This window comes from Lissotriton vulgaris, chromosome 12 (genome assembly GCF_964263255.1).
Source record: "Lissotriton vulgaris chromosome 12, aLisVul1.2, whole genome shotgun sequence".
In the NCBI taxonomy this organism is placed as follows: Eukaryota; Metazoa; Chordata; class Amphibia; order Caudata; family Salamandridae; genus Lissotriton; species Lissotriton vulgaris.
Genome location: NC_141700.1, coordinates 809,937,617 through 810,009,705, shown reverse-complemented (window position 1 = coordinate 810,009,705; position 72,089 = coordinate 809,937,617). Strand labels below are relative to the sequence as shown.

The window sequence follows — 72,089 nt, the reverse complement described above, 5'->3', positions numbered from 1 at the left end:
ACTGTTTGTCAATGTGCCTTTCTCACTTTCTGGAGATGTTTGCTGATGTTCATGAGGGTGATTAACCCATTACTCCCCAGAGAGGTTCTGGTCGACTTTAGCCAGAGTGTGCGTACAGGGTGTGAGCCTTGTAATGTCTGTATGTGACGTGGTGCATCGCAGAAATCTCATAAGGCACATTTCTAGATACAATCATTGAATTCAGAGAGTGCACACTATTCCTCAGACACATCTTACATCTTTCTGCCTCCCAGTGGAAGGTGTTCTGATAATGACATGTCATTGGGCGGTAATTTATAGTTTTTATCAAGGTTCTGCCTCCTGTGATTGTCTATTATTATCCCATCTCGGATTCTGTGTGCTCAGCTGGTACAGAAACTTTACTCTGCCCTGTAATTTGTCAAATATATACATTTATTCCTCCCTTCTGGTTAAAGCCCATCCTATTTTAATTCTATATGTACCTATAAATCCAAGCTCACATCTGCTCAGCACCAAACTGAGAGGAAATTGAATATTTACACATATGTGGATCCTGACAAGAGAACATTAGTATATATAGAGAAGAAAGAGACATCCATACAAGAGTTTGGGTCACTAGAGAACAGTGGTTGGAAAGAGTGTTCTGTTGTCCTTGGTATGACAGCTGAGATATAATGTACGGTAAATCCGGATCCCACGGAGAAGACACAGAAGTCTAAAGGAATGAGGGGCTTATAAACTTTTCTCTCTTAGACTGATGGCCAAGTCATCATGAGGGGTCTTGTTGTGGGAATTCTGCCCCTCTTGTTGCAGCCAGTGCTTGTCTACATTGCAGTGCAGGGCGCATCCTGCTCCCTTCGGACCCCTACTGAGGTTGCCTTCACCAGGGATGGGGACATCAACATTGGGGCCATCTTTGCTGTCCATTTTGACAACGACTATCCGCAAGCCAATTACACCGTAAGCCCCCGCCAGGCGTCCTGCAAAACGTGAGTCTCCTCTGTAACTCTGGATCTTTTTGTTGATTCTTATTGTGGTAAACGTTGGATAATACCTGACAGTGTGTGACAGAGGAAGTATGGCTGTTCCTGTGTGTGCTTATTGAGTATACCACTGTACCTTTCTGTGTGATCTCTTCAGGACCTGTCTGTGAGGTCAGACATCTGCAAAGAACCCAGGGCCTCATTTATGAAAAGTGACGCATCGCTGCGTGAAAAAAGCTATGCGTCACTTTTCACTGCGCCCTCCTTGTGACACCAATGATGCATCATATTTACAGTATGACGCATCATTGCGCAAGGAGTTACAAATACGTCAGTATTTCTGACGTATCTGTATGGCGCAAAAGTGATGCATTGCTGGAGTGTGTCACAAAAGTGACGCAACTCTAGCAATGCGTCCTTTAACATGGGGCAAGCCCCATGTGAAAGGGCCTGCATCAATCTTACGCCTGCTGTGAGGCAGGCATAAGATATTGACGCATTTGCATCCTAGTAGTGGCTCAGTGAAATCTTATAGATTTCACTGCGTTACTTCTCTGACCCCTTCTTGCGTCAGAACGCCCCCGCATACATTATATCTGGCGCAAGTATAATGTGGCGCAGGGGTTTACAAAGCGAAGCATCTACTTAGATGCATCACTTTGTAAATATGGCGCAACAAGGCGCATTTTTTACACCACTGGTGTGTCACAAAAAGTGACACACTGGCAGCGTAAAAGTGACGAACAGCCTCATAAATGAGGCCCCAGTGTTCTGTCTCCTCATCAGAGTTGCAGAAAAGGGGTTCTCATACAGGATGTCTGACGTGTTTTCATGTATCTCTGACTCCAGGCTCATGAGTTTATGATATAAGTGACAAGGACATGTAGAGTGCCATCATTGTCCGATAGGTACTGCCCGCGGGCTTGCGGTTGGCTACAGGCTTTAGTTTACTTACTTTGTACTCTGCACATACCTAGAAAAATGTGTTAATTTTCAGGTAAGTGTGCAATGTAAATGATGAACTTACCATATTTCTGTATGTGGGTCAATATAACCAAAATAATATTACTCCTCACTGGACTGGTAAACCCTGACAAAGCCAGATAAACAAGTAAACACAGACATAGCCACACAAACACAACTGTGAAGAGCACATCTTATTCTACTGATAAAAAAAGGTGAAACCAGATAAGCATCACAGCTGTGAGGACTACTGCTCACTGGACTGCTAAACTCTGACAAAGCCAGATAAACACCACAGCTCTCAGGACCAATCCCAACTGTACTAGTACACCCAGAAAAAGTTAGATAAACAACTAAACTCACATAAACACCACAGCTGTGAAGACCCCTCCACATTGAAGATCATTCCTGAATGTGTTTGAGGAATTTCAAAGCAGTGGATCAAAAACATTTAAAACAAACATATTTAATTTGGTCCGTTGTAAAACCTTCACATGTACCTGGGTGCGTGTGGAGCTAGAATAGTAAATACACATTGTATTGCGGTCAATGGCTTGTCCTCATGTATGAATGTGTCTAGTTGTGTGTGCGTCTGTGTAGGTGTGTACTCACATGACAGGAAGAGGGAAGTGTGGTTTGGTGTGCTTGGGCTTCAGTGGTCAGTTTTTTAGGGCCTCTGCTGGAGCGGAGAGACAGGAGGGAAAAAGAGAGGAAATGCTTTCCACATGCATGCACCTACAAATGGACACTTTTTTAAAGTTACCGATCCGAGATGGAAAAACTGATGAAAAAACAAACATGCAATGCGCTCCTTGAAACCCTAGGGCAAAATTAGTTTTAGGTTGAGCATCAGCACGCATGCTCTGTCTGCAAATATTGTTATAATCAATACCACCGCTTTTTTCCCGCCTCCTACTTACAATTCGCTCACTACACTATCGCTTTTCCTTGCTGCCTCCTAACTCGTTGCAATTGCCGATATGTCACTTCCGTGCGAGTCTTAGGCGCACCCGCCAATTACTACAGTTTTCTTACGATGTTCCTCTTCATACGCTGTGTGAGAGAACACTTTGTTTTATTTTAATAGATGCTTCCTGCCTTGACCATTGCTTGTGTTGTTTTCATTTTCAGCACGCCATGCTTGCTTTCAGTTTCACTCTAGGACTACTCCAAGTCCTTCTTGGATTTCGACACCTTCTTCTGCCACTGTGGCCTAGAGCCTGAGGCCATCGAGGCGCTAGGCCAGGGTGATTCTCAGCCGAGCTGCCCGCCGCCAGGCTGTGTAGCCTCAGCCTGGCCACCTAAGACAGCGGCTTCCGCCGTCACAGCGGCACGCAGAAACTGCAGGAGGACATGCTTCAGGGACAGCCACACAGCCATCGGTCATTGAGGGGAAGACCTGCATCATCAAGTGGTTGTACGGCTCAGCTACAGGGCGGCACTGGAAGATCAGGGGCCAGGGAGCTGGTTTGAAGACGCTGGGTGGACTTGAACTGTTTGTATTGTTTGTGTGCTTGGCCGGGTGATCCCTGGGTACAGCTGAATACAGTAGGTGGTATAATTAAACTTTTTACAGTGTTCTACACTGACAATCACACTCCCTAACCACAGACTCTCCTAATGTAAGTTTTCTATAACTTCCGTCTGCCCCTGAGACAATCACTATATTTTTGCAAATCCGCAGCACTTCTAAATGAATTTGTGTTTACATGTGTGTTGCGTTTGAAAAGAGACGCTGTCACCACAGAACCTCCTACATCTATCTTTTGATTCAAGCCGCTATAAATATCTCCTGCCTGTGCGTGTCAATAAAGGGAGGGTGTAATCACTTTGGTCAGATGAAGATTCAGGCACATTGCAGCTCTTTTTCCAGCATGACATTTCCAAGTACATTTATTTAGACACGTTTTTGTTGGTGAAGCAGGCCCCGGGAGTTGTTAGGACTTGATACAACACCCAATACTGTTGCATGGGAAACAACGTTTACAACGCTGTTGGTGCAGCATGGTACCATTACAATGTGTCAATACAATGACTGCATTGTTACCACGCATACCATTACAATGCAAGTCATTACAACAACTTGCTGTAGGGGACTTTAGGTGTTGTATTTGCAATCCAACACCTTCCCTACTGTTGCACAGACTGAAGTTGGAATAGTAAATTATACTATTCCAAACTCTCGTGCCCTCTACAGCAAGTCATTGTAATGTCTTGTGTTGTATTGGTAAGCACGGTAACAATGTGGTTGTTATACTGACCACGTTGTAAGGGCATGCATTGCAATGGCATATATTCCTATTGCACACTCATCGCCAGTTATCTAAAGAAGAGATTGAGATCCAGAAATCCTGAGACTGGACATATGTCCTAATTACTTCATGGAGGAAAAGTTTGCTCAAGGCTCTGGACCTCCCCAGCCTTTAAAGAAACAATAGAGATAAAAGGTTTGTGAGCATGTATTTCTCCTTTTCAAATGTTATAGTTTGATCCCATCAAGGGGTGATTTATACTTAATTCCATAAAACACAGCAAAGCAAATTAAATTGAGTGAACAAGATTCCTTTTATTGATGGATTTCCACTGAGTTTCCTCCATTTTCACTCATTTGTCAGATATTTATTATACAGATTTTTCAGAGTCAGAAAAACAGAACAGCCGACACATGTTTCAGCCTGTGTGGCGAGTAAAGCCAGGGCTTTCTCAAGGCTATTTTCGTTCTTTCAAGGTAGCATGAATATCGCAATTAGTTATTTCATTTTCACATAATATGACAGACATCATCAACAGTGGAACAAGTTTTAGAGGCAGTCATCAACATCCTGCATGTCACCGGATAAATCCTCAGCGTAGGCTGTTCTGTTTTTCTGACTCTAACGAGATCTATTGCAACTTACTCCCGTAAAAGGACAACCAGTATATAAAACACTTGCACATGAAGACACCAGAAAGTCTCTGGGTAGTGTTGGAAACGTGAACATTTGGTCATATTTTGAATACAAGGAACTCATTACAAATATGCGACAGGCAAATGATGTTGATTATGGAACTATTCTTCAAGATATAAGAATTGGAGTACTGACAGAACATGGCAAACAAGCTTTGCAGAGTCGGTTACTTTCCAATTTGTTTCCAATTGAAAATATGCTTCTTGAGAAAATATACATGAAAATTGCAGAAAACAAATCTGCAATCTGCTTAATGCCCACACTGCATGAGTGTTCTATATTCAACTTTTAAAGCTGGAAAATGAAGAATTAATAAAAATGGAAGCCATTGATAAAATAGAGCATGAAGGAATCACTATTATTTTGACAGAAAAATTGAAGACAAAATTGGATTCTTTAGAAAAATCGATATCTAAAACTGCTGGTTTAGAAAAGAATCTATATGCATGTAGAAACTGTTGTGTAATTTTAAGGCATAATTTGGATGTAGAAAAAGATTTAGGTAATGGAGCACTGGGCAAAGTTGTGGATTTTGTTAATTATTCGAATAAAGATGTAATTGAATTTTTAAAAATTAAATTTCATCAGATTAAAGAAGTGAAACAAATTGGTTGTTGTTCAGTTTCTTTATTGCTTGTTAAAGATTTATATGTCCGTAGAAAACAGTTTCCAGTTTCTCTAGCATATGCAGTGACTAGTCATATATCTCAAGGTTTAAGTGTAGACAGTGCTTTGGTGAACATTGGAATTACTGTGTTTAAAGAGGGTATGGCATATGTTGCTTTGTCACGAGTCAGAACATTATCTGGTTTGTTTTTGATTGAGTTTGATGACACAAAGGTTACTGCAGATGCAAACTGTGTAAAAGAGTATAATAGTTTAAGAAGAACATATGCTCCCAAATTAGGTCAATATCCTGTATTTGAAAAGTGTGTTGTAGGTCGAAAAAGAAGGTATGAGAATATTTGTAGTGAAGGTATACAGAAGGAAAAAAACAAGATAATGTTGTCATTGCAAGCAAATAGAACAAGCATTGAAAATGCAATAGGTCTCGCCTTGTTAAGTTAAAGCCATTTGCTTTGCTAATGGTATTGTATAGCAAAGCAAATGGCTAACTTAAAGGCGAGACTTATTGCATTTTCAATGCTTGTTCATTTCTGCCACTGCATTCCGCTAGCAGCCCATGTCGGTAAAGATTTTTTGGGACACAGACTCATAATGCTTGGTGTGCTTTCACCTGAGTAGGATTATGAATAAATTAAAGGGAAAATACAGGAACCATGAATTTCTGGTGGTCTTTGTGCAGGTTAACTATGAATAAGAGTGCAATGCTTGAAACGCGGCAGGACTGGCATAGACTCGGACGCTCAGCAAGCCTCCTCCCGACTCTCACTTACCTGCCATGAGTGCAGTTCAACTGGGAGCACACTTTTCATTCAGTTTACAGTGCATCAGTCGGTTGTCTTAAAACAAAAGAGGCTATAAATGGAGACTGGCAATTTTATACAACAATACTGTGTACTATGCTTAAGGATATCGTGCAACATAAGTCGGAACAGCGCATTTGCAATGTGCCAGGTTTCAGGATAACTGGTGTCGTCATTGTGGTCCTCGCCACAAATGATTCCCGTAACATCTAATGTTATATTTCAACCGCGTTGGTAAAAATCATTTCAACATTAAAAATATTTTACATATGTACAAATCAGTTGATAAACATTGCGTGTGCTGAACCCAAGTCACTGCCCTAGTGGGCGTTGGTAAACATTAGACCTTGCCTTATCGTCCCTCAATATAACTTGTTGTATACTATTGCCAATTGTCAACTCGCCTGTGTGAAAACATCAATCACAACCTCTAGATGTCAAGCCCAAGTGGGCATAATAACTCCTATAGATATTAAAAGACAATCCCAATACTTAAACATTAGAATCTGATTTCTTCTCCCTAGTGCTCAATGTGATTCCGTGAATATTAAAACCAGTTAAAACTGACAGGATTATGGGAGTAATTCTTAGATATGTATACAAATATTCCATATTAAGACCCATAGGGGTTTTTGTGTTAAGTTTGAGAATGTAACTGCATTCCAGCCTGCGCATGGTTCTCAGTCTATCACCTCCTCTCATGTTGACTGGGACAGCATCAACAACAAACTGTTAATCCTTTCACATCTTTATTGTGGCAATTTCCAAGTGGCGAGCTACAGGGTAAGATATATCCGCATTCTTTATGGCTCGTAAGTGCTGTAGCACTCGCTTGTGAACTTGAAGACTCTTCTTTTAAAAGACAACCGGCTGATGCACTGTAAACTGAATGAACTACAAGTATTTCTTCATTGTTTATGATTGTAGTTGGTCACGTGTCATGGAAATAACAGTTAAAATGGTGAATTAACTTTAACAAAGTTGTTAGTGACAAGCCTGCTGGGCAGGCGAAACGAGTCTAACTTTTTTCAGCTGATATTAAAAGAAATTTGCCTAACGATGTGGCGTCGACATTCCTTTATTGGAAAACCAAGCACATATATATATATATATTTGAGTGTTTAAAACACTGGATAGTTACCTGTAGGGAGTACAAGATAATCAGGCTTTTTTTTATTGTGCAATAGGCAAATGAATGTTGTCCATGGGCAGCTATGTACAGCCGATCAGTTTGAAGCCACGCCTCTCACTCCTCAGTGGAGGGCGTGCATCCTAAAACTAAGCAATGAGACCTTGTTTTGGCTTCCATGCCTATACTAACTCTTCGTTTAATTCCCACACAACTATTAGAATCCACACCCCTATAAAAACACAGAAGTGGGCAAAAACCTGGCAAAACCAGAAAATTGGAGAGAAACAGAATTAAGTTTGACAAGTGAATTAACAGCAAAATTACTTCGAGAATGCATAGAAAATGATGCAGCTTCAAGCCTGTCCCTGCAGTTCACAGGGCAGGGCTCACCGTCACTCACTTCCAGAAGAATCCACATACCGGTGCATCCTTCCCAACATCACTACCCTGATGTGTGTGTGCGCGCGTGCCACCATGGTGTTTATTTGGCTGTGTGCGTATGTGGGTGTGTCTTCCTGGACGGGTATGTCAGTATGTACTTATGTGCTGCTGGTCTATTTTATGTGCACCTGTCTGTGCGGCTGTGCATTTTGACTGCGTGTGCGGATAAACAGATGTATATGTGTGTGAGCTCGTCTGTCGATTTATGGGTGCTGGTCTACGAATGTGCATGTATGCAGTTATGTGTTTACCTTTGTGTGTGGGTGTGCGTGTATCTATGTGTTTACTGTTAAGTCAAGTCAAGTCATAACATTTATATAGCGCACTACATACCCAGAGGGTTTCAAGGCGCTTAGGGAGGGGAGGAGGATTATTTGTCAAATATCCACGTTTTAAGCTGCTTTCTGAACGCTAGGTGATTCTGGGTGAGGCGAAGGTAAGCGGGGAGTGAGTTCCATGTTTTGGCAGCCAGGTATGAGAAGGATCTGCCTCCCATGGTGGTCTTGTTGATGCGAGGTACAGTGGCGTAGGCTTGGCTGGAAGAGCGAAGTTGGCGGGAGGGGGTGTAGAAGGACAGTCGAGAGTTGAGGCAATCTGGTCCGATGTCGTAGAGTGATTTGTGTGCGTGGGTAAGCAGTCGGAAAGTGATTCTCTTATTGACGGGTAGCCAGTGGAGGTCTTTAAGGTGACCAGAGATGTGTTTGTTGCGTGGGATGTCTAATATGAGCCTGGCTGAGGCGTTTTGGATTCGTTGTAGTTTCTTCTGGAGTTTAGCGGTGGTACCTGCGTAGAGGGTGTTTCCGTAGTCCAGTCGGCTCGTGACTAGAGCGTGGGTGACTGTTTTCCTTGTTTCGGAGGGGATCCAGCGAAATGTTTTTCTGAGCATGCGAAGAATGTTAAAGCAGGAGGAGGATACGGCGCTGACTTGTCTGTTCATTGAGAGTGAAGAGTCCAGGATGACGCCAAGGTTCCGTGCGTGGTCTGTCGGGGTGGGTGCATTTCCGAGGGCTTCCGGCCACCAGGAGTCGTCCCATGCAGAGGGGGATTTACCTAAGATGAGGACTTCTGTTTTGTCTGAATTCAGTTTCAGACGGCTTTGTTTCATCCATTCGGCGACTTCTTTCATTCCTTCGTGTAGGTTAGTTTTTGCGGTGCTGGGGTCCTTGGTGAGAGATAGGATCAGTTGAGTGTCATCCGCGTAAGAGATGATGTTGAGGTTGTGTTGGCGGGCGATGGCCGCGAGGGGGCTCATGTATACGTTGAAGAGGGTGGGACTGAGTGAGGATCCTTGTGGTACGCCGCAGATGATTTCAGAGGCCTCGGACTTGAATGGTGGGAGGCGGACTCTCTGGGTTCTTCCGGTGAGGAACGAGGTGATCCATTCCAGTGCCTTTTCTTGGATTCCGATGTTTCTGAGGCGTTGTAAAAGGGTGTTGTGGCAGACTGTGTCGAAGGCTGCAGAGAGGTCGAGGAGGATGAGGGCGACTGTGTCTCCATTGTCCAGTAGAGTTCGAATGTCGTCTGTTGCTGCGATGAGGGCGGTCTCAGTGCTGTGTTTGGCTCGGAAGCCAGATTGTGAGGGGTCAAGTGATTTGTTGGCTTCGAGGAAGGCGGCAAGCTGGTTGTTGACAGCTTTCTCGATGACTTTGGCCGGGAATTGAAGAAGCGAGATGGGGCGGTAGTTTTTGAGTTCGGTGGGGTCTGCTGTTGGTTTTTTCAGAAGGGCGGTGAGTTCAGCGTGTTTCCAGTCTTCTGGGAAGGTGGCGGAGTTGAAGGAGCAGTTGATGACGTCTCGGAGGTGTGGAGCTATGACGGAGTCTGCTTTGTTGAAGATGTGGTGAGGGCATGGGTCTGTGGGGGATCCAGAGTGGATGGAATTCATCAGGCGGATGGTGTCCTCAGTGGAGATTGGGTTCCAGGCGTTAAGGGTGTTAACGGGGGGAAGGTGGTCAGCTGATGGTAGGGTGGGTTGGCTACCGGGTTGGTTGTCAAAGCTGTTGTGGATGTCTGCAATCTTGTTGTGGAAAAAAGAGGCTAGGGAATCACAGAGGGTTTGAGAGGGGGTGATGTCGTTGGAGTTGGCCGAGGGGTTGGAAAATTCCTTGACGGTGTTGAAAAGTTCCTTGCTGTTGTGGGCGTTGTTGTCAAGTCGATCCTTGAATGCTGTTTTCTTGGCTTTTCGGATCAGTTGGTGGTGAGTACGGATGGCGCTTTTGAAGGCGTTCTTGTTGCTGGCGGATGGGTCTTTTTTCCAGGCCTTCTCAAGGGAGCGGCACAGTTTCTTGGACTTCTTGAGGTCATCGTTGAACCATGAGGCCTTCTTGATGCCAAGTTTGTGTTGACGTTTTTTCAGTGGTGCTAAGGTGTCGGCGGTTTTGGATAACCAAAGGGTGAGGTTGGAGGCGGCTTCGTTGGCGTTAGAAGAGAGGGCTGGGGAGGTTTGAAGGAGCGATGTGGAGATCTGCTCCGTGGTGATTTTGTTCCAGTTTCTTTGTAGAGTTGGTTGGAGGTGGATGATGGGTTTCGGCTTGTTGTAGGTGAAGTGAACGCAGCTGTGGTCAGTCCAGAGGAGATCTGTAGTGTGGTTGAAGGAGACATGGTTGCTGGAGGTGAAGATGGGGTCGAGAGTGTGACCTGCGATGTGGGTGGGGGAAGTGACCAGTTGTTTAAGTTCGAGGTTGGCGAGATTGTCCAAGAGGGTGGCGGTGTTGCGGTCGTTGATCTTTTCAAGGTGGAAGTTGAGGTCTCCCAGAAGGATGTAGTCTTTGGAGGGGAGCGCGTGTGGAGGGATGAAGTCCGTGATGTCTTCACTGAATTTTGCGCGTGGTCCTGGTGGTCTGTAGAGGAGGGTGCCTCTGAGTGTGGTCTTGGGGTCGATGTGGATCTGGAAGTGAAGGTGTTCGGAGTTAGCGAGGTTGGCGTCAGAGCTGGTTGAGATGTGGATTGATTTCTTATGGACGATAGCGATTCCTCCTCCTGTATGGTCGGTGCGGTCCTTGCGTGCGATCTTATAGTCATCAGGGATAGCGATGGCGATGTCAGGGGCGGAGGAAGCGTTCATCCATGTTTCCGTTAGGAAGGCGACGTCTGGAGAGATGGTGTCTAGTAGGTTCCAAAGGTCAATGGCGTGCCTGTGGACCGAGCGGGTGTTGAGAAGGATGCATTGTAGGTGGTTGGGGTCGGGAGTCTGTGGTGTGGTCGTAGCGGAGATGTTGTCGGTGCCGCTAAATTTGCAGGAGAAGCAGGAGAACGGTCCATGGGTGCGTCCAGGAGCGGCTTGGACGCAGTTGGGGGTGCGACCGGGGTTAAGGGATAGGAGGGTGGCGGCATCGTAGGTAACGCGGGGGGGCAGGGCAGCGTGAGGGACAGGGGGTCTGGCGCTGGGCGCGGTCCAGGCGCGGACGGGCGTAGACGGGCTTACCTTTGGCGCACCTTCGGCGTGTCCGTAGCGCGTGGACGCTGCGCGTGGGACCATCCGGCTTAAAAGGTCGTTGGAGGGGGCGGAGCGTGGGAGGGTCAGCTGGGAGGCGGGGTCAGAGAGGCTGGTCAGGGGAGAGCACAAACACAAAATGGAGGGCAAAGTGAAACTAAAAGCAGCAGTGAGGGCACAGTACAATGATAGTCAGCAGGCAGCTAAGGCTCACAATTCCACCACAATACCTCTGCCAAAGCGTCACTCAAAGACTAACATTCAAACACAGTGCAGCAATGAGGTGCACGTAATTGACACAAAGCGCCAATCTATATTCAATTACCAGGGTTCAAAGCGCCAATCAGCTACGAAGCGCTAGAGTGGAGGAAAAGATACACGCTGTCACTTACAGGCTATGTGGCACAGAGCGGAAAGCGGAAATAACAATAAAATTGCAGCAGTCACTATTCAGATGTTGGCAATTAAGTATTTAAGTTGCTGCGCGCGTGGGAGCTTCAGAACGCGATAGCGCTTGTTGAAGGCAACAATACCAGGCGCAGACAGGCGAGCTCGGGTGCACGGGGCTTCAGCTGTGGTGCATGCACTTAAGTATGGTAGCTACATAGGTGGCCCTATGCGTGCACATTTGAGTACAAGCATTAATACGCAAACACATTCATAAGTGTTTGTAGTTTTCATAATTTGGCCTCATGCAGCACCTCATACCATCTGCTGATATACTCACAAACCCGCATGTCGTCAAGTTTCTCTAGTTATCTATTGCTGTCAATCGTGTTAGGCTGTTTTACGCTTATTTGGCAGTTATTTCCTTATGTTCTGTCAAGAGATTCTTTGAGTCACTGACTCATACATCTATAAAGGCGTTTGTCACATTACATTTATCATGAATTTATAGGTGTATATGCAATACAAGCAGTCACTAATGAATCCATATGCTGAATTATAAATGTGTGCTCGCGGGCAGGTTTTGTGCCTAGCTACATGTGTGCTTTCGATGTCACCCTTATTTTCATTTTGTGCCCTACACATGTTTCCTCTGTGTCCGGTATATCACGTAGAACATGTGGTCCGAGTTTGCCAAATTAAAAAAAAAGACTACTTTTTAATCAAAATAACTAAAAAAAAAAATCCTCACTAAGGCTGGTCAGCTAAATCCACATCCGCGCTCAGCGAAAGCAGACAATTAGACCGATGTGGGCGAAATTAGTTACAGTTTACAAAATGCTACACTTAAAAGTGCTTTTTTTTCTTCTTATAGGACTGTGGTCAAAAATGACACTCTGGTAGTAAAATAAACGGGGAGCAGTCCCTCGGAAAGCGCCCCTCTGCTCAGGGCAGCCACCTCCCCCCACTTGCTGTATGATAAGGGTCCATTGGTGACCTACAACCTTAATACGATAAGTGTGACATCACCTGACCACGCCACCGCGGTCATAAGAGCCCTCACATTACCCCACAATACCGTATTTGCGCACAGAGGCACAGCTCCAAGAAACGCTGATGTGATTTGCAGCGTTTCCTGGTCACCACATGGCATACTTCCAGCAGGGGTGTTCATACACACAGCTCTCTAGTGCCACTACCTTTCGTGGTTGCATTTCAACGCACTGTGAACCTTTGTGTGCGTGTTTGGAGGGGAGAGCACACCAACTCCGGGTGTTTGTTACATGCATAGGAACATTCTCCACCCCCCCCCCTACAAATTTATGGTCTGCTATTTTGCTCCATTTCACTTTTGTTATTGTAGCTGCGGTTAATGTAGATAGTCACAAATTCTGCTAAACGACCTATGGTAAAGCGAAAGTATCACTCATGGGTACATAATCAGTGTGTTTTTGCTTGAAACTACATTTTTCAATTGGAAAGAGTTTTGAACTAATTTGTTTGGAATTACATCGTTATTTATTTACCTGACGTGTTTGTTTTCATTTCATTATACAAAATGTTTTCGTTTCATTATACAAAATGTTTTCGTTTCATTATACAAAATGTATATAAGACGTCCCCAAAAAGTCTGATCAAAATGTTTAAAATAGTCCACCCAACCAGACTATCAAACACCAGGGCAGACCAGCTGCAAAATTAGGCACTATGTCCTAATTAGGCTCCAAAAATAGAAGTAAACCACAGTCAAAACTGAGCACTGCCTTTTTTGTTGTGGATCTCCCATTTTTTTTTTTAAAGGGCACAATAATTAAAAAAATTAAATACAAATGTTTCAACTCGTGGTATGAAGAATGCGAATGGCTAAATTTCTAAGTTAACCACTTCAGTCACATATAAACACTTCTTTCCGATCGAGTAATATGTCTATGAAAAGATTAATGAAGTCATAAGACATCAAAGTTCACTCTTATGTTCATGATGCCTCATTAGAAACCGGTTCTGCAGCACTTCAAGTGAGATAGGAAGCTGTGGCCTGTCAGCACTGCTCGCCCCCACCCCCTCTCTCTGCCACCGCCAGACCGGAGCAGTCCACATGTAAGAAGAGAGGTGCTGGCCACAAGCAACAGAACTGTGCACACCTCATACTTCGGGAGAGATAGCAGGCCAAATGTGCGAGGATAAGGGGCAGGACACATACACCAGGAGAGTTGGCCAGGACACATGTAAGAGAAAAGGGGGGAACATTACATACAAGATGAGTGAGGTGCAAACCACATGTTGCAGGAGGCATTTTTCTGTAAAGAGGTACATGCCCCCAAAATTAGTGCAGACCACAAGTATTGAGATAGGCAGCAGCTGTGTTGTGCCTCACGGTACAAATCTCGCGGACAGGCGGCTGCTGACTGGGGTGTCCCCGTGCTCCTGGGTGTGCAGCCCGGCCCCCAGCCTCAAACAGCCGCTGTTCTTCCGGGACTCTGATCGAGTGGCGGCCATGCTGTCGCCTCGCACCAGAAAGGAGCTGGCAGCTTCTGCAGAAACCGCTCTGAGGATAATTAATTCACTCGCTTCTGGCCCCCCTTATTCTGAACCTTGGGGCTTTTGAGTCTTTGAGACACAACTGTCATTAAGTATTAACGTGAAGGGAATTAACGGGCGTTAATTCAAAGCATAGTAACCATTTTAAGCAAAGTTTTTTGACTGCAGGTAGATTGACCTCAAGTCCGATCTTGAAACGTCACTGGATTAATTAAATCAACGAGTCCTGAAATATAACATGATAAGTGACTGTAGGTTCTGCATTTTTATCCCCCCCCCCCCCCTTGTTGTCAGTATAATGCAGATGGAATCGCAAATAGTCTAACTAGTGTTTTCACATGAACAGAACAAGCACTTGCCATGACGTAGTCCTTTTCTCTTTTTCTGCTGTCCCACATGGACGGCCTCGGCCTGCTTTCCTTTGGTTGGTTATCTTTATGTGGCCATCTGTTTAACCCCATGAAGATAAACAAAGCTTTTACGGCAGAAGGAAGGCAAGCCAGTCCGTCCAAGTGGGCAGAAAGAAAACTTTCGGTCACCAAGTGCTCTTTCCCAATGGCTGGCCAAGGTTTAGCATAAACTGTGATACTGGCCAATGGGAAAGAGGGGCGGGACTTAAATCCTGCTAGTGAAAGCTCCTGATGACACTAAATCTCACCAGCGAGACTTAACATGTGCATAGCTCTAGGCTTCGACCTAAAACGTACAGACATGGTCATGACAATGCTTGGATGCCTGCAATGCCAAAAACTGACACATGGTAGCAGCAGAATGCCATGCCGTACAAGTTATGATGAAGCTGAATATCACCGGGCACTAGCCCTTCCGACACAAAGGAAGTGAATGGCAAGGTATATTTCCGCAATTTGTAAGCGCTGAACTACATCGCATAGCGCCTGGAAACCGCATTCTAACATTGTAGCCAGACGCTATAACAATTTCAGATCATAGCACTAACACTATGCTTTATTTTTAAACACTGGTACCATCACATCATATATTTCCATCATCCTAGATGGATGGGTGGGTTTTTAAAACAAAGTGGCAGTTTCTGATACAGAAGAAAATAGTTTCCTTCATGCCTACGCAGAACCACTGCAATTATGCGGTTCTCGCATTATGGATTTTGCCTCATCTGCCACACAGCCAATCATTTGCTGCGTAATCTGCAGTCAAAAAATATTTCTAGCTCAAATGCAACAAACATAAGTGGTGCGACACATGTTACAACACAGTGGGATGCCCTGTGCATTTTCCAGTTAATCGCCGTTTGCATGCTCGGATGGTACTAAAAAGACAAACCTTTGCCCAGACAGTGTTACCGTGAACCGACAACATTAGCAATACCATCACAAAATGCGCCGCATTTGAAAGCATGATTTGACCTTCCTTGGTACATAATTTAGTCAACCCTGGCGCATAATGTGGCCCTCAACTGCTGCATAATTCTGGTGGCCCTGTGCATAAGTCATAAGAGAAAAAGCAGACTAAAGCATCCGAGTGGATTTGCAACAGTCATTTTTGCTACTAAGTGGTCCTAGTTCAGTCAAGGCTTAAGGATGAAACCCGGAGCCGGCCACGCAGGGAGTTTACAGGTACACAGCAGATTTAGAAGGAACACGAGATTACTTACGGGTCAATATCGATCTTGATGCAGGACATGCTGCTGTCCCTCTGCTTGTTATCAGCAGCGTTCACTGAAAGAGAAGAGGGGTGCTTAATTCAACAGAGCCATATTTAAGAATCTAAACGAGCGCAGACTGGCAGACCACTGCACATAATATCTATACAGGTACAATACGCAGTTCTTCATACACATTGTACAATAAAGCTGCTTCACACCCTCAAATGCCGACCTTTACCAGAGCTACCATGACTGCTGTATGGCAAATCTTTGAACAAGCTGTGCAACGTGGTTAAAGTTAAAAAAAAAAGTGGACAGGAGAGTGGAAGCAAAGTGGATTGGGGGGGGGGGGGGGTCTAATATGGTAAATATAGAACCAACAGGTGTTGGGGAGGAAAATAGATGATCACAGGTGGGGAAGCACGGGAGAAGTACATGGGCTAGCATTAAGGGGGCGTGGAAGGAGAGAAGGACACGAGGGCAAAAGCTCAATAAAATATGCACTGTCAAAGAAAAATAACGGTGCAGCAACTGGCGGACGCCGATATCAGCCAATCAATTGCAAAGAGGGAAAGCCATGGGGACAGATGCAGAACTGGCAAGCTGGGGTATGAATAAAAAGTCAAATCAGAGGGACAAGGAATTGAACGAGAAATGGGCAGGCTCCAAACGTATGTCCTTGGGTAAGCAACAATACTACTTACAACAGACAACGAATGGCCGGGCCTAAAAACGGGAAATTCGTGATTTGATTTTCAAATTGTGCTCTTCATTAAGTCTTTGTGTTCCCTGTCCGACAGTTATATTTTTTTATTAGATATATGCATTTTTGATTTCCTTGCGGGGTAATGTGTACAAGTTAAACGTACCTAAAATTTCATCAAAGATTTTGTACAATCCAGGAACAAATGTCACATCTCGGCAGTTCATCCCAACAGATTCATGAAACACCCACATTTGCTGAAAGAAAAAAAAAAAGATTGTATTGTGTGCATGACTTTGAGGGGCCAGCAAGTATAGTTTATAGATCTGTTCATAAGTAGACCCCAGTCAATGTGCTCAAAGTACGAACAATTTCATGCCCAATGTTTTGAGGTACAGTTCTTGTAGCTCAGGCAACTCCAACCCTAGCTCGTGTGCTACTGGCATCTCTCCAGCTACCCGCAAGAAACTCGCAGCCCAGCCTGCTAAATTTGAAGTTTTTGCTTGGTGGAATTAATATACTTATTCCAAAACGGAGTAGCATGTATTCAAGACGAATGTATATATATATATTTAGAACTAAACCTGTTTGGAGATATTTAAAGTTGATACCTGAATGATCAATGGTGAGGAGTCTAATTACTAATATTGCCCTTGTGGGAGAGGCATTGCAACGACGACTTACCTATTACCTATATAGAAACTCCAAATTGATAAAGCCTTTTTCACATTACTGCTGGTAACCCTGACTGGACGCACTGAGGTGATCACTGCTGGTATTATTGCATGGGGTGGTCACTACTGCAAACCTCTATGACGATCACAATTACCACAGTAAAATGAATAGTAGTTTAGCATCATTTCCATTGAACATAATTATCTTTTATTACAGAAAAGGTCGAAGACCCCTGCTTGCAGCTTGACAGAAGGGGCTCTTTCATAGTATAGTGTAAGTAAATACCACTTTTTCGTGACCCCCCTTACCTGTGTCACCGGTTCGACAGAGCCAATGTACGTGTCCGGTCGGAGCAGAATATGCTCCAGCTGCATCTTCTTCTGGTAGATTCTTTCGACGGACAGCCTTCTGTCGGCATCACTGCTTTTCTTCACTTTTAGGACCGGCGTGTTCTCAATGGCCTGAGACGGAAGCAAACAAGCCAATGAACTACGCTGCAAGCATGACTTAATCCACTCTAGAAACCTGCTCGATTTACAAATCAAAGTGACAGCTAGATTTAGGATGGCAAGTGCAAAAAGCTCGAAGAGCAGGATGCAACAAAAATAAGGCCACAGCTCCGCTGCCAAATGTCTCCCCCCCTCGAAAAAACTCTTCTGGAAGCCTCCTTCCAATTCAACGCACAGCAACAAGCACGCGCGCGTATATTACGAACGCAGGCGGGCTCTGCTTTGATAGGCAGGAAAGTTCTTTTGAACCTGCGAGGTTCCGGGAGATGCCCCGCCTCTGAGCCAGGCTCGCGGTGATGTAGCTTGTCCGGAGCGGGCACCTTGGAGGCAGAGGGGTGTGGGTAGTGGAGAGCCCAGAAGAAAGCAGGGATCCCGGGAGTGCTGGCGTTCTCGGTAGACAGCAGGAGGAGAGAAATCCGGTGATGTGACGGAATGAAGGAGCCAACGACAAAAGAGCCCAGTAAGTGGTGGGGAGTGTGTGTGTGCCTGCGTGTGCCTGCATGTGTGCCTGCATGTGTGTGTGGGCGTGTGTGTATGCAGTGTGTGTGTGTGTGTGCGCGCGCGCGTGATTGTGAGAGGCTGCCCTGTGAATGGAATGTGGAGCAAAAGATGTGCACGGCTGGGGGGGCGGGGCATGCGCGGTCACGATGTGTAATCGGCGCTCGTGGCCAGATCTAGGTCGCTTAACAAGGAACTTGGCAGCAATAGGTCTAGCGAGACCTAAAAAGGGCACTGTTGAAGAGATTGTTGGTTATCAGTTTGAAAACAGTTCAGGTGTAAACTGCTATGCTAATGTAGTGGTCAATGTTGTTTTTTTTCTTGAAGGTTTGCAACAGCAAATTATGGAGAATCGGGAAAAAAGATTTTGTTCCTTGTTTTATTCCATTTATGAAAAATTGAGAACGGATACAAGTAAAATACAAAGCATTTGTGATGTTCGTAATCTTTTGAATGTATGTTCTGGTTCTATACAATTTACACAAAATTTCCAACAAGATGCTCAGAAATTTCTAATGTATATGCTTACCGTATTGGAAAATGAAGGTATAGAAATAGAAAATATTTTTGGCCTTTGTTATAAATGGGAACATCATTGTGAACATTGTATGCATACATGTAGCACTAATGTAGACACTGAAAGATTTCTATCTTTGACATTACCGGACTGTAAATCAGTGTCTTTCAATAAATTAGTTAAAGCAGCAAATCAAAACATGGAGTGTAGCCAATGCAAATCAGAAATGTTATCAACATTATTTATACAAAGATATGGACAATATATAATTTTAAATATTCAACATTGTACAACTGATGGGAGAAAATTGGACACTTTAATAAAACATTTTGTAGCAACTCAACTATCAATATCAAGAAGAACTTTTGTAGCAGTAGCAATAGTTTTCCATGATGGTCCTTCCACAACATCTGGATATTATACTGCCTATCTAAAATGTGAAAAAGGCTGGACACTTTGTAATGATGCTCAGTTGGTTTTCAAACAACGTTTGCCTAGAGAATCACCAAATTCATACCTAATATTTTTAAAGCCAAAGTGTTAAGAAGATAATTCGGCCTCTGAGGAATTTATTATTGTGATTTAATAGGATTACTATTGTACAATTTAAATAAAAAGGATTGCAATAATACCATTTGTCCTCAAGGAAAGGTATATGTTTGAATTATGGACTCTTTCTTGCACATTATCTCGGTGTATAGTTTTAAGCAACAACATTTACAGTGTTTAAGTTATAACATTTTCTTAGCAGTAAGCATTTTACATATGCGTGATTTGTATTATATGGTATTTTATTGAGGATGGATTCTTGTTTTTTTTAAACAATCTTATTGATTGTTTTTTTTGTGGCTTTTTGGCCCGCTGGTATGTGATGAGTACGATTGAAATCACTGTTTCTAGTGAAATTCAATATATTCTGAGAACAGCAAAAAAGGCAAAGAAATTAGTTTGTAAAATGTTAAAATTATGCAGTGCTGTTAAAAATATATAATTACATGTTATATATTTTTTCTTTTCTTTCACAGATCCTAATTCTAAAACATGCAATTTACCACAATTTACATTATAAAAAAACAACTTAATAAAATGTGTAGCACACAGTTGAAAAAAGGGAAGGTGAATGGAGTAGATTTGTGCGAGAGAATTCCATTGCACACAGGTATCAAATAGGACACAGCTTCAGAGCACCTGTCTGCAACACACATGGTATGGTACTCAATAGAGAGATATGGTGGCTAGTAAGGCCCAGGGAATTTCAGGATTTAAACAGACAAAATTCCTTAACTTAAAACACATCACTGAGTGTGTTTGCACATGTCACATCAGGCCCCATTTCTTCCCTTCAGTAAAATAAATGTGTCCTATAAGTTAGCCAAATAGTAAGTACTTATAAATGTATCTTGTTCTCTGTTTTTAGTACTGACATTTTTCCACTTATTACTCATATAATAAGAATTGGCCTAGTCATTAACCCTAGTACAAATACATTTCTTTATATAGTATGCATGTACATCATACTTACAGCGCAAGACACTATTTCATATTTACTAAGGGTGGGCGTAGTTCGTGAAGTAGCACTACACGAAGCTACGCGAAGTGCACTTCGCACTACGCGAACTTCACGTAGCACTACGCGAGCTGCGTAGTAGCATGTTCGCACTGTGCAAGATGTGTTTTCAATGATTGCACAGTGCGGACAAGCATCCGGCACTGTGCAATCATTGAAAACGGCATCTTGCGAGCTGTAGTTTTCTGCTGCTCGAGTAGATTATTACTCGAACTGCAGCTTTCTCAACGCGAACTGGTAGTTTCTCATTGAGAGCGGTCGCGAGCATGCGCAACCACTCACAAACCTTACCTCCCCGCGTTGAGAATCTCGCCGGGATGTCATTTTGCTTGCTCACGGTCACGAACATGACGTTCAGGACCGCGAACAAGCAAAAAAATGAGCGCTGCACTACGCTGCGCTGCACTACGCGTATTCGCACTGTGCTACGTGCAGCTCACGTAGTGTGAAGTTGTGCAAACTTTGCAAACTCCGCGAGAGTAGCGTAGTGCTTCGCCCAGGCCTAATATTTATAAAAAGAGGAAAAGGCAGTCTGTATACCTTTTCTTCTCCATGTAAATACAACCTTATTATACATACCACTTTGCGTTGAAAGGGCGTTTTAAGGGTGTTGCTGTGCGTGTTTGCACAGAACACTCATAGGACAAGACACATCTCCAGATTTATCCGAAATCATAAATCTGGATATGTGTCTGGATATGTGTCTGAATGTTGCAGCATCCTGCAATTGGTGTAGCATGGCACAACAAGAAGAATTATTTTCATTTCTCCTCATTTTTTCTCTTTGAATTTCTGCTAAAATGTACAGTATACATTGAAGGAAAAAAATACCTTCACAAATTGTTTTTGTGCAGAAAGATGTGTATTTTTGCACAAAAAAACTCCATACAACACAGATATCCTTGCACCATGGTGCAAGGGTGCCTGTGTCACCACATGGCTGCAGTTTAACTAGCAGTGCAGAGGGAAGCACAAACTTGCAACATATTAATGTACATATGTTACACCTCTGTGCTTCGGAAGTACCACAGCACGCTGTAGCTAAACACTTTACAGTGTCAAGCTGCAGCACTTCCTTATAGTTCGGCACTTATACATTCACCATACACCACAAATTTATTATTTCAGTCAATTATCTACTAGACATACATTCATGTAAACTTTCACACACTAGCATACAAGTTTAGCTCTTTTTTAACCAGAGTAGTTAGTTCTGAAAATAACTTCTTTTTTTCTTTTTGTGGCTTTATAGTTTTTTGGAATAATTTTGTGTTTTTTTGTTTTTTTTTAACAGGGAAAAAATGTCAACAGGACAAACAGAACCAAAAACTTTGAGGAGAAAAAAAGAAACTAGCAACGATGGTTGTCAATGGCACGACAAACAAGGTCCACTGACTGCTCCCCGTAAGAAATTAAACAATTGCATTGCACGCAATGCATCCTCACTTTCCCAAATTGGGGGCGTATATCTGGTGTGATGAAGAAGTAGATGGTATTGCCCCTGAGGTGCTAGGAACAGCTGGTGGTGCAGGAGCATTTTCACGCAATCTTCTAATTTCTTCATGTGAAAAGTTCACTGGATGCCGTGTGTGCAGGTGTTTTCTCATGCTAGCTGTCCCACATGAGTATTTCTTATTTGGGTCTCCTCTGGAGAGGACCGCCTAGCAGATCTTGCATGTAACTTTTGTTGCATTTACTTTTTCTTTGCCCCGGTGGGAAAGTAAAAAACTTCCAAACAATGGAGGTATATTTTTCTGGAGGGGGAGGTTCTGGAACAAATTCTTCAGTCTCAGAATGTTCAGAATCTGAAGATTCAACAACAGGTGTAGCCATTTTTCTGTATAAAAACCAGAGGTCTCCAAAGCAAAAAAATGTAGTGTTCTTCTGTAGAAGGTCTTCTCTCAAGGAAGGTCTAAGAAGAGTGATTGAAATGGGTGGGGTTCTTCAAGAGTTAGAATTGGAAGTGTTATGAACCAATCAAATCTCTTTCTTTATGGTCACATGGGGTCCGCGTAGGGTGCGTGCACGCAGCTCGCATCCAGCACGACTTCGCGGAATTGCATTTAAAAGCAATGTACCTTTGTTAAAAGTAAAAGAGTATTATTTTTGTGATTAACTCAGATAATGTCTTGCCTTAATGCATATATTAAATATATATATATATATATGTTTTTTAGACATTTAAAAAATTTCGCGGGAGTCGCGCTCCCACCGTGTCCAATACGCATATGACGTTACACGCAACCGCTCGACCGTCACGTACCATAATTTGCACATGTCGCGTATGTGGCACAAGTCACGTACCAGTCGCATAGGTATCTCATAGGAAAACTCGTACCCGTCGCACACCCTACACAGATCCAACACAATAATCCTAAAATGGCGGATAGGTTCCGCGCAGTGATTGCTAATGGTGCATTTAGGGTGCGCGACTCCAGAAAAAAAACAACAATTAAGAAGATAATATAAATATATTTAAAAGAATATAATATATTTTTTTTATTATTTAACAAAAATATTTTTAATAAAAATGTGTAATGTAATTTAAAAAATAAGATATCTAAAAATAAATAGATAAAAAATGTAGTAAAATAATGCGAAAAAAACAGAACAATAAATATATTTAAAATTTATCATTGAAAAAGCCTTTGAAATTCTCTGAAAACAACACAGGTTTAAGGCCTGTTATAGTTAGGAATTATCATTTAAAAAACCTTTGAAATTTACTGAAAAAAACAGGTTTCAGACGTGTTATAGTTAGGAATTAGCATTTAAAAAACCTTAGACATTCACTGAAAAAAACATAGGTTTTAGGGGTGTTATAGTTAGCTGGACATTTCACTTGTACAAAACCATTGAAATTCCTCCTCACGCGCCACAAACCACTGCTGATGATGTCACATATTACATCATTCATGACATGGTCAGTGACATCACTGATGACATCACTGATGACCAACGTGCCAGAGTGGTGCAATAAGGGGGCGTGGCCTCCGGCTGTGATCCACTTTTTAAAAATATTTTTTTTAACAAGGGGTCTGTGTAGCCCCCTTCTTTTCTATTTTTTTTTCTTTTTAATTAAGCTATTTGAAAGGGGGCCCTGTGGCCCCCCTCCTGCGGCCATAGTCTGCCCTGGGTACCCCATCCCCCAGGGCATGGGCCTTTTTTAATTTATTTTTTTAGGAGAGGGGCTGCCTTGCTCCCCTCCTGTGGCCACTTTTGGCCCCAGTGACCCCATCCCCCGGGTCAGCCCTTTTATTTATTTGTATTTTTTTGCGGGGGAGGGGGTCCACGTGGCCCCCCCTCCTGGGCCACTAATAGCCCCGGGGACTCCATCCCTCGGGGCTGGCCCACTCTTTTGGGGACCATGGGGGGGTCTCCAATCCTCCCATGGTCCCAGCTGGGTCCCCGCATCCTGCGGGAGCCGGCATTGCTTTTCCATATGGGGAGCAGCTAACATGCTGCTCCCCATATGGAAAAGCATTCTGCTTTCCTATTTGGAAGAGAGAGCAGGTTTCCTGCTCTCTCTTCCAAATAGGAAAGCAGTTTGCAACGACAGGGTGGGAGCCGCGAGGCTCCCGCAATGCCATTGCAAACAGCAGGGTCCCGGGGTGGGTACCCCGGGACACTGCAAGAGCAGGCCCTTGGGGGTGGCGGTCCCCAGGTCCATCAAGGGATCTAGGAGGGGGGCCCCATGGCCCCCCTCCCACATTTTTGAGAATCCCCAGGGGGGGTGGCGGTCCCCGGGGCTGGAGGGGCCTGAGATCCCCCTCACCCATTTGTTTGAAGCACCGGGGGATGGCAGTCCCCGGGGCTATTTATTTATATATATATAAATGTCTGTTCAAGACAGATAGGAACAGTACATTTACACTTCCCTCCGTGCATGTACCTTTCAATTTTGTCCATCAATATTCTCTTCACGATTGCATCACAATATTCTGGGCGGCGATATTTAGCAGTACAATCCCAGTGCAGTCCAAGTAGAATCCCAGTACTATCCAGTATACTACCAGTACTATCAGAGAACAATCCCAGTAGAATCCCAGTATAATCCCAGTACTATCCCAGTACATTCCCAGAACAATCCCAGTACAATCCTAGTATAATCCCAGTAATATCCCAGTATAAAATCCTAGTAAAATCCCAGCACAATACTATTACTATCCCATTACTATCCCAGTACTATCTCAGAGCTATCCCAGTACAACACCAGTACAATCTCACTGTTTTGAGGTTTGTTTCTGGTGACCATCTTTGGTCCCTGAGGGCCGGTTCCACCCCAGAATGTAAAGATGTGTCATGAATTGTTGTAGATCCAGTCTGTATGTCAATCACGTAGAGCATCTGTGGTTATCCCAAAGGCTCTGGCCTTTTTGGTCCAACATAGGGCAACCGTGTAATATGCACTTGTAAGAGCACCAATGCAAAGCAACAACTCACCTTGAACTCTGCTTGAGTACTGCTTAGTTGTGTTTGAAGCCAGTCATTGACTATAAGAGCCTGTGTAATGCCCTGTTCTCTTGTGTCTTTCAGGTTTGTGACCAGGGCTTTCCGCTATGTGCAAGCTGTGGCTTTTGCGGTTAACGAGATAAACCAAAACCCTTCCATCCTTCCCAACATCACCCTGGGCTTCAGGGTTCACGACTCCTGCTACGATGAGACCAAGGCCACCAAGCTGGCAATGTGCCTCCTGCCGGGGCGCGAGGAAGAGGTGCCAAACTTCCAGTGCAGGTCACACTCGCCTCTCGCCGCTGTCATTGGAGATGTTTATTCCTCCGTTACTGTGGCAGTCGCAAGGATCCTGGGCCTTCACAGGTACCCACAGGTAAGGAACAAGTTGTAGAAAAAGTGGGACAGGTGTCTGTACTTTCATGAAATGAGGTGCTGGATGGACATGGTGTAGTGTGAACCGTACATTTTGGGAACAGTTTGGCAAGGGAAACGTCCTTTATTCCGCAGTCAGAACAACAAGCTATCTTTACAACATAGTCACTGCCCGACAGAGACGTTACCACATTTTCCTTTAATCCACAACTTGCTTTAGGGAGCGCATTGTTGGACTGGTATTTGATTTTAAGTCCAGCACCTTCCCTACTGTTGCATATACTTGAGTTGGAAAAGTAATTCATACTTCTCCAAAGTCCAGCGCCCCAGAGGCAAGTCATTTTAATGACTTGTATGGTAAAGTAAAGCATTGCGTAGCATTGTAAAGGCATGAGGAGTAAATGCATGTGGGGTTCCGTCATGCAAATGGTTTGTGAATTTCAGTGGCTTTACACATTCCTTAACACATCCAGGGTACAGGATGGTGTCTGACACACTGATTGGGTGTGAGCTGCGCTGCAGCTGCGTAGCGACCGCGCGTAGCGGGCGCGCCGCTGGCAAGCCCGTCTGCACCCATCCGCGCCTGGACCGCGCCCAATTACAGAACCCCTGACCCCGCCGCACCCAGAGTACCCGACTGAGATATGACTCCGCTACCCTCAACGCACTCAACACCGGACAACGACCCACCTGCTACTGAGCAATAGCATTAGAGGGAGAGCCTGACAGTAATGGTAAGAGTGGAACCACAATGACCACTGCTGATTAGTGTTGGTGCCTGGGGTAGGAACTCCATCTCACTACATGCCACACTGTCTTTCAATGTGCACTGTGACATCATTGTTTTTCTTCTCTTTTCTAGTGTGGTTTGCATCACACACACAGTGCTGTAAAGTCACTGAATCAAGCCTAATCCCTTTTGTGTTTTGGCTTAGGTTGTGGGCATTGTTGGTTTTGGCATCTTGTGGGTTTGTTAGTTGACCAAGTGCAGTAAGTCGCTAGGATAGTAATGCATATCGAGACACCACAAAATAGGAAAAGTGTCTTTGCTCTTGTGAGAGCAGATATAATAATTAACAGTTTAACATGCATTATGTGTGTTTAAGTTAGTATGGACTGTAAAAATAAAATAAATCACTTGACAGCTGTAGATAACCTGGCTTTTTAAAAGTACAATGGAAAGATTTATGTATGCATGTGTTCTCTCCACAATATCTTTCTTTTCATTAAATACTTTAAATTGAACTGGTTTGTGGTGGAGCTTTTCATGCTGTAAAAATATTGGGGCATATTACCAACAACTAGCGATAATTATCGCTAGGCTGGCTTAGCGGCAATAATTTTATCGCCGTGTAGCAACGATTTTTATTGCTTAGGAGCCTTGATATTATCAAGGTTTATCTCCTAAGCGATAAAAATCGGCCGAAATGCATGAATATCGCTGAAAAGGCAACGATATTCATACATTACCGAGCAAATGCTCTTAGCCATGTTATCCACCTCCCATTGGATAACATGGCTAAGAACTGCTCAGGGCAGGTGTTAGCTTTTGGAGATATTCGCGCTTAGCGCGAATATCTCCAAAAGTTGGTAATAGGAGATAGCGATGTTAGCGACTGTTTTCAGTCTCTAACATCTTGGCACGCCCACTTTGCATGTCATTAGTGATAAATATCACTGACATGCAAAGTGGGGCCCAAGATGGTCGCTATCTCCTACTAGCTGTCGCTAACTGGTGTTAGCGAAAGCTAGGTAATAGGGAGATCATTTTATCTCCGTTTTCTTGGCTTTTAAAGCCAAAAAAGCGGAGATAAACCCCCTTGATAATATGCCCCATTGTGCTTCAAAGGAAGCCATGTGGGAGAATTTATCATAATGTTGCAAATGTTCACGGCTAATACTGCCTGCTGGTTAAACTGAGCTCCTATTCCTTTTTTAATGTATCAGGGTTAGTATTGCAATGTTTTTGTCCCTTGAAAATAGTTTAAAGGAAATATTAGTTTACTAATTCCAGGCGGCTTCTTAGAGTAAGCCTGTTTTATGTAACATCATTTTTGTAATGTTGATTGGTTCCGGTCATATAACTTTCTTAGTACAGCCTACGGTGCCACTTCACACCATGTGAAGAACACGGTGATGTATTCCTCTGAACTTATAAAATGTGCTACTTTTGGGATGTGGGACAGGCCTTTCCTTGCCTTCCTATGAAGCAGACTTCATGGCAGTCTGCTATTTAATTCTGCACTTAGAATCATTGCCAGACTTTACCTTGCTTTCTACAGAGACATACTTAATGGCAGTCATTATGATGACTTTATACTTAGACATTTCTCTTTACTCGTGATATATTGATGCAGAATTGAATTGACTAACCAATAGCCTTTTACTTTCTGTATTGAAACTTCACTTTAAATAAACCTTCATGGTTTAGACTTTGAATCTTGCCTTGTGTTGGTTTCCTTTATTTGCCTTGGGCCCTCGTCCTTTGGGACTTACACTGCCTGGTCTGTTCAATCAATCTGATAAAGCAGGCAGGAACAAAAGATGATATCCAGATAGTTTATTTAAAAACGGCACAGCAACAGATGAAGGCAGCCACTATGCAGGCAAGGGCAGGCAACTGACCCTGATGCCTAGCAGCTACTTTGAGTTCTATATGGAACTCCAAGCACACAAATAAATACAAGTCAATTTAAAGATACAGAATATAATATACATGTGTATGAAGGATGTAACACATCTGCCTTCATTAAGAAAAAACAATGTGAGCATGTTAATACATAAATACAAAAAGACTGTGGGAATGAAGGTGTTTATGAAACATAGTCAGCAAATTTCCTGGGAACACATTTTGGTTGGGAAAAAGACTTAACCCTAGATGCAATAGATTCCATAGTTTTCCGTTGTGGATCAGGAAGCTTGGTATTATGAACATCAGGACATTTAGCAACCCGTTTCATGTTCCACAACTTACCATCTTGAGCGATGACACTGTTACTAAAACTTTAACCAGTTTCATAGGTTTACCAAATTTATCTGAACATTTAGTTAGGAAACCTGGCCTTCTAAACCTAACCCAATCACCCACAGACAAGTTAGAAGCTTTAGTATTCCACCTATTATCATACCACTCTTTTGATTTTGCTTGTTTAGATTCAACTTAATGGGAAACATCCTTAATAAGCTCCTTTGAAAAGGAATTATTCGAACATTTGTCCCTAAACCACCAAGGACAAATATTAGAAGCAGGATCTCGCCCTTTAAGAAGACGAAAAGGACTAACCTCAGTAGTTGAGTGTCGAGTTATGCGATAAAGACAAAGCTTTTCTCGCAAAAGATTTTTCCAGTTGCACCCCGACTTGACAACATCAGATGCAAACCCTTTCAACACCCTGTTGAAACGCTCAACAAAACCATTTTCATGGGGTTCATAGACAGAAACAGTATGATGTAAAATGTTCTGTCCTTTAAGGAAATCCTCCATTTCTAATGAGGTCAACTGAACCCCATTGTCAGTGACAAGTGTCGAAGGACAACCTTCTCTTGAAAATACTTCCTTAAAGAATTCAATAACACAATTGGTATAAGCAGAAGAAACACATTTGACCTCAGGCCATTTAGAGTGGTAGTCAATAAGAGCAAAGGCATAACGAGAATCATTGGGTAGACACATAAATGGACCTGAAATATCAAATGCTATTTTTTTCCAAGGATCAGTGGGCCAGGGTGAATTCTTCAACGGAGGAACATTCATTTTTAACATTTTCTCACTACCCATACAAACCTCACACTCTCTTACTTTGTGATCAACCATACGATCTAATCCTGGCCACCAAAAATAATTTCTTATTAAACGTTTCATAGCAGACATTCCCAGATGCGTCTTATGAGCAAGTTCTAAAATGACATTTTGCATTGCAAATGGTGGTACACATTTTCCAGATTTGAAAATGAAATTACTTTCTAATTTCAATTCATTATAAACTTTAAACATAGGCATAACATTTTCTGTTAAATTCTTCTTGTCAGGCCAACCCTCCAAAATATATTTCTTGATGGTCTGCAAAGAAAGATCTTGATTATCTACAAGAGTCCAAGACTCTTCAGAAATATCCTCAAATGTACCCAATAAAACATCCTGTAAACACTTGACTACATCAGTGTCATCAGAAATGTTGTTGGAAGATATTTGACACGGAAGGCGAGACATGAAATCAGCAACCACATTTTTTTTTCCTGGAACAAATTCAGGCGTGAAACAAAACTCCTGTAATCTAGAGGTCAGTCTGGTAGTGTGTGCAGTCGAATTCCAACCCCCACCTGGAGAAAGAATGTTGACTACCGGTTTATGATCCGTTTTCAAAACAAATTTACTGCCCCAAATGTAGTTTCTGAAATGTTCAATCGCCCAAACACAGGCCAACAATTCTTTTTCTATAACAGCACATCTGCGTTCGCTTTCATTTAAGGTTCGTGATGCGAAACACACATTCCATTCTTCTTTTCCAGATGTCTGAGATATAACTGAACCAATAGCATACATGCTTGCATCAACAGTAATGATACATGTCTTATTTAAGCAGAAAGGCTAAGTGTTGGAGCATGTAAAATCTCTGATTTAATATGTTCAAAAGCAGACTGTTGTTCTCTTCCCCATTCAAAAGAAGGACCATGTCTGAGAAGTTTCCTAAGGGGTTCCATTTTTGCTGCAAATTGTTTACAAATTTACTATAATACTCTCACATACCTGCGAAAGAAAGTAACTGTTCTTTAATGCAGGGAGGGGGGCATTATTAATACTTTCTACATTGGACTTCTTTGGTACCACCCCATCCCCGGATAATGTATGACCAAGATATTCAACGGAGTCTTGAAACAGTTTACACTTATTTGACTTTAAAGTCAAACCACTTTTCCTCAACTTCTCACACACACAACGCAAATGTAATAAATGTTCCTCAGTGGTACCTGAACAAATCAGAATGTCATCCTGAAAACACTTGACGAATTGGTAAGCATCCCTGAAAATATTACACATAACCCTTTGAAAAACAGAGGCTGCCGACGCTAAAACGAACAGCATTTTTGTATATTGATACAAGCCTTGAGGAGTGATAAATGCCGTAAGACATTTAGAGTCATCAGTCAGGGAATCTGGTGATAGGCAGATCTAAGATCGAGGGTGGAAAAAACTTTAGCACCTTCCAACAAAGAAACCACTTCATTTATGTTAGGAAGAGGATAACAGTCCACAATAATGGCAGAATTTAAAGCCCTGAGGTTGACACATATCCTCAAACTTTTATCCGGTTTTTTCAACAAAACAATGGGAGAAACCCACTCGGCAGAATCAATGGGTTCAATGATTCCCTCTAAAACTAACTCATTCCATTTTTTTTGGAGTTCTTCTCTAATGTTAATCGGTACTCCCCTTAACTTCTGTTTGACGGGAGAAACTCCCAGTTTAAGTCTTATTTTGTTGAAAAATTCTGGATCATGCCCAACTTATCTGAAAAAAACATCTTTGAATTCAGATCTGATAATATCAGTATTTTTTTCGGATACAATGGAAGAGATATTTTCAAAAACAACTGTTTCATCTAACAAAACTGGATCTTTTGCATGAGGATTAAGTATAATCCCAAATTTCCACTGGTCTTTCCAACCTATGACATTTACACCCTTGACAGCTACTATAGTTTGACTTTAACACACCTAGATCTGAAGGTAAGATCAACCAGGAAAAATCCTAACATGTCAATTTTTGAACCATTAAAGCTCAGAGGACATACATCAGATGGTAAAATATCAACCAAATCCAGAACAGAACCTAGACGCTCATCAAAATAATCTTTAGAAATTATCATCCAAGGCGAACCCGAATCCGCCATGAGATCAACTTTATGTCCCAACACAAATATCTCACACATGGGTTTCTTTATGGAATCATCTTCAACATAGTCATTGAGGCTAGAAACACCTCCACTAAGGAAAACACAAATCCCTTCTTTTCCTCATTACACGTAGTTCCACTAACACAAGTGCATTTACATACCTTGGGTGTCTCTTCAGTAACATAAACTATCTTGCTTCTTGGATTTTGAACACATTTCCGGTTCCTGACATCTCTACAAACTGTTGAAAAATGTCCCAATCTTCCACACTTCCTGCACTCTTTGTTTATAGCAGGACATCCAGCATACAAAGCCACATGTCCCTTACTACCACATTTAAAACATGTAATAGATTTGTCAAACTTTTTAAATTGCCCCAAATTATTAAACCTAGAATAACTCTCTGAAAAATGTGAATTATCAGAAACTTGACCATCTGTATGTTTAACCAAACAGACTTCATCAACCGAATCAGATTTATGCTCATTATGTTTCTTGACTGTTAGCATCCATTTTTCAGATTGCTCTAACGATTTAGCTATGGCGATGGCGGATGTATGACGTTACAACGCATGCTTTTACCACGCATGCCTTTACAACGCGGTTTTAACAACGCATGCCTTTACAACGCATAGTGCTTTGGGGCGCTGGATAGTGATTAGTTTAATTTACTATTCCAACTCCAGTCTCCGTGGATAGTAGGGAAGGTGTTGGATAGTAAATTAAACCTATTCGCTATCCTAGAGCACCCCCCAGCACAATGCGTTGTAATGGTTTGCGTTGTAAAAGTTGCATCGTAAAGGCACTGCGTGGTAAAAGTTGCGTTGTAAAGGATGTTTCCCGGCGATGGCTTCCGACAATTTTGGATCCCCCAACTCCCAAAACCGTTCCTGCGTTTTCTTATTCTTAACATGAACAATGATTTGGTCTCTCAACATTTCATCACACAAACTACCAAAATTGCAATGTATAGATAAGGACCTTAAAGCAGTAATAAAATCATCAAATGATTCCATGTCATGTTGTGCATGTGTATAAAATGTATACCTGTTTAAAGCAATATTGGAAACAGGTTTGAATCTTTTCTCTATTCTAAGTAACGCTTCCTTATAAACATTTGAACCTTCACCCTCACCTTCCGCAAGTGGAATAGGTGGTAAAGCCCTGAATACCATCTGTCCCTCTGACCCTAAACAATGTAACAGGATACTTTTCTTCCTCTCGGCACTCATACGTTCACCATCAATAGCCTTCATGTAATTGAAGAATTCCTCCTTCCATCGTGTCCAAGGAATTGGCGGATCACCTTTATTTTGTAGAAATTTTTCTGGTGGGTCGAATTGCATTTTCCAAACGTGGTAATAAACTGTCAACCAGCAAAAGTACTAAAAGGAGAATTGGTATTCAACGTAAAGTCATAAACATAAATAATGTGGTGCTCAAATATCCAAGTGCCTCCTTATAGCGACTTCCTTTATAATAATGTGGGTTGTTTTCCTTGCTGTATTGTCTATTAATGGAACTATTTTAAAATATACAAATCCTTTCCAAAATGTATATTTTCTGAACCACTTTATGAAGAAAATAGCGATGTAATGGAGAAAACCACCCAGATAAAAAAACGATTCCCAAATTAAAATATTGTTTGTCAAAGATACGAATAACACTTACTTCAAATATTGTATCACCACAAAAATAAAATAAAGTTTGCTTTGATCCTGCAAATTCCTTCTTAAATTTTTTTTTTCTTTAAATACAAGTTAATAAATCCTTGTGATCGGTAACTGTATCCATGGAAACCGATATAACAAAACAAAATGGCCGTCACGTTACGTTACAACGTGATGATGCGAAGATTGAGGAAAGCTCGCGTTGCTTAGAACTCCCCTCTCTCCTACATCATACACCAAAGAACTCCGTTCTCGCTCCGATCTCCGTGCTCGCTCCGGTCTCGCTCTCAGTGAAGACAAGGTGGAACTGAAGGAGCCCGCTTGCTCACGCTGGAACTGAAGAAATGCCCCCGCCGCTCATCTCGCTCCAGCTGCCGGTGAGGACGAGTTAAAAGTAAACAACGCCCTGTTTCATTAAAAATGCTTTAAAATGTACCATTCACTGTTGGTTGGAGTCAAATTTTCGGGAGCTTCAATCCACAGAGTCTACCTTGCTCCTTAAAACAATGCTCCAGTCCGTTTTTCTTCTAGCTTTGATCCCAGCAATGTAGAAAAAAAATATTAAAAATAAAACAATTAAACTCCACACCTGTGCCGCTTAGCTGGTTCTTCTCCCTCGTCGCCAAATTTTGTTATAAAGCAGGCAGGAACAAAAGATGATATCCAGATAGTTTATTTAAAAGCGGCACAGCAACAGATGAAGGCAGCCACTATGCAGGCAAGGACAGGCAACTGACCCTGATGCCTAGCAGCTACTTTGAGTTCTAAATGGAACTTCAAGCATACAAATAAATACAAGTCAATTTAAAGATACAGAATATAATATACATGTGAATGAAGGATGTAACACAATCCCTTGATAATTTATTAGTGCAAAGCACTGACAGATTACCTCATTCAATGCAACCCTACTGTCTTCAGTATCAGCAGTGCTTGTGAGTGTACATAGATGTACATCACAAACTTTCCGTTTGTGAGTCAACATGTCAAGGACTGGGTTCTGTGAAGGTCTTCGAAGTTGCTTTCTTGATTCCTCCCAATAGCCAGAGTCACCCTGCACCTACACACAAGTGAAAAGTGTTAGGGGTCTCTTTAAGATATTCCCATTAAGGAGAAACAAGTCTCAAAGGGAGAAAAAACAACCCTAGGCTAACCTGTGGCTCCTGATTGAATCTGTGTATGATGCAAATTTAGGGAGAAAGTCACCAAGCCCTTCAAGATTCATAGCATAGAGGAGAGCCACTGTGGATCTTCCGGAAATAGGGAATCCAACAAAAATCTTGCACTGAAAAATGCAGCAAAAATAGGGACAGAAATGATACTACCTGGACAGGATGTGATTACAGGAGAAGAGCTAGCTCATTCTTTATTTGGGAACTTCAGGGCAGAATCTCTGGAGATATCACCATCGTGGAAAGAGCTCACATAAGCCTCAACCACAGCTTCTGGACAATAGCGTCTGCCCGATATCAGAAGAATAATCTCATGTTTGACATCAGCCTGCCTGAACCACTGCCCTTCACTGCTGCTGTTTCCTGCAGGCCATTGGGTGACAGCGATTGTGAAATGCTGATGAGTTCTGAGTGTCATAATCTGGGTGTGCAGCCTCTCACCAGGATATGAGCATGAAGTGCAGGAAGGTGACGTCTTGCTCTTGCTACATCGCACCTCATGTAAGCTCCAGTTTCAGATGTGACCGGATATGAATCTCAGTGTGCTGATGTAAAGTGATTGAGATATGTATCTAAGAGCCTTGTACACTTTAACTATTGTTTTTGGAAGTCGCAATATTATCAGGTACTGGAATATATGGTAGGCAAGTGCCCTTGAGAAGCTGTCAACTTCTCAGGAGGGAAAAGTCAAGGCGTTACATACTTCCTTGCTTGACGAAGATTTCAATGAATTAAAGAAAATCAGTATAGCCCATCCATTGAACAAAGAACTGTCAGCAGCCTCTGAAAAGCCTGGAATCCCCGATCACACTAAAAGGAGAAGAGGAGAGCTCCAACAAAAAGGATCAAGTACAAAAGACTTCCTCTGGGAGACATACAAATAGGGTGAATATTCAAAGACTTAAGAAAGCTGAACCTAAATGCAACAGGAATTTTTTGCTTGGTCAATACAAAGAGACCAACAACTTAAGAACAAAAGAGGACTGACAATATTTTCAAGTGGGCAATAACCTGGAAGAGAACCAAACCATCTATTCTATCTTAAAGTCTTGTACCAGTTGGTTCTAGCCTTTATAATAGCTCTAACATGTTGTAAATATATGACAATTACTTTTCTTTCAGAGTCAAGTCCCTCCAGGAAATCAGGAGCAGCAAGCACAAGAGGAGTGTGCAATGGAGAAGATGGAAAGGAACAAGGATGGGTACAATAGCATGGAGAGACCTTGGTAGCAGAGTGAACAGAGGTGCTATGAAAAATCTCTGCTAAGGGTTAGAATTCTTCCCAATTGGCTTGAGTGGCATATCTGAAACATCAATGATACTGTTCAAGATTCTGGTTAACCCTGTCTGTCTGTCCATTGGATTGCAGTTGGTGACCCGAGGACAGAGCTTGATGGATACCCAGGGCGATTGATACGTGTGTTAGGGTAAATTGATCACCAGAATCTAGAAATTTACTGAGAGCCCTGTCTGAGATCATAGTGTTGGGGATCCCATGCAGGTGGAAAATATCAGCCAGTAATATCCTTGCAATAATGCTGGCAGAGAGAAGCCTAAAGAACAAAGAAACATCTTAGGAAAGTGGTCTACTCTAACCATTAACACTCCAACCATCAGGGGTACATCTACAATAACATGGGTGAAAATGTGTGCAATGGATGAGCAGGGACAGGCAAAGACTGGAAAAAGCCAACAGGCTTATCATGGGCTGCCTTGGATTGTGCACAAAGAGGACATGTTTCAGCATGAAGCTCGCCAACCTTGTAAACAGAAACTCAACAAAAGACTCTAAGGTTGATGTAACCTCAAGAGGGCCTGAGGGATGTGGTTATTTCTTTTTATTCCAGAGACCAGCCTGGCCGCAGCATTAAGCGATGCCCTGATCAGTGCTAGTCTGTATTTTGGAAGACCGGAAAGAGTGGTGCTTCCATAGTCCAGTCTTGGTAGTACTAGGGTTTGGACTGCCATTTTTAGATCAGTCTGTGGGAGGAAGGGTTTAAGTTTTCTTAAGATACTCAGCTGAAAGTTGGCTCCTTTGGTGGTATTGTAGATTTGTTCCTGCATATTTAAATGTCTGTCAAGGGTAGCTCCCAGGGATTTTACGGAGTCAATGATGTATGGGGAGCAATCAAAGGAAGTAAGATGCTTCAGCCTTAAGTCTATCTTGGGTGTGTGATTGGGAGGGGAGATGAGGAGGAACTCAGTTTTTTCTGGTATTTGAGCATGAGGTGGTTGCCATTGAGCCAACTTTGGGTATTATGACGAATGGCGTTGAGGGAGATGAAGTCACCTGGTGAGGACATTTTCAAATATAGTTGAGTGTCGTCCGCGTATAGATAATATAGGATGTTTGCAGAGCTAAGCGCATTAGCAAGGGGTTCCATGAGTAGATTAAAGAGTATAGGTGATAATGTTGATCCCTGTGGGACTCCTAGTGTGACCATGGAAGGTTGAGAATATGATTGCTTCAACTTGATTCTTTGGGTTCTGTTCCTTAGGAAGGAGGTAAACCATTGTAACACTGGACCGGTTAAGCCCTTCCTTCGTTCAAGTAGAGACAGTAGATTGTCGTATTTAACCTGGTCGAAGGCGGAAGATAGGTCAAAAAGTATCAAAAGGCACAATTCGTTGGGATCCAACATTTTTTAAATGTCATCCATTATGTGGGTGAGGGCTGGTTTAGTACTGTGACCTTGATGGAAATCGGATTGGTATTTCTCTAGGTGGTTGAAGTTCTCGATGTGATTGCAAAGTTGAATTTGTACACATTTTTCCATCAACTTTGCCAGCATGGGGATTCTGGATATAGGGCGATAGTTGTTGAGGTCTGTGGAGAGAGAGTTGGCTTTCTTTAGTATAGGTGTGACCTGCCCTATTTTCAGACAGTTCGGTATAGAACCTTGCCTAAGAGAGGCGTTGACAATTTTTGCCCATAGTGGTAGAATAGAGGACTTTATCATTTTGAATACAGATGGGGGTAGGGGATCGGAGAAATGATTGGCAGGGTTGAATGCTAGCAGGGTGTTATAGATTTGGTGGTCAGTGGTGGACGAGAAATAGTGCCAGTTGGCATTGCTCTTTGGAACTCCGGTCACCAGGCAAGGTCCTTGATCTGTGAGTGAATAATTTTTTCTTGGTCAGTAGATATTTGGGGTTCTTTCTCAGATTGAATGTAGTTTTCAATGGTTCTAGTCTTTTCTAGGAAGAATTTGGCCAGCTCGTCTCAGTTAGGGGTAGCCGGGTTGCTTAGCTCCACTACGTTTGCAGAGTTACGCGATTGTTGTTTTACGATTTTGAATAGTTGTTTAGGACGGTTAATGGCTTGGTTCAGCTGTGTTTTGAAGATGTCTGCTTTAGCTTTTAAGATTTTTCTGTTGTAAGTGTTTCTCAGTGCCCTAAGTTGGTGTAGATCATCAGTGGAAGGTGCTGCTTTCCATGCTCGCTTAGCTAGACTTAATTTGCGCCGGTCTGAGTTAAGATTCTCATTGAACCACAGTTTGGAGATTTTGGTGGAGAAATTTTTTTCTTGAAGGGGCGCTGTGGTATCCAGCATTTCAAGCATAGTGGCGTTGTAAAGTCCGTAAGATCTTGGACATCGGCCATGTCTGCTGATGGTGTCAGGGCGGAATTGCATTGGGACACCAAGGCGTTGGCATTGATATTCCGGATATTCCTTTTCCATTGTTTTGTTTTTGTAGGTTGGTTTTGTTTTGGAGTTACCTCACTGTTGATGGATAAGAAGATACTGTAATGATCAGTCCAGTCACATGGGGAGATGGATTCTAGCGATATGATTTTTCTTTTTGCTACTGTAGTGCCTTGAAACATTCCCAGAACCTCAGTTTGAAGGACCTCTGTAGAGATCAACAACACCGGCAAGAAAAATGAAAATTCTGTTTGTAGGCCAAGAATATTTGACTCTGCAGAGCATGAATGCCTTCTGGAGAGATCTCATCATGAGCTTCTCTTTCATACACTGTAAAATCTACTTTGCCAGACAGAGAACTTTGTCAGGATGCAAACGGATAGGAGTCTCAGTGTCTTCAACCAAAATGGTGCATCTAGATGAGGAATTCGAAAGATTCAAGAACAATCTTTATGCCTGGGGGTGAACAGACAAAATATCGACTCCAAAATATCGACTGGACATAATATCGAGTTTTAAATATAGACTGGACAAAATATCGACTGGACATAATATCGACTACAAAAATATCGTTTTTCAGGTAAGTGAAGTAATATCGACTGTTTAAAATATAGATAGCAAAAATATCGAATTTTTAATAATATATAATATTTTATAGTGTATTTTTATGTAATAATATGTGTGAAAAGTGTGTATTAATGTTATAAAATATTTTATTAAATGGAATTTGTTTTTTTAATAATTGCGTTATGTAATTCTGTAGCGGGTTGTGGGTTTATAGGGGAATAGGGTGGGAAGTAATTTAATAATAATTAATTAATTAATATATGTTTGTAAATATTTATAATTAATAATTAATTGATAATTAATAATAATTAGTTAATTAATTAATATAATTTTGTACATAATTTGAATTAGTAATTAATTGGTAATTGATTAATTGTAATTAGTTAATTACATTAATTAGAGTACATTTTAATATATATAATTTTGTGTTATTCTTAAGTAATTAATTGGGAAAAAATAATATTAATTATTAAAATAATTACAGCTAATGTGCTAATATATTTACTTTATTGTTATTGTTAATTAATAATTAATTGGTAATTAAATAATATTGATAAATTTTGGGTAAAGGAGTATTTTTAGGGTTCAGGGTCAGTTTTTAGTTTTTGGGTAAAGGGGCATTTTTAGGGTTCAGGGTCAGTTTTCAGTTTTTGGGTAAAGGGGCATTTTTAGGGTTCAGGGTCAGTTTTCAGTTTTTGGGTAAAGGGGCATTTTTAGGGTTCAGGGTCAGTTTTCAGTTTTTGGGCAAAGGGGTATTTTTAGGGTTCAGGGTCAGTTTTCAGTTTTTGGGTAAAGGGGCATTTTTAGGGTTCAGGGTCAGTTTTCAGTTTTTGGGTAAAGGGGCATTTTTAGGGTTCAGGGTCAGTTTTCAGTTTTTGGGTAAAGGGGCATTTTTAGGGTTCACGGTCAGTTTTCAGTTTTTGGGTAAAGGGGCATTTTTAGGGTTCAGGGTCAGTTTTCAGTTTTTGGGTAAAGGGGCATTTTTAGGGTTCAGGGTCAGTTTTTAGTTTTTGGGTAAAGGGGTATTTTTAGGGTTCAGGGTCAGTTTTGGGTTTTTGGGTAAAGGGGTATATTTTAGGGTTCAGGGTCAACAAATAAGATTGTAAATTTTTTTTTTATTATTTTCATTTATTATTTTATTATTATAATTTAATTTAAGTATTTTTAAGTATATTTTAGTCATTTAAATTTAATATTAATTTAATTTAACACTGTTTTTAATAAAGTCGATATTTTTTACATCTATATTATTGTTAACGATATTTTGTACTCGATATTTTTGTACTTACCTGTTTGTAGATAGAAAGTCGATATTTTGTCTGTCGATATTTTGGCAACGATATTTTTGCAGGTCGATATTTTGGCAGTCTATATTATTTCAGTGATCCATGCCTGGGATGTGAGTAATATTGAAATCATATTGATAAAAGCAATAGGCCCAGCAAGTGTGTCTGCTGTTTCTTCATTGAGTGCTCTTCAGAAACGATTTTTTGATGGTTTGTCCGAACCTCAAAAGGTTTAACTGCTCCCATTAAAAGATGCTGCCACTAAATACAAGCATGCTTAAAGGGTAAGAGCTCATTTTGCAGAACTGGATGCTTTTACTCACATGAATTCAGGACATAGGAGAGATAATACATTAGATGCTCCAGGTTATCGTCGTGCTGGAGCTGGATTAGCACTGAGTATTGTGCCAGGCTGACAACTTGAGTTCTGTTTGTCAAGAAGGAGCAGATCCAGGAGAGAGCAGCTCCTTGGATCTCAATATTGTGGAGGCAGCTGATGTGAGTGGAGTTTGTGACCATGTCAAATGTCCCAGGAGGATGGGACCTGTGGCGTGTCCTCTGTCCAGGATCATGCGGATGCCATCTGATGTGGTGATGGATGCTGTTTCAGTACTGTAGTTGGGCCTAAAGCTCTACTGTGTGGTGCAGAGGACCTGGTGGTTGATGAGGTGGTTGGAGAGACGTGTATCGATAATCTTCTCAAAGACTTTGGTAAAGTAGAGTAGGACGGAGATCGAACTATAGTTGGAAAGTATTACTGGTTCTGCTTAGTGTTTCGTGAGCAGGGGCATGACTGAGGCATATTTCCATGCATCTGGGATGGTAGTTAAGTCAATAGAGGTGTTATGGATGGGTGTTAAAACTTTACTGACAGTTAGGGGTCCTTTGTTAAAGGCGTGATGGGGACAGGAGCCTGACGGGACTCTGGAGTGAATGGTCTTATTGTTGGGGGTAGTCTCATTTGTAGTTATGTTGGGCTATGAGGTAACGATCTGTTCTTTGAGTGTGATGGAAAGTCAAGTTGTGAGGGAGACAGGGTTTGGTTGAGGGCCTGCCTCACAATCTGGTAGCCAGTGAGTGTGGCTATAGCAATGTCAGCTGCCCATGATGAGTTCAGCCATGTTTCCATGAGAACTAGAAGGTCTGACACATGGTTGTACAGCAGCTCCAAGATCTTTGTGCATGTTTCATGAGCGAGCAGCTGTTGAGGAGTATGCATGAGAGTGTGGGGTGCTGTATGGGTGGGGTTTAGTCTGTGTGAGTGTACAACAGCTTATTGTGTGCTGTCTGTGAAGGGGTTGGGAGAAGTGTTTGGGACAGTGCATGAGTATTTAGCAGAAGCCCAGAAGAACGCTTCCTGGGTGGTGTGTGGTATGGTGCACAAGGAGCTCAGCAAGCAGTAGGGTTGGTTGGGGTGAGAACTGCTGAAGCAGATTAGCAGTGAGTGGGAGTAGGTGCTGGACATGGTCCAGGCGTGGATGGGCAGAGAACGCCTTACCTTTTGATACACTTTCAATGCATCCATGGCTTTTGCAGCCATTAAGTGGTTAAGGGAGAGGGTTGGAGTGCTTTGGGTGGTGAGAGGCATTAAAGGGTTCAGGAAGTGGACATGAGGAGGTGTGAAGCAGGAGAGTGAGACAGAAGTAAGGACCACTGGAGGTGAGGAAAAGAGTGGGAAAACACTAAGGCCAAAAACAAACGTCACAAACAAAAGGGCACATGCAGAGGGCAAAGGGGAATGGGCACTGAGAAAAGAGGCACAGAACCAAGTGAACGAAGTACTAAACTGAGAGAGGACCCAGGAAAAACAAAAGATGTAAAACAGAGCAAAAGTGGCACAAAGTAGAGCCAAAGAAGCACTGAAAAGAACAAAAGGGGCAGAAGACAAAGTGCTTAGGGCTAAGAGAGGCACTGAGGAGAGACAGCAAAGCTGAGGGTTCAAAAACAGAGCAAAATGGAACTTGGCAGAGAAAAAAATAGGACAAGTCAGAGAAACAAAGCCACAAAATAAAACAAATGTGTCACAAAACAGAGAAAGTCTACAAACCTGAGGAGGAGAGGTCAAGAGTGGAGAGACAGAGAGAGAGAGAATGATCAGGATAGGAGTGACATGCGAGCCTCGGGCACTGGAGCAGAGCCTGAAAGGACATGAACACTTGTTCCTCAGATGCATTTTGTGTGATTTGAAGCTATTAACAGTAAATAAAATTCTACCAGATTGTGCAGTGTTTCAAGAGAAGAGTTTGCGTTTTTTGGCACTCTGCACACTCTGTCCTCTGAGTGTGCTTCCAGTTGTAGTTTAGGGATTCTCTTATGCTTCATTTAGGAGGTCTCAGTTTTGGGAATAAGGAACCAGACTTGCCACTGAGCTGTGAGATGATTTAGTCTGTCATTGCAAGATTTGCAGTGTCTTGGGTGAATCAGGGCAACACTAATCATCTCCAAAAAGATGCAATTTAGGTAGAGCAGAGAAAAGAGATGCCACAAAGAGCACCATTATACACTGCCTGCTGCCTTTAAACTGAATGGCAGATAAGGTTGTATTGCCTACAATTGCAAAAACTACTACAGAAGCAGCTGCCGTCACAGAAATAGCAGTAACCAAGTCAGGTAAAATCAAAGCTGAAAATTATCAGGAAAAGGAGATATGTGGGTGAGAAACATTTCTCAGATGTCCCATTGCTGCAATCACTATATGTGGAAGCTAGATTGAAAGCAACAATCTCTTCACAAGCTTTATAGTTGTTATTTGTCAGAATATTGGGGCCAGTAACATCTGCTGCACATATGCAGACTCCTCCTTATCGACTACCTACAATCAAGGAAACCAAACATACTTAAGTTTATATGTATAATTCTTACCTCCACATCTTCTTACTTTGACAAAATATTGGAAGTCAATATTGAGGAGTCAAGTGCAGGTTGATTTTGTAAGGTCAATGTTGTGCAGTCAATATAGGTTCAGATTGATTTTAAAATCTCAATATGGTGGAGTCACAGTACGTCGATACAAGTGCAGATTGATATTCAAATCTCAGCATTGTTGAGTCGATATACGTGTAGGTTGAAAATAAAAATGAGAGTATATATGTGTGCAGGTTGATATTAAAATCTCAATTTTGTGGGATTGATGTAAGTGAAGATCACTATTAGAATCTTGATATTCTGGAGTCAATGTAAGTGCAGGTTGATATTAAAAACTTAGGCTCAGATTTACTAACATTTCACTTAGGACTTTTATTACTTCTTAGACACAGCCCGGCCCAAAATGTATTTACATATTTACTGAACCACTTAAAGCCCAATTTGCCTGGCTTTGCATGGCTCCGTAAGAAAAAAAGTAATGCGTCGCATAGTACTGCAGTGAGTTGCCTTGCGTTGGGCAGGTGTGTTATGGGTGGAGTATGGGCGTCCCTGGGTATCCAACTATGGAAATTGATGCATTCCCATATTTACTTCTGGCTATAAACCTGTGTTTGCACCAAAATGGTATGCCTACCCAAGGCAGGCGTAACAAGGCAAAATATTTTTATTTCTCCTCATCACTCCCTCTTTGCAAGGGTGCTGCATTCTTCAGCACACATACAAATGAAAATACGCATCTAAGGATGGTTTTAGTGCAGAATGGTAGCCTTTCCTGCACAAAAACAAATCCTACTCACAACAAAAGCACTCTTACACCCTGGGGCAAGGGACCCTGTGTTGACGCTAGGCAGCCACAAGTGGGCCAGCTCAGGGAAAGAGCTAAACAGCTCCATTTGTTTGTAAATATGGCACAATTCAGGTCTCTTCCTTGATGAATAGCATTGTGTGAAAGATCAGTAAATCTTCTCTTAAGTATTTCAATAGAACACATCTTTACCTAAAGCACAAACTGCAATTCTTTTAATTTAGCATGTCTTCCTATTAACATATGGTCTATTTTCTCAGATCAGCCATGGTGCTCACCTCCAACTGTTGAGTGATAAGATACAATTCCCGTCCTTCATGCGTACAATGCCTAACGCAGATACCGTGAGTGTTGGGGTTTCCATGCTAGTGAGGCACTTTGGGTGGACTTGGATTGGACTTCTCTCACTGGACAAAGATTCCACCCAGTCAACAATGCTTCTTGTCAAGCAGGACATTCTGAATACTGGGGCATGCATTGCTTTTTGGGAAGAGATACCTACACTGTACTCTACCACAAAGCTGCTTCATCTGGTGGAGGTTGTAAGAACGTCTTCTGCTAAAGCTGTAGTCACCATCTGCCCAGAGCCTTATCTGCTTCCTTTCATGGAGGAAGTTTCCAGACAGAACATCACAGGAATAATTTGGATTGCTACTCACGTTTGGGCCAGCTCTTCTCTTCTCTCTGTTGCTGACTACTCCATAGTGCTCACTGGAACAATTAGCTTTGCTATCCGCAGGGGAGTCATCCCTGGACTGAAAGACTTTCTTTATAATCTGAATCCACATCGGAATCCAGAGGATCTCTTCACCAAAGAGTTTTGGGAAGTAGCCTTTGACTGCACCTGGCCAGAGGGTTTCACTAACAGCAGCAGTGCCATATCTGAAGACTATCAGAAAAAAACAAGCTGTACTGGGTCTGAGGACCTTCTGGGCCTGAAGCCGCATGTCCTGGATGCCAACAATTTTAGGCTAACGAATAACGTGTACAATGCCATCTATGCTACGTCTCATGCTTTGCACAATCTTCTTTCTTGTCGGCCGGGCAAAGGACCATTTCTTAATGGGACGTGTGCAAACATACAACACTTCAGACCTTGGCAGGTATTTTATTGCAATAATTATTCAGCCCAAACTACGCCTATGTGAAGTGTTGAAATGCTTGCTTACATAGGTAGTGTTTGGTTGGTAGTGTGTTTTCTCTGTTTTATTCTGTGTGGAATGTGTTTCCATGTTGTGTGTGAGGACCACCAAGGTGGTGGTTATATTGATTAACCCTGGGCGTAGTTTGCAATAGCGCTACGCGTAGCTATGCGAAGTGCACTCCGCACTACGTGAGCTACGCGTAACACTGCCCAAACTGCGTAGTAGCCTGTTCGCACTGTGCAAGATGCCATTTTCAATGATTGCACAGTGCAGACAGGCATCCGGCACTGTGCAATCATTGAAAACGGCATCTTGCACAGTGCGAACTGTAGTTTTCTGCAGCTCGAGTAGATTTTTACTCGAGCGGCAGCTTTCTCAACGCGGACTGGTAGTTTCTCATCGCGAGTGGTTGTGAGCATACGTTACCACTCGCAATGAGAAACCTGACCTCCCCGCGTTGAGAATCTCGCCGGGAGGTTTATTTTCTACGCTCGCGATCAGCAACTTGATGATGCTGATCGCGAACGAGGAAAAAGTCTTGCCAGGATGTCATTTTGCTTGCTCGCGGTCGCCAACTTGATGTTGAGGACCGCGAGCAAGCAAAAAATGACCGCTGCACTACGCTATGCTACGCAACGCGTGTTTGCACTGTGCTACGTGCAATTCGCGTAGTGCGAAGTAGTGGAAACTTCGCAAACTACGCAAGCGTAGCGTATTGCTTTGCCCAGGGTTAATCGTGATATGGGACACAGTTCTTAGCAGTGTGTTGAATGAAAAAGTGTTAAAGACAGGGTTGCAGTTTATGGTTTTCAGCTTTGAGCTGCTCTCCAGGCCGAATTTGGAGTTTCGTAATATTCCTGGTCCACTTAACTGGTTAGTGCACTGGGTTGACCCCTCTGAGATATTTTGTTTAAAGTATTTAGGGGCAGATTTACAAGCCCCTTGCGCCACCGGTGCGTCACTTTTTGTGAAGCACCGGAGGCGCATTTTACTGCCCAATATTTACAAGGACAGGAAAAGCCACCCTGCGTGGCTTTTCCTGTCCTTGTAAATATGTCCCCTTTACACATAACACTTTGCGTGAAAGGGGTGTTCCATGGGTGTTGCTGTGGGTGTTCCCACGCAACACCCATGCAAACTGACACATTTCCAGATTTACGAGAAATCCTAAACCTGGAAATGCATCTGAATGTTATGCCTCCCAGGGGAGGTCTAGGGAGGCGCAACGAGGAGAAATGTATTCATTTCTCCTCGTTATTTTCCTCTTTCAATGCATGCTACATTCTGCAACACACATAGAACGAGGAAATCACCTCTGATGATTGTTTATGTAGAGGAAGGTGTCCCTTCCTGCGCATACATAATCATTAAAAAAATTACGTTTTGCAAGTTCTATGTGTGCTAATGCAGCCCACGTAGGAGTTGAAAAATGCCATTTCAGATTGTTTACGTATAAGAAGGGACACCTTCCTGCACATAAACAATCATCCCCATGCCGAAGGTATCCTTCGACCATTGTGCAGGGGTGCCTGAGTCAGCACATGGCAGCTCATTGTGCATCAGCTCAAGGGAGAGCTTAGGAATGTGACATATTAAAGTAAATATGTCACATCCCTGTGCTCTGAAAGTGCTGCAGAGTGGCACAGCCAAAGGGCTTGTGATGCCATGCTGCGGAACTTTCTTGTAAATGAGGCCGTACGTCTTTGGGAGGCATGTGCAAAAGGGGAAATTGATGGATAGATGGGTTGGTCTTTGTTAATGTCATCTGAAATCTGATTGTCATTGTATGAGGCCAAAAAAGTGGCTAGTCGGAGCCTGCAGTGGTGGACTAAATGAGAGTCCTCTGTTGGCCAGCGGCATGTAGAAAATCTCTTTAGTTATTCCACACCTGAGCGGACAGTAATGGGTAGTTGATTGCTGTGGACTAGTACACTAGTGTGCGATGGATATGACTCTTAGTAGTTTTGTTGTATATGAGTATAAGAAGCAGGAATGGCAATTATTAGGCAGTCGGTATGATCTACAATTGACTGTCTGGCTGCTGAATGTTATCATATTAGCTTTGGTATGGGTTATGTATTGTATTGTGATTGTAATATTACAAATCTTCAACCCCAGGCGAGGCATTATTGTGCTTTTCACTGGTCAGCATGCTGCTCCGCGTCCCACGGTTAGTGTTTTTGTAGTTATTGTTGGTTATCAGGTTTAGTGTTGTGGTTTTCGGGACCCTTTACCAGGCCTTTACTCCAGTTTATATGTGGCAGATTACATTAGTAGGAACTTACAGCCTGATTCATGTACGGGCCGTTTTGCGTGTCCCTAATAGCGAATCATAGCGATTCGCTATTGAGGACACGCAAAACGGCATTCATGTAGGAATTGCTACTTAAATAGCGATTCCTACATGTTCTTTATTTGCGAGTAGCAATTTGCTACTCGCAAATACTCCCCATTCATTCCTATGGGCCAAGAGGCCCATTGGAATGAATGGGGATTTGCGAGTAGCAATTTGCTACTCGCAACTGAGATAGCGATTTTAAGGGTGACAGGGGTGTCCAAAGGACGCCCTGTAGCACCCCTAAAATGCACTTTTGGACAGGTGTTGCGCACACACATGTCCAAAGGACATGTGTGTGTGCTACATGCAACTTTGAAAAATGCTTTTAAAAGCATTTTTCTGAGTTTTTGCTATTTACCGACAGGTCTGACCTGTCGGTAAATAGCGGCCCCAAATGTCCAATATCGCTATTTTGTTGTGTGTCATGAATAGCATTTAAGGAATCTCTATTAGAGATTCCTTAAATGCCATTCCACGCAAATATGCGAATTCTTAAATAGCGATTTTTGCATTTGGTATCATGAATACCAAATGCAAAAATTGCGCGCGCAAAGGGCCAGATTCTGAGAATCTGGCCCTTTGCGAGTGCAATTTAGCTACATGAATCAGGCTGTTAGGAGTGATATTTAATGGGAGAACGGGCTGGAGGACAACGACTGACTGGTCCAACCAAATGTCATCTTTTCCAAGATGGATTTTTGTTGGCACCTAAGCCCTGGCGTCCTACCAGGAATATTCACCTGGTAGAGAATGTAAATATAGTTAGTGTAGTGAGTGAGGCGCCACTTGAGTGGGAAAAACAATCATTATCACCAAAGGTCCATACCGCTTTCATGGAGCCATCTATCCAGGTACCTACTGGCTCGCGTAAATCCCGGGAATTTAAATTTCATGTCATTTACTGGAATATGGCTGGCCTGTGCTCTAAAGTGACTAATGAAATTTGGTTACAACTCATCAGTAAATATCGGATTTTTTGCCACCAAGAGACATGGGCTAAGTCGCCCATTCACATTGAGGGTTATAAAACATATAATTCATATGCGTTGGCTTCATCCTCGGGGAGAGCAAAAGGGGGGTCTAACAATATTTGTTTCAAATTCCCTAGTGATAGAGGAAATTTTTCCTATTAAATTAGAACCTAAGTTCCAGATTTTGACGTTTAAAACAAATAAAACTGCTACGTTTGTGCTGGTTAATTTTTATAACAACCTCCAGCAGACGGAGATAATAAAAGCAATACGTGACATCTCCCACTCACTGCAGGAATTAAGGAACAAATACTCTAATAGTGACTTAACAATAACCTGGGGTGGTGATTTTAATATGCCAATTTGCAAGCATACAAATAACAAAAACTGCGGCACACAGGATGAACATAACATCGCCCGAACCCACTTTCCCCACACAACTATCGGTAACCTTTTGAATGAAACAATATTTTTTCTAGAACTTGGTCTGGCCAATGAATTAGTGGTTCCTGCAGTTCCACTTTCTTATACAGTCAATGGTAGGGGAGCTTTTAGCACTATTGATTTTATTTTTGTCTCACGTAATATGGCCGGCTGTATCCATGACTTTCGAACCCTCGACAACGCTGTCAGTGACCATTTCCCTAATAGCCTTTCACTTTCTCTACCTGACAGGCCGGTAAGATCTAACCCCGTTAGAATCCTTGGGCAAAATACTTTAACCCTGGATAGATTAAATGGGGTTTCCCTTAGGTGGGCAAAAATAGACCTGATTGAAATAACATCCACAGTAGTGAAGAAAGAGTTGCTATCGATCGAAAAATGCTTAAATTCTGCCACCTCAAATGAAGAGAGCCTGGTTAGCTTTTCCAACATAACAAGCGCAGTAAAGGAGGCACTTCAATTAAAAGTAGCATCTAGAAAGGAATCTACTAAGGGGTGGTCTAACACAGCATGTACAACATCATATTATGCTCTGAAGGTTGCTCGCCATAAAACAAATAGGGACAAAGAGGAAATCACTAGCCTTAGAAAGGCATATAACAAGGCCGTAAAATCCAGTAAAGTCGAATTAAAAAAAACACCTATGGGAACAACTTCACAAAAGTTGTACTATGAAGGATAGTGTGAACTTTGGGAAAGTTGTTAAATCTCCGTTCCTCTTAGGTGTGAAGGACCACCCTAAAATAGCTGTAGCTATTGATGAACCAACGTCGGTGCAACACTACGCACAGATATTCAGCGTGCAACCACAGGAACACTCAACGCGATCTGTGAATGAGAGCTTAGCTTCCCATTGTACTCAAACAGTGTACCCCATTTCTCTTGAATTCACACACACTGAGGTGGAAAATGTGCTATTAGCAAGTAAGGGGGGAAAAGCACCCGGCCCGACGGGGTTCCAGTCGACTTTTTTAAACGTAATCTGGAACTCTGGTCTCCCTTATTGACCAAGGTCTTTGACGCCTCATGTGCGGTGGGGCTTGTAGATTCCTGGTCAGCTTCAATCCTCGTCCCCATCTTCAAAAAAGGAGATCGTCAATCTCCAGCATGTTACCGTTCCATCTCCCTTCTAGATTCTATGGGTAAAGTCACTGGTCGTATAGTTTTAGAGCGTCTTCAGACCTGGGCTGACGATTTGAATATAGTATCTGACCTCCAGTTTGGGTTTAGAGTGGGACTAGGGACAGTGGAACAAGTTCTTAACCTGTCACTTTTAGTTGGCAGATGTTGATGCAAAGGGTGGACACTTACATATGGCTTACGTGGACTTAACAGCAGCCTTTGACTGCGTAAGCCATTCCAAATTATGGTCTATACTTTCAGCAATGGGGGTAGAATTATCTATAGTTAATTTTCTTCGTGAACTCTATACCGGTGCCACTGCAAGAGTGGTTTAAAGGGGGAACCCACGGAAGCAATCGGCGTTGAGAGGGGGGTAAGGCAGGGCTGCGTCCTGGCACCCTTCCTCCTCACCCTCTGTACAAATGGTTTGGAATCAGCTATGGTGGAGGGTTGCCGGGACCTGCCTTGCATTGAAATCGTCCCATACCGGCCCTTCTCTACGCCGATGACGCCGTGATTTTAGCCAGAACTCCTCTGGAACTTCAATGTGCTGTGGAGAGATATTGTGGTTTTATGGCTAGCCTGGACCTTAAAATTAATATTAAAAAAATATTTACCATGCATTCAGGATCCAGACTAAAATAAATGAGGGATATCTTTATCGACAACATAAAGTTGGAAAAAACAAATACTTATTCATATTTAGGAATTTTAATAGACGACAAGTCCTCGTGGAAACAGGCAATCGAGGCAAGAAAGTTGCTTTTTATGAGGGCAACCATGGCACTTATAGCCTTTGCACAAAGGCTAGGAAAAAGACCACCAACCGAAATGGTCAAAATTTACCAAGCTAAATGCATTAGCGTAGCGACTTACGGAGCTGGGGTTTGGGGACATGGAAAGGTGGACGCCCTCCAAAAAGTTGAAAACAGTTTCATGAGATTCCTTCTCGCAGTCCCGCAGAGTTCTTCAACTTATTCTTGCCATTTAGAACTGGGCTTGACATATGTATCAGGCATTATTAAAGTTCAGCCAATTCTCTTGTGGCATCGTGTTTGGTCGTCTACAGAAACTGATTTATGCCGAGGTCTTTTACGTGATTGCCTTTTGCTCAACAATGGGTACAGGATAAGTTGACTTGGATTTTATGATTTAGGCATGCCCCTGTATTATCACTCCCCTTTAACGATTTTAGAAATATCCCGAAATGAGTTGAAAAAATTATGTATATCACACCTTGATCAACTACGACTCACTGTAGAGGCAAGTAAACCCTCGGTTCAACATATTCTAACCATTCAGACCACTATGACCATTCAACCTTATTTAACATTTAAACTGAGTGGTTACGAAAGATTTTTATTGACTCGCTTTAGATTTAATATCTTTCATCGATTGTGGACCTTTCCTTGCACAAATGATTGTTCTAAGAACCAAGCGTTTTGTACATGTGATGGAGTATCTCCCCAATCCCCGATCCACATAGCTCTATTTTGTAAATGTTATAAAGAACCTAGGAAATTTTGGTTACTGCCAATTTAAAAAATTTTGGGGCTTCGCAGATGCCGCCCTGCTTTTCTCGCCTTACAATTATTGAAGGCAGAGTGTTTTTCCAAAAATATTGCCTGCTTTCTAAAGTTTTGTGTTAAGCACAGATTAAATCTTGGTTAAATTTTGTTTTGTAAAATTGTTTCAACAAATTTTATACTACTTGCTAATTTACAACCTGTTATTTTTTTTATCTGAAGTCATTTTAATGTGGATTTTATTCTTGGGATGTCTAGTTTACCACCCCTTTTTTATTTTAGTAATCTGAATATGATGACGTTTTTAATGATTGTTTACATATTTCTATCCTAATTTTATTCTTTGTACTTTTATGGTTTTTTCCACTTTATAAAAAACCGAATATAGAAATTTAGATTTTGATTTTGAGTTCATAAGGGAAACATAAACATAAAGACACAGTTTCTTAGAATCATATATTTCTTTTTTTAACGAACATTGTCTCAATATTTGCTAATTGCCCTAGGGCTACTCTGAGAGACCACGTACCTAGCTTGGCCGTGCATAGCCCAAGTATAACCTCTCAAGAATTATGTTTTTTATAGCATGGCTGGCAACTAACAAGTCTGTCGGAATCAATTGCACACTGGTATTAACTTGTTTTTTATTATACATTATAATAAAAGTTAAATCAACCAAAAAATCAGTACACTTGCTCGTGAATTATATGTGTATTAGCGGTTGTGCCACTCTTTTATGATTTAAACTAAATCAAATAAAAGTAATTATTCATTCATTAAGATGAGTAAGAGATTTGCTGCATTTTTTACTCATAGTTTATTCCTAAATATCTCTCAATAATTATTCCAGAGAATTAATTTTCTGTAAAATGTTGATCCTTTCCGTTTGCTTGGCATAATTGCTCTTGCTGGAAATATAGTTGAACTAATCACTATTATTCCCTTCCTTAAGCAGATTTACTTTGGGGTGAAATTTCCTTTCACTATGTTCTAATGAGAACTAACACAACCATTGGTGTTACCTCACTGATGTCCACAAATTATTTAGAAGTGTTGTTGATGGCTGTGAGACAAGCATTGGGCAGTTAGAAATCCTCTGTCAGGGAGGGTATTCAGCTGATGTCAGAGTGAGAGAGGCGTGGCTGTGTCATCAAGAACACACCTGGCCAGGTTCATAAATCCTGTCTTTCCTCTCCAGCTCCTGCACTACCTGAAGAAGGTCCACTTCCAGAACCCAGAAGGAGATGAGGTCTACTTTAATGAGAACGGGGACCCTCCTCCGAGGTTTGACATCTTGAACTGGCAACGCCAAGAAGACGGGTCAATCCAGCATGTGAAAGTGGGCACCTTCGACTACAGCGCCCCACAGGGGGCCCAATTTATGTTCAATGAGAGCGCCATTGTGTGGAATGAAGAGGGAGAGCAGGTGAGATGGGTTCGAGACACACATGTATCCACAGCCCGTGCAGACCAAATGAAGATCCAGGAGAACACATGGCCATGACATCACAGATCACATAGCATGATATGACATGACATCATTACTAGAGGAAGGCGAAATAGGTTTCAGCTGTCATCTGCTGGAAATGGTACATGAGATACTCCATAGCACAGGGAGGCCATTAAATGCACCTACTCAATCATGAACTATAGGTTGACAGACGAGCATTGTTTGCACGGTGCATAAAGCTCCACACACATTTTCACAGCTCCCATTTTGTATTTTCGACTACTTATTAAAAACATACAAGTTACACTAAACAAACAAAACGAAATAAATGTAATTCAAATGAGGTTACGACTTGCTTAAAACAAAATCACGTAGGCATAGTCATAAGATAAGATAACATAGCATAGCATAACATACCATAACATAACATAGCATAGCATAGCATAGCATAACAGAACAAAGCATAATATAGTGTAACATAGCATAGCACAACATAACAGAATATATACTAGCATAGCATAACATAGCATAACATAGCATAGCATAACATACCATAACATAGCATAGCATAGCATAACATAACATAACACAACACAACACTACATAACATTAACATAACATAACATGACATAACATAGCACAACATAACATAACGCAACACAACATAAACACAACACAACACAACATGACATGACACAACATTAGCACAACACAACAGTAACACAACACAACATAACACAACACAACATAACATTAACATAACATAACACATAAAACAACACAGCATAACATGAGATAACATAACATAACATAACACAATACAACATAAAATAACATAACACAACATGACATTACATAACATGAGATAACATAACATAACATAAATCACATAACATAAGACAACATATCATGTAACATAACATATAACATCTCTTTCAAAAACCATGCCATTGGCTCTTTTAGTTCTCTGAACTTCTGAAAATGTAGCAATCTACTGGAGGACCAGCATTTCTGAGAACATTTGGACCTGAGTCTGATTAGGCATTTTGTCTGTTGTTCCTATTTTCACCTCCCTCCTTTTTCCCCAAGTGCTCGGAAACATCTTTTGATTGAATTAACACCTTACAAAACCATACATATTGTAAATACAACTATTGTGGAATGCCACAAATGCTGTATGTCAGTCGGCTTCTAATCCATTGATATCTACTTGGGAAATTATTAATAGCAAAAACTGAGGCAAGCATCATTACAGTAACAAGCCACACTCAGGCATTCCTCTTTACGAGCTGCTGGTCAAGGTCACCGCGTTCTGATAAAGAACGAACAAAGGTGCTCACCTTAGGATATAATGCACTTGTAATATAGCGGCAGGGACATCTGATACAAATGTGATGGAGTATCCAATCTGCCAAACTATAAATTGAGCTAAGAGTTCAATTAAAGAAAGTGCACGCTTACAATAGGATGTAATGCACTTGTAATGCAGTGGACAGGATATCCTATACAATTGTTCCAACACAATTGTTCCAGAGTATCTAAACTGACAAGCTATAAATCGAGCACAGAGTTCCATTAAAGAACGCACATGCTTACCATAGGATATAATGCACTTGTAATGCAGCGGACAGGATATCTGACATAATTGTTCCGGAGTATCCAATCTGACAAGTTATAAAACGAGCCCAGAGTTCAATTAAAGAACATGCATGGTTACCATAGGATGTAATGCACTTGTAATGCAGCAGACAGGATATCCGACACAATTGTTCCGGAGTATCTAAACTGACAAGCTATAAATCGAGCCCAGAGTTCCATTAAAGAACGTGCGTGCTTACCATAGGATATAATGCACTTGCAATGCAGCGGGCGGGATATCCGACACGATTGTTCAGACACGATTGTTCCAGAGTATCCAATCTGACAAGCTATAAATAAGCACAGAGTTCCATTAAAGAACGCACGTGCTTACCATAGGATATAATGCACTTGTAATGCAGAGGACGGGATATCTGACATGATTGTTGCGGAGTATCTAATCTGACAAGCTATAAATCGAGACCAGACTTCAATAATAGAACACGCTTGCTTACCATAGGATATAATGCAATTCTAATGCGATTTAGAAAAGGGGGTGGTGATGAACAGAGTGTCTGAGTTAAACAGACCACTCTTACCCAGTCCAAAGATCAGGGCTTGATCCATCACCGTTATTTATCTCACTGCCCCATCCCAGCTCAGAACCTGGCTATATGCAAATCAGTCTGTCCCTGGCCCAGTGCATCATGGGAACAGGGCAGACTAAACTACCAAGCCAATTCTTCACCAGAAAGGAGACAAGCTACCGGGGACCGGTTTCTGGCATTTCAGCCTTCTTCGGCCCGGCTTGCTTGAATCCTGATGGAGCAGTGAGAAAGGGACTCATGTCTGAGTATACCCTGCCACACCTATAGTGGCCAAAAACGATTTAGAAAAGGGGGTGGTGATGAACAGAGTGTCTGAGTTAAACAGACCACTCTTACCCAGTCCAAAGATCAGGGCTTGATCCATCACCGTTATTTATCTCACTGCCCCATCCCAGCTCAGAACCTGGCTATATGCAAATCAGTCTGTCCCTGGCCCAGTGCATCATGGGAACAGGGCAGACTAAACTACCAAGCCAATTCTTCACCAGAAAGGAGACAAGCTACCGGGGACCGGTTTCTGGCATTTCAGCCTTCTTCGGCCCGGCTTGCTTGAATCCTGATGGAGCAGTGAGAAAGGGACTCATGTCTGAGTATACCCTGCCACACCTATAGTGGCCAAAAACGATTTAGAAAAGGGGGTGGTGATGAACAGAGTGTCTGAGTTAAACAGACCACTCTTACCCAGTCCAAATATCAGGGCTTGATCCATCACCGTTATTTATCTCACTGCCCCATCCCAATCAGAACCTGGCTATATGCAAATCAGTCTGTCCCTGGCCCAGTGCATCATGGGAACAGGGCAGACTAAACTACCAAGCCAATTCTTCACCAGAAAGGAGACAAGCTACCGGGGACCGGTTTCTGGCATTTCAGCCTTCTTCGGCCCGGCTTGCTTGAATCCTGATGGAGCAGTGAGAAAGGGACTCATGTCTGAGTATACCCTGCCACACCTATAGTGGCCAAAAACGATTTAGAAAAGGGGGTGGTGATGAACAGAGTGTCTGAGTTAAACAGACCACTCTTACCCAGTCCAAAGATCAGGGCTTGATCCATCACCGTTATTTATCTCACTGCCCCATCCCAGCTCAGAACCTGGCTATATGCAAATCAGTCTGTCCCTGGCCCAGTGCATCATGGGAACAGGGCAGACTAAACTACCAAGCCAATTCTTCACCAGAAAGGAGACAAGCTACCGGGGACCGGTTTCTGGCATTTCAGCCTTCTTCGGCCCGGCTTGCTTGAATCCTGATGGAGCAGTGAGAAAGGGACTCATGTCTGAGTATACCCTGCCACACCTATAGTGGCCAAAAACGATTTAGAAAAGGGGGTGGTGATGAACAGAGTGTCTGAGTTAAACAGACCACTCTTACCCAGTCCAAATATCAGGGCTTGATCCATCACCGTTATTTATCTCACTGCCCCATCCCAGTCAGAACCTGGCTATATGCAAATCAGTCTGTCCCTGGCCCAGTGCATCATGGGAACAGGGCAGACTAAACTACCAAGCCAATTCTTCACCAGAAAGGAGACAAGCTACCGGGGACCGGTTTCTGGCATTTCAGCCTTCTTCGGCCCGGCTTGCTTGAATCCTGATGGAGCAGTGAGAAAGGGACTCATGTCTGAGTATACCCTGCCACACCTATAGTGGCCAAAAACGATTTAGAAAAGGGGGTGGTGATGAACAGAGTGTCTGAGTTAAACAGACCACTCTTACCCAGTCCAAAGATCAGGGCTTGATCCATCACCGTTATTTATCTCACTGCCCCATCCCAGCTCAGAACCTGGCTATATGCAAATCAGTCTGTCCCTGGCCCAGTGCATCATGGGAACAGGGCAGACTAAACTACCAAGCCAATTCTTCACCAGAAAGGAGACAAGCTACCGGGGACCGGTTTCTGGCATTTCAGCCTTCTTCGGCCCGGCTTGCTTGAATCCTGATGGAGCAGTGAGAAAGGGACTCAGGTCTGAGTATACCCTGCCACACCTATAGTGGCCAAAAACGATTTAGAAAAGGGGGTGGTGATGAACAGAGTGTCTGAGTTAAACAGACCACTCTTACCCAGTCCAAAGATCAGGGCTTGATCCATCACCGTTATTTATCTCACTGCCCCATCCCAGCTCAGAACCTGGCTATATGCAAATCAGTCTGTCCCTGGCCCAGTGCATCATGGGAACAGGGCAGACTAAACTACCAAGCCAATTCTTCACCAGAAAGGAGACAAGCTACCGGGGACCGGTTTCTGGCATTTCAGCCTTCTTCGGCCCGGCTTGCTTGAATCCTGATGGAGCAGTGAGAAAGGGACTCATGTCTGAGTATACCCTGCCACACCTATAGTGGCCAAAAACGATTTAGAAAAGGGGGTGGTGATGAACAGAGTGTCTGAGTTAAACAGACCACTCTTACCCAGTCCAAAGATCAGGGCTTGATCCATCACCGTTATTTATCTCACTGCCCCATCCCAGCTCAGAACCTGGCTATATGCAAATCAGTCTGTCCCTGGCCCAGTGCATCATGGGAACAGGGCAGACTAAACTACCAAGCCAATTCTTCACCAGAAAGGAGACAAGCTACCGGGGACCGGTTTCTGGCATTTCAGCCTTCTTCGGCCCGGCTTGCTTGAATCCTGATGGAGCAGTGAGAAAGGGACTCATGTCTGAGTATACCCTGCCACACCTATAGTGGCCAAAAACGATTTAGAAAAGGGGGTGGTGATGAACAGAGTGTCTGAGTTAAACAGACCACTCTTACCCAGTCCAAAGATCAGGGCTTGATCCATCACCGTTATTTATCTCACTGCCCCATCCCAGCTCAGAACCTGGCTATATGCAAATCAGTCTGTCCCTGGCCCAGTGCATCATGGGAACAGGGCAGACTAAACTACCAAGCCAATTCTTCACCAGAAAGGAGACAAGCTACCGGGGACCGGTTTCTGGCATTTCAGCCTTCTTCGGCCTGGCTTGCTTGAATCCTGATGGAGCAGTGAGAAAGGGACTCATGTCTGAGTATACCCTGCCACACCTATAGTGGCCAAAAACGATTTAGAAAAGGGGGTGGTGATGAACAGAGTGTCTGAGTTAAACAGACCACTCTTACCCAGTCCAAAGATCAGGGCTTGATCCATCACCGTTATTTATCTCACTGCCCCATCCCAGCTCAGAACCTGGCTATATGCAAATCAGTCTGTCCCTGGCCCAGTGCATCATGGGAACAGGGCAGACTAAACTACCAAGCCAATTCTTCACCAGAAAGGAGACAAGCTACCGGGGACCGGTTTCTGGCATTTCAGCCTTCTTCGGCCCGGCTTGCTTGAATCCTGATGGAGCAGTGAGAAAGGGACTCATGTCTGAGTATACCCTGCCACACCTATAGTGGCCAAAAACGATTTAGAAAAGGGGGTGGTGATGAACAGAGTGTCTGAGTTAAACAGACCACTCTTACCCAGTCCAAAGATCAGGGCTTGATCCATCACCGTTATTTATCTCACTGCCCCATCCCAGCTCAGAACCTGGCTATATGCAAATCAGTCTGTCCCTGGCCCAGTGCATCATGGGAACAGGGCAGACTAAACTACCAAGCCAATTCTTCACCAGAAAGGAGACAAGCTACCGGGGACCGGTTTCTGGCATTTCAGCCTTCTTCGGCCCGGCTTGCTTGAATCCTGATGGAGCAGTGAGAAAGGGACTCATGTCTGAGTATACCCTGCCACACCTATAGTGGCCAAAAACGATTTAGAAAAGGGGGTGGTGATGAACAGAGTGTCTGAGTTAAACAGACCACTCTTACCCAGTCCAAAGATCAGGGCTTGATCCATCACCGTTATTTATCTCACTGCCCCATCCCAGCTCAGAACCTGGCTATATGCAAATCAGTCTGTCCCTGGCCCAGTGCATCATGGGAACAGGGCAGACTAAACTACCAAGCCAATTCTTCACCAGAAAGGAGACAAGCTACCGGGGACCGGTTTCTGGCATTTCAGCCTTCTTCGGCCCGGCTTGCTTGAATCCTGATGGAGCAGTGAGAAAGGGACTCATGTCTGAGTATACCCTGCCACACCTATAGTGGCCAAAAACGATTTAGAAAAGGGGGTGGTGATGAACAGAGTGTCTGAGTTAAACAGACCACTCTTACCCAGTCCAAAGATCAGGGCTTGATCCATCACCGTTATTTATCTCACTGCCCCATCCCAGCTCAGAACCTGGCTATATGCAAATCAGTCTGTCCCTGGCCCAGTGCATCATTTCTGGCATTTCAGAAACCGGTCCCCGGGAGCTTGTTTCCTTCCCAGTGTAAGAATTGGCTTTTGTAGTTTGGTTTGCCCTGTTCCCATCATGCACTGGGACAGGAACAGACTAATTTGCATACAGCCAGGTTCTGAAACTGGGATGGTGCAGTGAGCTAAAAAACGGTGTTGGATCTAGCCCGGATCTCTTGACTGGGTGAGAGCTTTCTGCTTAATTCAGAGACTCTGTCCCTCACCACCCCTTGTTGTAAATATTTTTGTCCACCCTAAGCGTGGAAGGGTATTCTCAGATGTGAGACCCTTGCTCATTGCACCATCAGGATTCAAGCAAACCGGGCCGAAGACGGCTGTAATGCCAGAAACCGGTCCCCGGGAGCTTGTTTCCTTCCCAGTGTAAGAATTGGCTTTTGTAGTTTGGTTTGCCCTGTTCCCATCATGCACTGGGACAGGAACAGACTAATTTGCATACAGCCAGGTTCTGAAACTGGGATGGTGCAGTGAGCTAAAAAACGGTGTTGGATCTAGCCCGGATCTCTTGACTGGGTGAGAGCTTTCTGCTTAATTCAGAGACTCTGTCCCTCACCACCCCTTGTTGTAAATATTTTTGTCCACCCTAAGCGTGGAAGGGTATTCTCAGATGTGAGACCCTTGCTCATTGCACCATCAGGATTCAAGCAAACCGGGCCGAAGACGGCTGTAATGCCAGAAACCGGTCCCCGGGAGCTTGTTTCCTTCCCAGTGTAAGAATTGGCTTTTGTAGTTTGGTTTGCCCTGTTCCCATCATGCACTGGGACAGGAACAGACTAATTTGCATACAGCCAGGTTCTGAAACTGGGATGGTGCAGTGAGCTAAAAAACGGTGTTGGATCTAGCCCGGATCTCTTGACTGGGTGAGAGCTTTCTGCTTAATTCAGAGACTCTGTCCCTCACCACCCCTTGTTGTAAATATTTTTGTCCACCCTAAGCGTGGAAGGGTATTCTCAGATGTGAGACCCTTGCTCATTGCACCATCAGGATTCAAGCAAACCGGGCCGAAGACGGCTGTAATGCCAGAAACCGGTCCCCGGGAGCTTGTTTCCTTCCCAGTGTAAGAATTGGCTTTTGTAGTTTGGTTTGCCCTGTTCCCATCATGCACTGGGACAGGAACAGACTAATTTGCATACAGCCAGGTTCTGAAACTGGCATGGTGCAGTGAGCTAAAAAACGGTGTTGGATCTAGCCCGGATCTCTTGACTGGGTGAGAGCTTTCTGCTTAATTCAGAGACTCTGTCCCTCACCACCCCTTGTTGTAAATATTTTTGTCCACCCTAAGCGTGGAAGGGTATTCTCAGATGTGAGACCCTTGCTCATTGCACCATCAGGATTCAAGCAAACCGGGCCGAAGACGGCTGTAATGCCAGAAACCGGTCCCCGGGATCTTGTTTCCTTCCCAGTGTAAGAATTGGCTTTTGTAGTTTGGTTTGCCCTGTTCCCATCATGCACTGGGACAGGAACAGACTAATTTGCATACAGCCAGGTTCTGAAACTGGGATGGTGCAGTGAGCTAAAAAACGGTGTTGGATCTAGCCCGGATCTCTTGACTGGGTGAGAGCTTTCTGCTTAATTCAGAGACTCTGTCCCTCACCACCCCTTGTTGTAAATATTTTTGTCCACCCTAAGTGTGGAAGGGTATTCTCAGATGTGAGACCCTTGCTCATTGCACCATCAGGATTCAAGCAAACCGGGCCGAAGACGGCTGTAATGCCAGAAACCGGTCCCCGGGAGCTTGTTTCCTTCCCAGTGTAAGAATTGGCTTTTGTAGTTTGGTTTGCCCTGTTCCCATCATGCACTGGGACAGGAACAGACTAATTTGCATACAGCCAGGTTCTGAAACTGGGATGGTGCAGTGAGCTAAAAAACGGTGTTGGATCTAGCCCGGATCTCTTGACTGGGTGAGAGCTTTCTGCTTAATTCAGAGACTCTGTCCCTCACCACCCCTTGTTGTAAATATTTTTGTCCACCCTAAGCGTGGAAGGGTATTCTCAGATGTGAGACCCTTGCTCATTGCACCATCAGGATTCAAGCAAACCGGGCCGAAGACGGCTGTAATGCCAGAAACCGGTCCCCGGGAGCTTGTTTCCTTCCCAGTGTAAGAATTGGCTTTTGTAGTTTGGTTTGCCCTGTTCCCATCATGCACTGGGACAGGAACAGACTAATTTGCATACAGCCAGGTTCTGAAACTGGGATGGTGCAGTGAGCTAAAAAACGGTGTTGGATCTAGCCCGGATCTCTTGACTGGGTGAGAGCTTTCTGCTTAATTCAGAGACTCTGTCCCTCACCACCCCTTGTTGTAAATATGCAATTCTAATGCAGCAGGTGGGATATCTGACATGATTGTTCCGGAGTATTCAATCTGACAAGCTAAACATCGAGCCAAGAGTTCAATTGAAGAACGTGCATGCATACCATAGGATATAATGCACTTATAATCCAGCCAACTGGACATTGGACACAAATGTGATGGAGTATCCAATGTGCCAAACTATGAATTCGGCCCAGAGCAAAATTGAAGAACGAGCGTGCTAACCGTAGGATATATTGCTCTTGCAATACAGGAGACAGAATTTACGACACAAAGGTGATGGAGTACCCATCCGCCAACCTCTAAAGCAGGCCCAGAGTTTCATTAAAGGGCGAGTCGGCTAACCTCGGTTGCAGAATGTGCATGTCCATTTCTCTTCACTTTCTCTGTTTTTATTGGCCGTTATATAGGTTTTTCCTCTTCCAGAATACTGTAACATGTCATAAGTGGTGAAATGGAGAAGTCTTGGAAATAATACCATGAGCTTAAATGTATCACTATATCTCTTTAAAAGTGTAATACAGAAAAGGTCATGACAAGGTATGTTTTTTAATTTCCGTCATTGTCCTTTGTGAATAAAATAATGTGCCAGCACTGGAAAAGATGCCACCTTACCCAGCAGCCTAAGACCCTTCCCTGTTCTGCTCGCTAACTGTGTACTTACACATTGTTCCTGTCCTGTCCCTGGCTGTACAAGCCCTAGAACTGCAGTGGCTTCAATACAACCTTCTTTAGACCTCTGGAGGGCATCATGTGTATTTTTAGTGCCCTTCAATGCTGTGAAGTGTGGAAATAAAGAAGTCACTTCTGCTTCAGTTTGACTCCACCAGAGGTCCATCAAAGCATCATCAGCTAGGCTGGAGAGCTGGGAAGAGGTTCGTTCATCAGGATCCAGAGAGTGTATCGAGGGGACCCCGATGGATGAAATGTGATTTTTCTCCTCTTAAGTGGTTGATGATTGATTTGCGAGGTCCTAAAGTTGACACATGACCAGACAACCAGTCTCAGAACAGCTATTTTCACCTTTTGTGCCTCAAGATCACCCTGGGTCAGCCTGTGGGATTTACCACTCAGTTTCATTTCTTTGTCCTTCTCCTTTTTGTATTTATTTTCTCTTAGGAAAGGATCAGAAGCATAGATTCTATATATAGGCAGCAGTAAGCATAGCCGGTTGTGTTATACTGAGAAGTTGCCTGGAAGTTGTTCACGAGGATGCCTTAAGCCTGGTGTTCGAGAGGGACTAGATCTAGTTTGTCCCCTCAGGCAGCCATCCTGAATCACTAATTATAATATTGATTCGATAACTTTATTTTGGCCACTAACAGCCATAAAAGTACAGAATAAAACAGTCCTAACAAGATAAGATAATAAACACAGAGGCATTAATAGTAAAATACAGGTTAAAATATAGTTCTGTATCAAGCTAAGAATAGATTAAACATAATTGTATTATCGAACACAGACATCATATTAAAAGGGTGGGAGCTACTGGGCAATAGCCGATTTAATCAGGTTCCTACGTCTGTACCACATGGCATTCAAAAAGCGTGAGACAGCAAATACAATGGGCGGGTGAGTATCATATTTAAGCACTCGAAAAGCTTGGGCACACTGGTGGAAGCCTAGGTTCCTACAAATTGCTACCCCCCAATAATTCCGAGCAGTCTGATAAGCTGGACGGAAAAAGAAAGCATGAATTTCATTTCCAGTGGGTATCCACATGCGGGGCAATCCATGCTCTTATTAGCATCCCATTTACAGGTAAATGCCTTTAGAGGCAAAGTGCCCATCCTGAATTGCATGTATAATTTCCTAGCTAAAGCGGGGTATATCAGGTCTAAGAATTCCTCCCTTTTATATTCTGTTTTGTCCTGCAGGAATTCGGTAGTCGATCTTCCCCCATCAGTGCTCGCATGCAGGGATGCTAGGTTACTTTCCTGAAGTGAGTAAGCAGATTAGCTTTAGATAGCTCCAAGCAGGTTACATCAGGGGCTTCCCACAATTCCGTTAGGCCAATACGAATACAAGTAGACTTTATGTGGGTCAGCCACCGGATATTTTTCCTTCTCAGAGAATCCCAAATGTCCCTGAATTCGTTCTTGTAATACACGAGTTCAGGTACGGACCATAGTCTCTTCCAGTATGCTAGAGGGCAAAATGTCATTACCTCCTCGATTGGGAGTAGCCCCAGATCAAGACGAAGGGGTACGAGAGGGGTGCTCACTGGTAGACCCAATATATTTCTCTTAAATGTGTGTTCTACCTTGGATAGACTGGTAGATGTCTGATGACCCCATAATTCTGCCCCATATAAGGCTGCCGCTCTAGCCTGGGCATTATAGATTTCAATTACTGGCGCTGACGGTTTGAACTCAGACTCTCTGTGCAATCTCTGGATCCCCCCCCCCCCTATAATATATAATATTTATCCATCAATGATTAGTCATTAGTATATCTTCAGTGAGAGAAGATGCATTGATTATATTGATCTTACTACCATGCCCCAGCATTGTTTAACCAAGTACTGCCTTTCTTTGAGCATTTCATTAATGTCTTTTCTAGAGTAGGCAGCTTTGTTACCATTTCTGCTCGAATTGTAAAGATATTTAAACCTCCCTTAACTGAGGCGGTCTCCAAAAATTACTAGATTTAAGAGGTCCTCACTTACTTTGACAAAGTTTGTCACAAGGATAAGTCAGACCTTTTGTTTAACATTAAAGGACCAGATGCAGATTCTTTAGAAATCCTTTAGGATGAAGATCTTACAGAAATGTGACCAGTGGTGAGAAAACAACTTAAAAATGATAAATTGAGAGCCACTGCTGAACAAATCATATGCCGGGATGGTAGACACTTCTGACAAGTAGTGACTTGTATGTTATGTTATGTTATGTTATTTACTTTTATAAGGCGCTCAGCTACGCAAGGGTTTCCCGGCGCTGCCTGAAGGAAGTCTGCGTAGATGGGAAATATGTGCTGGGGCTTCTGTGTGGGATGAGGGGGGAGGAGGGGGAAGGAGGGGAGGGGATGAGTTCTGGTGGAGGAGCATTGAAAGCTGCACCCTTGCCAGGATGGAGTGGGATGAGGCTTGGCTGTTGTAGCAGCCAAAGCCTCATGCGCTTTTACTGGCCAGAGGTAAAATCGGTTCCAGTATTCCCACACCCAGGACACCTGGGTGCAGGAAACCTTATTCAGCTATAATCAAGCAGAGCAGATTTCCATATAGGAATTCCCAACCAGCTGACTCTAAATCAGGTGCTTAGTGCTTTGCTAGCTGAACTAAGGCAGGATTTTGTTGTTACCAAGGCTCAAAAGAGGCGTAGAAAGAGCATCATTTGGATGTCTACAGGGAATCTGGAATGACACATTTTGTTTTGTTTAAATTTGTCTGGAAACCCTCAATACTTCAGGACTTTGAGAAATACTTGGTCCAGGCGTACCACAAACTGATCTGGGCTTCATTAATAAGAACTGTTGCATTGCTGCGTGAAAACAGTGATGCAACAGTTTTCACTGTGTCCTACTTACGACATGATGGATGTGTCATATTTAATGTACACCCCTCCTTGTCGCAAGGAGTTACAGATAAGTCAGTATTTCCGACGTATCTGTAGGCGCAGTAATGATGAATTGCTAGTGTGTGTCGCAAAAGTGAAGAAACCCCAACAAGATGTCATTACACATGGGCAAGTCTCATGTCAAATGTGCCTGCATCAGTCTTACGCTTGCTGTGAGGCAGGCCTAAGATTTAGCAGTGGCATCTTAGAAGTGGCGCAGTGAAATCTGATAGATTTCACTGTGCCACTTCTACGCGGCATTTTACAGGGTACGCCCATCCTGCATACCGTATACCTGTGTCAGGGCTTTACAAAGTGACACATCTGCTTGGATGCATCACTTTGTAAATAAGTTCCAACATGGTGCATTTTTCTACACTGCTAGTGCATCACAAAAAATGATGCAACAGCGGCACAAAAGTGTTAGAAATAAGGCCCTCAGTTTTCTACGTTTCAGATAGAGAGTCTACCATTGGACAGCTCATTGTGAGTATTTCAGTCACCACATGCTGTCCCTCTGTGACGGGTACGAGAAAAATCATATGTTTTTTCTTTTGTGCCACTATTAAAGTTCCTTGCAGTCTGAGGGTTATTTCCCAAATGTTGGGCAAAGTGCATTAGGACTGTGGCTCTGGGAAAGCAGACTTGGAAAGAAATTCAAAAGTTGTCCATCTTGTGTTTGTGGTGGCCCGATAGTTATTGAACTCATGGAGGACTCGTGAGGAATGATGACATTAGATTATAAAATCTTTTTATTCATTTTGATCACAGTTTGTCTTGTGCAGGGAGATATTTGTTGTTAAATCTTTTTAACTAGTGTTATTGTATTTACATTATTTCCCTGCATTTGTTTTTAAGCTGCACATATGTGTTAAATGATTGCTGAAGGTTTGGATTTATTTTCTACAATGTTTTTATGTAGGTTTTATGAGCTATTTTCAAATTAAAATAAGGTAATTGCCCAGTATTGAATGCAATCTCTCACTTCAATCATCCACTTACACTCCGGGGTCTGGGCGGCATGATTAACACTTTCTAATCGAGGGCTGCATCTTGTACATCAGGGACTGGATGTGAAGATTAATAAGAACATATCAGGGTTGCTGATCACACGTGGAAACACCAGCCTCTGGTCCCCATGTCTTGGGCCCTCAGGTTAGACTTGAGCCTCTCTCATGTTCTTGACATGTTTGGCTCTGGTCTTTAATGCTGGAGTAGGCCTTTAATGGCCGGTAGAGCTTGCTAGGTTGGGCTCTAAGGCTATATTGGAAACTTAAGATGTATGCCCAGGTTTCGACCATGGCTACGTTATATACCTTCTTCAGGCACTACCTGGAAGCCATCTTTCCTCTTCTCACCCCTGATGGTTATCAAGGAGTAACATCAGCCACTGTTGGCTCGCGCCTTGACTACTTCGCCACCCTTTCCTTTGGTGTCAATAAATCGCTTCCTTATCAGCTTTGATGCTTCCAGATCAGGAGGCTGGACTTGCACTCTTGATTTTCATCATTGTTAAAATCCATCACTGTCCAAAATTACCTATTTGAGCCAGAATAAGGTTCAAAACTGCATGTATTTTTGATAGATGAATCTATAGATCGACCAACGACTGAAACACTTTCTGCATGTCATAATCAGAAAAGGAGTAGATTCATGGACTTCATGCCGATATATCTATTTAAGGAGGTCTCGTCTTTTCCCATCTGGCATCGAAACTCTTGAATGCTCACCACTTGATATCAAATCCATCCTTTCTCACTTTGGATTCCAGGAAAAGCTGACACGTTCCTCTTAACTGAATATGTTTGTCCACTCTACTGATATCTTTCTGTCCCTTCAATGAAGAGCCAAGAGACCTCCCGGTCAGAGAGTACTGAACTAAAATCTTTCAAATAACATAACAGTGTAACAAGAGTGAAAGTTGACTGGCAAGTGACTGCTTTAAATTAATCTTTTGGCTCATTATGCAGAGACCCATCACTTATCTCACTGTTCACCCCATGTCTTCTTCCTATTAGGCTAATTTCTCTCTTTCACACTCAGGCTCAGTCCTTCACTTACTGTTTACCTCATGACTCTGTCTCACCAAGCTTGTCTTTCTACTCTTTCCCTCAGGTCCCAGTCTCGCTGTGCAGTGCCAGCTGCTTGGAGGGGTACAGGAAAGCTGCCCGTGAGGGCCAGGCCAGCTGCTGCTATGACTGTGTGCCCTGCTCAGAAGAGGAAATCTCCAACCACACAGGTGTGCAATGTGTATGTATACCTGCCACAAAAAAGGGGTGCAGAATGCCATGGAGAAGTACTCCTGTCACAAGGAGGGGTGCAGGATGTCATGGAACAGCACACAAGTCAGAAGGAGGGGTGCAGGATGTCATGGAACAGCACACAAGCCAGAAGGAGGGGTGCAGGATGTCATGGAACAGCACACAAGTCAGAAGGAGGGGTGCAGGATGTCATGGAATAGCACACCTGTAAAAAGGAGGGGTGCAGGAGGTCATGGACTTGTGCATGGGTCACAAGGAGGGGTGCAGAATACCATGAAGAAGTATACTTGTCACAAGGCGGGGTGTAGGATGTCATGGAATAGCACACCTGTTACAAGGATGGGTACAGGAGGTTATGGAATAACACACCCCTCACATGGAGGGGTGTAGGATGTCATGGAATAACACACAAGTCAGAAGGAGGGGTACAGGATGTCATGGAATAGAAGGCGAGTCACAAGAAGAGGTGCAGGTGGTCATGGAATTGCAAACCCGTCACAAGGAGAGGTGCAGGAGCTGATAAAATAACACACCCATTACAAAGAGGGGTGCATGAGGTCATGGAATAACACACATGTCACAAAGAGGGTTGCAGGACGTCATGGAATAACACACATGTCACAAAGAGGGGTGCAGGAGGTCATGGAATTACACACCATTTGAGATCACAGGACACACTTCTAGGATTTAGAGGATTTATTGTAGATGGGTTCATGGACCCCCAGGAGCCAGCCTCCCAGCTCCTCAGCCAAGATTCACTGCTGGACTCTACAATTGTGATTCCACTAAGACCACAGTTTATATGAAAACATAACGCATCTTCTCTTTTTAATAGGAAATAAAAGAACATTGACAAAATAACAATAAAAAAATACACAGAAATGCAAAACATGAATGCATTAAAGACCATCAATCAATTGCAAACATAACTCTCCAGTTCGTTTTGTCTAAATTTCGAACGTTCACTGGGAACTCTTCTACCCACTTCACTTGAGTTATTGATAATTTCTGAATGTTTGTTCATTCAAAATTTCACTTCAGCGTCACCACCACTTACAATCAGACAATTTAAGCAATTTGCCTTCAACCCTTACTACTTCCTTCAGTTCAGATAACTTGGAAGCACCCTTCTTTACAATATTACCAGAACACAATCTTATGAAATCACCTTCTTTATAAACCCAGCAACACTTTCCTATGTTATCATTATGCATTTTTCAATAGGCATCTTGGTACTTTTTCCACCTTGGTGTGCATATCTTCATCATTGATATTTCTCTTACCACTCCTGGCCATCCATGCTGGTACAGCCACAGTGCAAAGAACCCCACCCTTGAGCAAACGAAAGGGAGTTTCCCCTGTTACTGAATGGGGAGTGGTCCGGTAATTCCACAACATTTTCTTAACTTGTGTTCTCCAACACCCGTTCATATATATGGTGAATTGTATGTTTTCACCCAAAACACAGTTAAAGCATTCCACTAAACCGTTTCCCCATGGATGATAAACAGAGGTTCTCAAGTGTTTGATGCCCCACTTCTTGAGAAATTCACCAAATTATTCTGAAATAAATTGAGGACCATTATCTGTGAGAATTTCCGCAGGGCAACCCTCCCTCTGAAAAATGTCCTCACAAAATGCAACAACACTGCTGGATTTGACTTCGCTGACAAATGCCACCTCCGGCCACTTTGAATAATAATCCATCATTACAATTGCATATTTCTCAGACACTCCTAAACTATCAATGGACCACATATATCAATGGCAAGCCTTTCCCACGCTTTCTGGTAGTTTAGTAGGAGTTATGGGAGATTCTCTGAATATATTAGATTTATCGCTACACGTGCAGGTTTCACATTCCCTCACAAATCTTTCTATGTCTCTATCCATGCCCAGCCATTAAAAATCCGTTCTTGCTTTTCTTTTGACAGCAGACATTCCACCATGGCCTTCATGTAATAAATCCATCAACCTGATCCTCAAGGGATCAGGCATAACCAACTTGTCACACCTTCTTACAACATCATCCACAATAGATAACTCCTCCCACACATCTTTATACATCACAACATCATCGTCCAATATCCATCCAAACACTGTGGGCAAACTTTTGATCACCTTCACCAAAAGAGCATCAGAAGAAATAGCTTTCTTCCACTCGTTTTTGCTGATGGCCTGACATACATCCTCAATGTTTGCCACCATTCATTTGTCATCATCTTTATAATCCTTCCTATCACTCTCCACAGGTAAGCAAGACAAACCGTCTGCATTCACGTTCTTCACTCCAGTAACATATTTCAAGTCAAACGAAAATTCTTGTAGACGATTAGCCATTTAGCAGTGCATGGAGTAGACCTACTAGTTCCTGCTGCGGTAAATATATCTAAGAAAGGTCTGTGATCCGTGTAAAGTTCGGACCTTGTGCCCCAAACATCAACATGAAAATGTTGTACACTCCACCAGCAAGCTAGAGCTTCCTTTTCTATGGTGCAATAAGACACTTCCGCACCCTTAAGGGTATGTGATGCAAAAGCCACCACCTTTTCCTTGCTTTCACTTCTTTGCATGAGCACAACTCCCAGTCCATAACCACTGGTATCAGTTACAATTATGGTTTTGTCCTGGGGGTTATATGGCCTCAAAGCAGTAGTGCTAGCCACAGCTTTCTTCACTGCCTCGAATGTTGACTGGCACTCATCTATCCATTGAAATGTCACCCCTTTTTTCATTAGTTCGCACAAAGTATGTAGCAATTAAGAAAAATGATGTACGCATTTGGCATAATACTCGCTAAACCAAGAAATGATCTTAATTGATCCTTGTCATGTGGAGAAGGAGATTTTTCTAAATCTTCCACAAGATTTTACTTAGGTTTGATTCCATTGAAAGACAATGTGTGTCCCAAATAATCTACTTCACGTTCACAGAATTTACATTTCTGCAGGCTAATAGTGAGACCGTCTGCTTCCAACTTTGTAAGCACTCCTAACAAAGCTTCATCATGGTGCTTTTCATCCTTTCCCCATATCAAGACATCATCTTGAAATACCAAAACCTTTTTTACATCCTTCAAAATGCTTTGCATCACCCGTTGAAACACAGCAGATGCCGAAGCAAGGCCAAAAGGCATTCAGACAAATTGGAATGCCCCTTCCGGTGTTATGAAGGACTTCAAATGTTTTTATTCAGGTTGCAAACGCACCTGGTAGTATGCACTGGAGTCCAGTGTAGTAAAGTACCTACCACCATCAAGACTGGAGATCATTTCATTTATGCGTGGCAAAGGATGTCTGTCCACCCATATACACTCATTCAATTCTCTCGAGTCCACACACATGCAAATATTTCCATTAGGTTTGTGTGCGATTACAATCGGACTTAACCATTCAGATGCTCCTGTTGGTTCTATCTCTTCCTTGCACAACCTTTGTAGTTCATTCTTCAATTTTCCTCTCAACGCCATAGGTACATTACAAATTTTGTGCACTTTAGGTATGGGATCCTTCTTCAACACAATCCGATGTTCCAACTCTTTGAGACATCCTAATCCTTCCTTAAACAAATTAGGAAACTCCTCAAACCATTTGTTATCGTCACAGTTTGCTAATTAAACTTGTAAAGGATGATTTGGATCAAGAATATTACCCAAGTTTTTCTGTTCCTTCCCTCATAATAAACATTTTCCTGCTTCTACCACATACATTTTTGCTTGAGTCTTTCTCCCTTAAAACAACACCATAACTTTAAAATATCCCAACACAGGTAATTTAATTCCACAATAGCCTTGAGGCTCAATGTCAGTTGGAGTTAATTATATGGTTTCCAATTCTCCCCACTTCTTTTTTTCTACCAAAGTGAAAGGGGAACAAGATTCTGCCCACATGTGTACATCAATGTTATTTATAGAAACAATACACTTAGGCGGCACACACACATTTGATGATTTCTGATCTGAATTATAACATTTCCCACTACCATCACTTCAAAATCTGTATCACTCTCGCCTTGTGCATCGCTTGTGGAATGAGACATAGTGATGTTGTTAATCACATTTACAAATTTCTTCTGTTTGTGGAAACCTTCTGCCTTACAAACTCTCAAAAATAATCAATTATTTTGCATTTGTAGCAATGGCTCTTAGAAGCAGGACAATGACTGGCTTCAGCTGTGTCTATTAATACCACACCATAGCCTCATTTTTTATAGAAACAAAGATGGGTGCGACTCTGCTGGCATCTCCACCTTTCTCTACTGATGAGGGAAACAATCCCGAAACCCGGGCCATGCCTCGGGTCCAGAGATCTTGGGAACAATAAGTACTTACTTACACCAACCTTGGTGTACCACTTACGAACTTTGTGTCAGCTCTTTACACTTCACGCACTACGAATACCAGAGTTCATAGGGGCGATCCGGAGGAGGGGCTAGCGGTGTGCAATCCATCATTGTTTTCTATTTAAGGGCTCCCATGAGCCTCCAAGCTGACAAGCTTTTGAAGACGCACCTGCGCGCCAGAAAAGGCAACGAGGCCTGTGACGGTTACTTGGCGGCCTTCTCATCCACCCAAATACTTTCTCTACTGATAAGGGAAACTATCCCGAAACCCGGGCCATAGAGATCTTGGGAACAATAAGTACTTACTTACACCAACCTTGGTGTACCAATTACGAACTTTGTGTCAACTCTTCACACTTCACGCACTACGAATACCAGAGTCCATAGGGGGGATCTGAAGGAGGGGCTAGCGGTGTGCGATCCATCGTTGTTTTCTACTTAAGGGCTCCCATGAGCCTCCAAGCTGACGAGCTTTTGGAGACGCACCTGCGCGCTGGAAAAGGCAATGAGGCCTGTGACGGTTTCTTGGCGGCCTTCTCATCCACCCCAAATACTTTCTCTACTGGTGAGGGAAACTATCCCGAAACCCGGGCCATGCCTCGGATCTAGAGATCTTGGGAACAATAAGTACTTACTTACACCAACCTTGGTGTACCACTTACGAACTTTGTGTCAACTCTTCACACTTCACGCACTACGAATACCAGAGTCCATAGGGGCGATCCAGAGGAGGGGGTAGCGGTGTGCGATCCATCGTTGTTTTCTACTTAAGTGCACCCATGAGCCTCCAAGCTGACGAGCTTTTGGAGACGCACCTACGCGCCGGAAAAGGCAACGAGGCCTGTGACGGTTACTTGGCGGCCTTCTCATCCACCCCAAATACTTTCTCTACTGATGAGGGAAACTATCCCACTTACGGACTTTGTGTCAACTCTTAACACTTCATGCACTACGAATACCAGTGTCCATAGGGGCGATCCGGAGGAGGGGCTAGCGGTGTGCGATCCATCGTTGTTTTCTCTTTATTTTTTATAACCCCCTTCTTGCTTAACAATAGGGTTTTTGTTATCTTCAATGTCTACCTTTGGAGTATTCTTGGTAGAATTCAAC

The 72,089-nt window shown here is 42.9% G+C and overlaps 1 protein-coding gene across 1 annotated transcript; it reads left to right on the top strand.

Moving 5' to 3' along the window:
• Positions 1-24,728: 24,728 nt before the first annotated feature.
• LOC147678840 (vomeronasal type-2 receptor 1-like) lies at positions 24,729-67,491 on the top strand. Its single transcript, XM_086945758.1, has 6 exons — positions 24,729-24,736; positions 24,861-25,152; positions 43,317-44,159; positions 51,801-52,028; positions 66,493-66,627; positions 67,474-67,491. Exons 1-6 carry the CDS (start codon positions 24,729-24,731, stop codon positions 67,489-67,491), a joined length of 1,524 nt encoding a protein of 507 aa, XP_086801884.1.
• Positions 67,492-72,089: the final 4,598 nt, after the last annotated feature.

Excerpts from the sequence above, each read along its gene's own strand:
- LOC147678840 (XM_086945758.1), top strand. Across the intron at positions 25,153-43,316 it reads GCCTTCACAGGTACCCACAG|ATCAGCCATGGTGCTCACCT; the intron begins GTAAGGAACAAG and ends CTATTTTCTCAG. Across the intron at positions 44,160-51,800 it reads AACACTTCAGACCTTGGCAG|CTCCTGCACTACCTGAAGAA; the intron begins GTATTTTATTGC and ends TTTCCTCTCCAG.